At 34.6% G+C, this 72089-nt stretch overlaps 3 protein-coding genes across 5 annotated transcripts in view; 2 read left to right on the forward strand and 1 right to left on the reverse strand.

The window, feature by feature from the left end:
• Positions 1 to 812: 812 nt before the first annotated feature.
• rapgef4b (Rap guanine nucleotide exchange factor 4b) lies at positions 813 to 38716 on the forward strand. 3 transcript variants are annotated; one of them, XM_051113111.1, is made up of 30 exons: positions 813 to 985; positions 7255 to 7397; positions 8502 to 8590; positions 12590 to 12736; positions 23363 to 23435; positions 23514 to 23578; positions 25225 to 25331; positions 25443 to 25564; positions 27084 to 27267; positions 27434 to 27518; positions 27628 to 27688; positions 29565 to 29641; positions 29778 to 29924; positions 30040 to 30146; positions 30274 to 30359; positions 31239 to 31317; positions 31399 to 31549; positions 31698 to 31786; positions 31895 to 31925; positions 32060 to 32138; positions 33201 to 33347; positions 33726 to 33823; positions 34824 to 34949; positions 35037 to 35215; positions 35508 to 35598; positions 36243 to 36293; positions 36382 to 36469; positions 36574 to 36638; positions 37168 to 37222; positions 38387 to 38716. In XM_051113111.1, the coding sequence occupies exons 1-30, from the start codon at positions 918 to 920 to the stop codon at positions 38512 to 38514; spliced, it is 3018 nt and encodes a 1005-aa protein (XP_050969068.1). In that variant the 5' UTR covers positions 813 to 917; the 3' UTR covers positions 38515 to 38716. The 3 variants fall into 3 exon arrangements, with proteins under 3 accessions (XP_050969068.1, XP_050969069.1, XP_050969070.1); XM_051113112.1 differs by lacking the exons at positions 813 to 985; positions 7255 to 7397; positions 8502 to 8590; positions 12590 to 12736 and adding an exon at positions 20082 to 20288; XM_051113113.1 differs by lacking the exons at positions 813 to 985; positions 7255 to 7397; positions 8502 to 8590; positions 12590 to 12736 and adding an exon at positions 21015 to 21221.
• A 3285-nt stretch (positions 38717 to 42001) lies between these two features.
• LOC127166679 (serine/threonine-protein kinase pim-1) lies at positions 42002 to 45479 on the reverse strand. Its single transcript, XM_051112147.1, has 6 exons — positions 45347 to 45479; positions 43797 to 43891; positions 43664 to 43714; positions 42490 to 42868; positions 42227 to 42403; positions 42002 to 42123 (listed from the first exon to the last, which is right to left on the reverse strand). Exons 1-6 carry the CDS (start codon positions 45477 to 45479, stop codon positions 42002 to 42004), a joined length of 957 nt encoding a protein of 318 aa, XP_050968104.1.
• Positions 45480 to 51440: 5961 nt separating this feature from the next.
• LOC127167429 (mitogen-activated protein kinase kinase kinase 20) overlaps positions 51441 to 72089 on the forward strand; it is a 21625-nt gene continuing 976 nt past the window's right edge. Inside the window, exons 1-11 of the mRNA XM_051113462.1 lie at positions 51441 to 51580; positions 56233 to 56413; positions 57299 to 57386; positions 60483 to 60584; positions 60680 to 60745; positions 60839 to 60867; positions 60968 to 61105; positions 62873 to 62959; positions 65557 to 65631; positions 66430 to 66536; positions 68301 to 68442. Of these exons, the coding sequence (XP_050969419.1) occupies positions 51510 to 51580; positions 56233 to 56413; positions 57299 to 57386; positions 60483 to 60584; positions 60680 to 60745; positions 60839 to 60867; positions 60968 to 61105; positions 62873 to 62959; positions 65557 to 65631; positions 66430 to 66536; positions 68301 to 68442 (1086 nt within the window). The 5' untranslated portion in view covers positions 51441 to 51509. The remainder of the gene's footprint in view (positions 51581 to 56232; positions 56414 to 57298; positions 57387 to 60482; positions 60585 to 60679; positions 60746 to 60838; positions 60868 to 60967; positions 61106 to 62872; positions 62960 to 65556; positions 65632 to 66429; positions 66537 to 68300; positions 68443 to 72089) is intronic.

Raw genomic sequence — 72089 nt, forward strand, 5'->3', positions numbered from 1 at the left:
ACACCAAAACGTATTACCATTTTATATAATAATTAATAATTATTTATTTATTAATTTATCTTTCATTTATTTAGTAAATAATTATATATTGTAATATATTAAGCAAATTATATTAATATTGCTAGTTATGTCAAATATTTATTATTACTATTTTTAAAAACTATATTATTTATTATTTATATAATGTAATATTATTTGCCATGACTGAAACATGTTGCACTAAAAAAATAGTATTTCAAATATTTTAAATCGATTTATTACTTCATTTAAAATGTACATGCTAATAAATCAAATTATTAGTGTAATCTTCAGTATTATTTAATATGAATTCATTACACCACAGATTATTAAAGATTAGATAAAGTACAAATAGCAACAGCTGTAACTATTTTTCCTATTTTACAGTGTAACCAGCTCCCCGCGTCTCTCTCCTGTCACTGCCACTGTCACCCCCGGAGAGGAGGACAAGACGCCTGACAGCGCCTCACATTTCCCCTCGTACGGATGCAGCATCTGCGCTGACTGCGTGCCCGTCACCATGGTGACAGTGCAGCATCAGCACCACCGCTGTCATCCACAAAACCTTCATTCTAGCCAGTTGTTATTTCATCCTTTACATTACCAGCCTCCCACTGACGTTATTTTTCAAGCATGGCAACCCCGTTATTTGATTTTATCCATCACCAAACACACCCGATAGCACCTCGCTGTTCAGAACGTGACTCGTTCTCCGTGTCAGTGTGTGTGCAGTCACGCTTGTAAACGTTCGTCGTGCGTGGACGTGGTGACGACGAGTCCACGCCACGGTGATCCAGTTGACGACAGAGGCGGGGAGGGGGGCAAGCCCTGATGCTGCTGCGCCCGAGTCGACGAGATCCGCGGTCCGCGACGCACGATTCACACCGGTCGAGCTGAAGATGGTAGCGGTGCACGCCTCTGCGCACTCCGTGGCCTCCTCAGAGTGGATCATCTGCCTGGACAAGAGGTGAGAGACACGAAAACGTGTTCGAAAGCGATTTTTACGTCCGTACGTTTCAATGTCCGGAGGGGCTGCAACAAGGTGACAGCAGAACACGGGATTCTCTGTCCCGCATCCTCGATCATGCATCACCTGCATCTGAATAGTCATCATGCGTAAATGTGCATGTTGTTTTCTCCATAGATTTTGTTGTGAAATTGTCTGGAAGCCGCGCTGTTTCTACTATCAGCGACAATGAATGACATGCTTCTCCATTTATCTCATTTGCCGGTGTCACATCATGTGAATTCCAAGCGTGCATCCTATTTCTGAATGCAATATTTATAATAAATGCTGCAGCATTAAATCAGACTCTCTTTTTATATTTTATATGTAAGCCCACTATGCTGCAGGTTACTTATAATTAGGCTGCTCACTTTTTTGTTCTTAACTTTAAGATGCATGCACATATTGAACATTACTAAGAATATCTGTTACCTTCTCCCAGCCCCTCCTAGTCCAGACACATCCCTGCAGGTTACCATGGCGATGGGAGGGAAAGTGAGATCACCTTACTGGGTGTGATGGGTTTTCAGAGGCTGATGTTTTAATGGACTCTTTGAGCGTAGTCGAGCACATCGTCTTTACACTGATCAGTGTAATGGTTCTTAAAGATAGCCATGGTCTCATTAACATCCGACACCAGGATGCATTGTGGTAATCAATAAATGTGCACACACACAATGAAGAAAAAAAGCAGACTGCACTGTTGGATGATACTGTGCTGCATTGTGCTGCTCTGGCAGTTTCTAGATCGCCGGCACCGTAGGCTATACTGATTGTGAAAAAGCTGATCGGAGTCGTATCATTTTAAATTAGGAGGGGGTGGTTGTCTGGTTTGAATGATTTTTCTTTCCTTGTCCATCGGTGTGCTGTATTCAGGTTAATGTGCTTGGTACTGAAAGGGTTAAATATTGCTGGGAAGACAGAGACGGAGTTAAACTCTCTGTTGCCTGTTACCTTCCCCTGCATTGATATTCATACTATGCAAAATTATGAAGCCACCTGTCAGAATAATGATCCCCCGCTGTACTGATGCTGAGAATTGTTATTTGATTTTCAAATATTTTATTATACTTTAGTGTCATCTTAGTAGCTTTCATTTATTTTATGTCAGTTTTGGTACTTCAGTTCAGATTTATTTAGCAAATATATATAGAGAGAGAGAGAGAGTCAAAAGTATTTGAACAGTAAGATTTTCATGTTTTTTTCAAGTCTCTTCAGCTCACCAGCAAAATTTTTAAATATTTTTATAATTTAAAATAACTGCTTTCTATTTGAATATATTTTAAAATGTAATTTATTATTATTTTAGCATCATTACTCCAATCACATGATCCTTCAGAGATCATTCTAATATTCTGATTTGCTGGTCAAAAAAAATTATTATATTTAAAAAAAAATGTTCAGAAGAACAGCATTTATCTGAACATTATAAGTGTCTTTATCATCCCTTTTGATTCATTTAAAGCATCCTTGCTAAATAATTATTTTTAATTTCAATAATTTCTATAATTTCTATTAAATTCTATAATTTGAATGGTATAGTGTATAATGTTACAAAAGCTTTTTTTAGTTCAGATAAATTCTGATCTTTGGAGCTTTCTATTCATGAATAAATCCTGAAAAAAAATGTACTCAACTGTTTTGAATATTGATAAGAATAATAATAAAAATGTTTCTTGAACAGCAAATCAGCATATTAGAATGATTTTTGATCATTTCTAATCATTTTAGCGGTTTTTGAAATTATCATATACTGGGCTCAATTTAGGTCAGTTTTTCATGTTTAACTCTGAATACTGAAAATCTAAACTGTGAGAAAAAAAAATGTAGAAAAACAAAAGGTATAGAACATTTTTTGCCAAGATTTTATCTATTAAGTTTATGGTGATTAAAAATACAAGTAAAATTCCTGTGAAAAATCAATTCCATATTTTGTGCCCTATTTCTGCAGACTTCTTCTTGTGATATAACAAATATTCTATTTTTTTTTTCTATTTTATCATAACTTGTTTTGTGCACATACTCTGTTTTTATGTTGAACTCCTCAGAATCAATGCATTTGTTCTTTTGGAAGAAATAAAATGAGAAAAAAATGATTTCCGGTTAATTTTATAGGTTCAAACACCATAAAAGTCGTACATATGACTATTGTGAGACTAACTTCATCCCCAGACCAAAACTGAAGTTGTTATTCTCTTATAATCTTCCTTTCTGCCAACGATCTCATTTGTGGTCACGTTTAAATGCAAATTGAAGCTTCAGTGAATCACACCAAGTTTGACATCATTTACAGCAAACGTCATTCAGAAAACACCAAACAGATTTGGAATCACATAGCGTTTTTTAGGTAAACTGTTCCTCTAAAACTCTCCAGTTTTGCCTGTAAAACTGCACCATTAAAGGAATAGTTAACCCAAAAATGAAAATTCTGTCATTAATTACTCACCCTCGTGTTGTTCTGTACATGTATGCATTGTGGTACTCTTGATAATGGCGGCTGACTGCTCCGAGAGAGAAGAAATTGTTGAATATTTAAATGTGATGGCCATACAAAAAATAGAGTTGTCCATGATTTCAGAATTTGGCGTGGGTGTATAGGATTGCCTGAATAAGTGTGCGATTTCCCGGCCTGAAATTTTGTCCCAGTCTGGCCCTGTTTTACATGGTGGTTGTTTAGCCTTGATACATTCATTAGCTAACAAATTTTAAATGTAAGTTATTTTGTATTAATGTGTCAATATAATGTGAGGTCCAGTTACCAGCCTGAAACAGGTAGTAGTAATGGGTACTTTTTACTTAAAGGGGTGATCGGATGCCCGTTTTCCACAAGTTGATATGATTCTTCAGGGTCTTAATGAAAAGAGTATATTATACTTTGGTTAAAAATTCTCAATGGTTGTGTAAAACAACACCCTTTTTACCTTGCCAAAATAAGCTCTACAAAAATCATCCCATTCTTGTCGAGGCTGCTTTAAATGCAAATGAGCTCTGCTCGCCCCGCCCCTCTCTTCTCTCTGTGGAGTGATGAGCCTGTTTACTTTAGCTACATTTAGCCGCGTTTATCCGCTAAACTTGCTAACTAGCACATCATTAGGAAAGGCGATCACAAAGATTCATAAAAAAACCCTTACACTCACTTCTGCTGTAGGTGAAGCTGGATCATGACTGATTGGCACGAACATAGACGCATATATGTAGATCGGGAGGCGCATTCCCTTCACAAACAAATGTAATCCATTGCATCTTCAGCGGCTCAGATGTCGGGTGTAAATGACGACCACTACGTTCATTATTACATCCAGCAACACAACACCTCAATCGCTTAATAGGAGATATTCATGTCTAACTTACATCCCTGCTCTGGCATCGAAACAAAGAGGTCGGACTGTTACAGCTGATCTGAGGTAAGACGCTCATGTCAATCAACTATCGTGGGAGCGGCCTCTGTGATGTGACGGCACAACGACAGGCATCTGAGAACGGCTCGATTTGAAAAAGGGAATGTTATTTTTACAGATTAATTAAAAACCACTGCATGGATTTTTATCATTATAGGGTAGATTTGTACATACACTGCCAACACACATTAATGTTCAAACAACATGTGAAAGTGAACTTAGCATCCGATGACCCCTTCAAAACATGTCTGAGCCCATACTTCTTTACTTTAACTTAAGTAAAAAAGTGTAGTCAGTACTTCTACTTTTACCAGAGTATTTTTAAACATGAGTTTCTGTACTTCTGCTTGAGTGAAGGATGTGTGTACTTTTGCCAATCTTTGGGGTCTTGGTGACATGGTAACTGTGTTGCCGTCTATGCAGGGTCAGAAAGCTCTCCATTTACTCATAAAACAGTCTAACAATATCATAATTTGTGTTCTGGAGATGAACAAAAATCTTATGGGTTTGGAAAGACATGTGGTTGAGTAATTAATGTCAGAATATTTAATTTTTGGTGAACTATCCCTTTAATGCCTACTGCAAAACCTCTGGAAATTTGTCTGTGAGGCACAAAGGAAAAAACTGTTTTTTCTTAAGACTCTTTACAGAGCTGAGGAAAGATTCACAATGAGCTGGAGCTGCATGAGAAAAAGAAAGGAACATGGGTGAAAAGAGCGTGAGCTAGACTGAGAGAGGGAGGCATGGCTTTGCACTGGCGGCCGCTGTAATGCAGTGTCCATTCTGTGCCCAGCGGGTATATGCTGGTAATGTGTTTCCACGCCAGTGAATCTCAGCACATAAAAGTCAACGGCACTCTTACCCTCTACATCCACAGGAGCACATTCGAAACCGGTGGAAATCACATGAGATCAGCCTGCTGCTCAGTATAACCTGCAGGCGAATAATAAATGTAGAACTAGTTCAAGCCCTGGAATTGTTAGTGTTTGTTTTTCAGATGATCTGCTCTGCTTAACAGCACAGATCACAGTCAGTAAATCTGGTATTATTTTGTTCATTTAATTAGGTTTTGATGTTTAGAAACAATGACTCACCCACCTTGGTTTGTTGTGGTTTCAAGGCCAGTACTAACAGTAGGTCTAGTTTTTTCATTTAAAATCTTTTGTGGAACTTCATTAGCTTGATTAGCCTCCATGTGAATTTTGTCCCACTGCCCTTGGTTTAAAAAAATCCCTTTGAAGTCTTAATTTCCTTGTGCTGTAATCTCCATAGCAACAAGGCATTTCGGAATAAAAGGAGTCGGAATTACAGCATACTGACATCGTTAAGAGAGGCAATTTATTCACTCAAGTGCATAACGCACACACAGTCACACATGTACATGTCACTTAATGAGCTGAGAAGTGAGAGCATTGCTATATTTGTGCAAAATGTGAAGATTTTTATCTATAGGATCTTTATATGTCTGCATACAGTCTCATACACCATTAGTGAAAAAGAATGATGCAGCCTGACTCATATAATAATTAATTTATTATGTGCTTTTGTTTGCTCAGGTATGGTCAGAAACTAATGCAAATGTTTTCACAGAGTTCAAAAGCTGCAAAGAATTGTGTCAGTTTCTGTCCAAAGATGAATTACTTGTTCAAATCAAGCTACTGAAGTTTTGGAAAACCTTTGTTTTATTAACGTGTTTATGATTCGTTGCTTGTACACTACCAGTCAGAAGTTTTTAAACAGTGAGATTTTTTAATGTTTTTTAAAAAAGTCTCTTCTGCTCACCAAGCCTTTATTTTTTCAGGTACAGCATTTTTGCTGTTAAGTTAAATTTTGAAATATTTTTACTATTTAAAATAATCGTTTTCTATTTGAATATGTTTTTTAAAAAATCAGTTTTTGTGATCAAAGCTGAATTTTCAGCATCATTACTCCAGTCTTCAGTGTCAGATTAACCTTCAGAAATCAAATATGCTAATTTGCTGCTCAAGAAACATTTATTATTATCATTATTATTATTAGCAATATTTAAAACAGTTGAGTACATTTTTTTCAGGATTCTTTAATGAATAGAAAGATCCAAAGATCAGCATTTATCTGAAATAAAAAGCTTTTTTAACATTATACACTATACCATTTAAAAGCTTGGAGTTAGTATAATTTTTATTTATTTATTTTGTTTTATTATTATTATTTTTTTTAAAGAAATTATTGAAATTAATACTTTTATGTAGTAAGGATGCTTTAATGTATCAAAAGTGGTGATAAAGACATTCATAATGTGAGAAAAAAATTCTACTTCAGATAAATGCTGTTCTGCTGAACTTCATCAAAGAAACCTGAAAAAATTCTACTCAATAGAATCAGAATATTAGACTTCTGAAGGACTAAATTGACTGGAGTAATGATGCTAAAAATTCAGCTTTGAAATCACAGGAATAAATTACATTTTAAAATACATTTGAATATAAAACTGTTTTTTTAAATAGTAAAAATATTTCGAAATGTTACTGTTTTTGCTGTACTTTGGATCAAATAAATGCAGGCTTGGTGAGCAGAAGAGACTTCTTTAAAAAAAATAAAAAAAATTCGGCTGTTCTAAAACTTTTGACTGGTAATGTATTTTGACAGGACAGATGACACAAACATTAATCTTGATCACATTAATACACATTCCTTATCCTACAGACTACACAATGTGCTTATTCTAACAGACACAACTTTTTCTGTTCCAGTAATTGTCACATGCACCACTGCAATGTCAGGATTTTCTTGTTGGTCGGTTTGGTAAGAGAGTGACTACCCAGACCATAATGTCTGTTTGTCTGGTTGTAGGCCAGCAGAACGATCGGGAGAAGATGTGGATATAATTCTGGCTCGGCTAAAGGGTGTGAAGGCCTTTGAGAAGTTTCACCCCAACCTGCTGCAGCAGATCTGCATGTGTGGCTTCTACGAGTACCTGGAGAAAGGCATCACCTGTAAGAACCACATTTAGAATTGTATTTTTATCATGATGCTTCCAGATTTTGATTTGAGACCAGTTAGGAAATGTGTTTTTAGGTGGCTAGAAGAAAGAAATTAATTGATGGTTTAAAAACCTAATCAAATTCGGTAACACTTTAGTACAGGGACCATTTCTTAGCATGCATATTACTAGCATATTGGCTGTTTATTAGTACTTATATAGCACATATTCTGCATTTAAAATAAAGTGTGACCACAAATTATTTTTTATAGGATTTTTAAGTTACAAATAGTTCTGTAGAGATTCAAATAAGTATTTGATATTACACTGCCATTCAAAAGTTTATCTTTTTTAAAGAAATTATTACTTTTATTCAGTAAGGATGCATTAAATTGATGAAAAGTGACAGTAAAATATTTGTAATGGTACAAAAGGTTTCTATTTTAAATGAATGCTGTTCTTTTGAACATTCTATTAATCAAAGAATTTTAAACAGAGAAAAAGTATCACGGTTTCCACAAAATACTTACAGCTGTTTTTAACTATTTGTTTCTTGAGCAACAAATCAGCATATGAATGATTTCTGAAAAATGGAGTAATGGCTTTTGACAGTTCAGTTTTTCCTTTACAGAAATAAATTACATCTTAATATACATTAAAATAAAAAACTTGTCTTTTAAATTGTAATAATATTTCACAATATTACATTTTTACTGTATTTTTGATAATAAATGCAGCCTTGCTGAGCATATGAGACATTTTACCAACCGCAAAAATTTCACAAACCAGTGAATATTATAGGTTTTTCATATCAGTATATTGGATTCTGGGTTATTTAAAGCACCAGTACATAGATGGTTCACTAAATAACTAGAAAATGAAATATCCTCTGTGGAACCTGAAAATGTTTTCTTATGGCCTCAGGCTATAAAACTAATTGAAAGTTTTATTGTTAAGCACGTAGTCCCGGGTCTGTGCTTAAGGTAGAATTTGCCACTTAATGAGACAATAAGAAGCATGTTATATTGATGAAAAGAAGTAACTGTCCTGACATCAAAATAATGAATTCCTCTGCAATTTGCGGATCAGTATTCATAGACTCTGTATTTCCCTGCAGTGTATCGGCAGGGTGACATCGGTACCAGCTGGTACGCTGTTCTGTCTGGATCTCTGGACGTGAAAGTGTCTGAGACGGCCAACCATCAGGTAAGAGAGACCACAATTAGGATCATTTGAAGCCTCAATCTGCTGGGAGTCAGCTGAGATAAGTAGTAGTTTAGCTTGGCAGACATCATTTGCATCCATCAGCACACAGAAACTGCTACAGAGAGCCCTGCTGTGAGTGGGCGAACGGTCCACGACTGGCCTTGTTAATAGTCTGATATATGAGGACGCTGATGCAGTGCTGCTGGGGATGGAAGCATCTTTCTGTGAATCCACTGGGAATACAATGAGTCAGACTGTCAGATGTGTTTACTGGCCCTAAAGCATGCATCACTCCCACACAACTCAAGAGGGATTTCCAAAGATTCCAGAAGCTTCCATGTTTTGGATATTAGAGCTTATAGAATCTGTATAGAAGGGATCTGTTTGCAGGTAAAGACAGAAAATAGAATTGCAGAAATAATCTCTGTTTCTCGTTTGCCATTGGTCAGTCAGGTTTACAGTCCCACCCCAAACTCATGGCAATGGTCGAGCTAATGTTTCTGTTTAAGGCTGATTACAGTTTTGGGAGTAATCATGCTTATAGACTGCATATTAAGATAAAAAGTGACGGTATGATTTAAAAAAAAAATGTTTTTGATGTAAATTCTAAATCTCTTATGCTCACTAAGGCTACATTTATTTTAACAGAAATGCAGGAAAACAGTATTTTATTTTATTTATTTATTTATGTTTTTATTTTTATATTTTTACAATTTGCTTTTTAAATATTAAAAAAAATTATTTTATTCTTGTGATCAAAGCTGAATTTTCAACATCATTACTCCAGTCTTTTAGTTATTTTGTTTTATTTTATTTTTTTTTTTATTGTTTTATTTTATTTTATTTTATTATTATTATTATTTTGTTTTCTAATTGAATATTTAAAAAAATGCATTTTATTTTTGTGATCAAAACTGAATTTTCAGCATCATTACTCCAGTCTTCATTTTATTTTATTTTATTTTATTTTATTTTATTATTTTGTTATTAATATTATTTATGTTATTTTAGATTATTTTCGATTTTTCGGGCTGTCAAACATTTAATCACGATTAATTGCATACAATTTTGCCTAATATGTGTGTGTGTACTTAAGCGAACTTAAAACCTTTTTATTTTGCTTGCGATTAATTGTGCTAAATTTCTTTTATGTATTTTATTTCTATGATAAAAGCTGAATTTTGAGCATCATTACTTCAGTCTTCAGTGTCACATGATCCTTCAGAAATCATTCTTGCTGAATTATTCTTATTAAAAGTGCTGATTAATAATTGTTTGTGGAAGTTGTGATACAATGTTTCTTGATACTTTGATAAATAAAAATTTAAACAGAACAGTTTTTATTTGAATAATAATATTTTGTAACATTAATCTCTTTAATTTACCAGCAATCTAATGCATCTTTGTTGAAAAAATATACATTTCTTTTAAAAAAAATATACTGACCCCAAAGTTTTAAACAGTAGTGCATGCTAAAGTTTTACTTTTAGACAAGTAACCTCATATGTCCTTTTAATGTCAAACTTTGCTCAGATTTTGTGCAAAGTTTAAACCTTTCTCATAAAATCTTCCAATATCTATTCTACCCACATTCATATTTAATGTAAGGAACTGAAATAAATAAAAAAACGAAAACTCCATTAATTCGCCTGAACTATGTATGAGTAACCTCTAAATAATATTATTTCCCCTCTGAGTCTGTATGCGTCATAGCATTCATATGTAAAGCATTCTGGGTTGTACTTGCTTGATTACATGCACAATTGTGCATAGAACTGACACAAGGCATCATGTTATGCTTCTCTTTCACACTTCTGTTGTTTCCCTGCAGCTACGAATGTCCTATGCGCAGCTGAATGTGTGTGTGGTTTTGTCTGCATGCGAGAATCCCTGTTTCATTGATGCAATATTAACAGATTGTGTGTTGCTCCAGTTTCTTGGAGTGATCCGTAGGGCAAGCTATTATCACGCTGCTCTGATTAAATGAATGTAAAATGCAAGACAGGGTGTAGAAAAGAAGTGTATTTGTAAATGCATTGTGACTCATGAGTGTGTGAGCTTGTGTTTTACTGATCTCAAATCATTTGTTATGTGCAACAATCTTTTTAGACCTCACTGAGCACAATCCCTTAGAGTGTGCATAAATTTACATAAATTACATGAATTAGAAGAATCTTTAATGCAATAGTACACCCATAATTTAACATTCTTTTCAATGTAGTTACACTGAATGAAGATAGAGGGGTGTTTTAAAGGGGTCATCAGATGCAAAGTTCACTTTTACATGTTTGAAAATTAATGTGTGTTGGCAGTGTATGTACAAATCTACCCTATAATGATAAAAATCCATGCAGTGGTTTTTAATTAATCTGTAAAAATAATATCCCCTTTTTCAAATCAAGCCATTCTCAGATGCCTGTCGTTGTGGCGTCACACCGACAGAGGCCGCTCCCATGATAGTTGATTGACATGAGCGTCTTACCTCAGACCCACCCTAAATCAGCTCTAACAGTTCAACCTCCATTTTTTCGATGCCGGAGCAGGGATGTAAGTTAGACAAGAAAATCTCAGATTGAGCAATTGAGGTGTTGTGTTGCTGGATGTAATAATGAACATAGTGGTCGTCATTTACTCCCGACATCTGAGCCGCTGAAGATGCAGTGGATTATGTTTGTTTGTGAAGGGAATGCCCCTCCTGAGAAGGGAATGCCCCTCCTGATCTACATATATCCATCTATGTTCGCGCAAATCATTCGTGATCCAGCTTCACTTACAGCAGAAGTGAGTATAAGGGTTTTTTTTATGAATCTTTGCGATCGCCTTTCCTAATAATGTGCTAGTTAGCAAGTTTAGCAGCTAAACGTAAACAGGCTCGTCACTCCACAATGAGAAGAGAGGGGTGGGGTGAGCAGAGCTAATTAACATTTAAAGCAACATCGACCAGAACAGGATGATTTTTGCAGAGCTGATTTTGGCAGGGTAAAAAAGGTGTTTTTTAACCAAAACATGTTATAGACTTTTCATTAAGACCCTAAAGAATCATATCAACTTGTGGAAAATGAGCATGAGCATCGATGACCCCTTTAAAGCCATGTCGAATAGTTGACCCACAAATGACAATTTACTGAAAATGTACTCACCCTCAGACCATTCAAGATATAAATGAGTTTGTTTCCGCATCACAACAGGCATGACATCTCTTTCTCACCAACAGATCCTCACAAGTGCATGGGTGCCGTCAGACTGAGAGTCCAAACAGCTGATAAAAACATTGCAATAATTCACAAGTAATCCACAGCACTCTAGTTCATCAGTTAACATCTTATGAAGGGAATAGCTGTGGGTTTATAAGAAACAAATCCATCATTATGGTGTTTTAACTTTAAACATCACTTTTGCACAAAATACTAACCAGAAGTCCATAATAAGGCTTCCTGCAGTGAAAAATTCTATTCCCTGTTATCCTCTCACATACATAAATACATAGCTATTTAGAACTGTTTTGGACTGTTTTAAGTTTCAGATCTGTGCATATTCCTCTCCTGATTCAGGGAGCAGGAAGCTCTGTATTTTATTATAAACACGCAGCTTTTCACTTCATAAGATGTTAATTGATGGACTGGAGTAGTGTGGATTACTTGTGAATTATTGTGATGTTTTTATTAGCTGTTTGGACTCATTCTGACGGCACCCATTTGCTGCAGAGGATTCATTGGTGAGCAAATGATGTAATGCTACATTTCTCCAAATCTGTTCTGATGAACAAACAAACTCATCTACATCTTTGACGGCCTGGGAATGAGTGCATATTTAGCAAGTTTTCATTTTGTCAACTATTTCTTTATTTATTTAATTGCTATTCACTGAAGCCTTACATGTTTACATGATGGCACAGTTTTCATTTTGGGTGAACTACTCCTTTAAGATCTTTACAATTAGCTTGTAGATATGTTATCACAGTCTTCCACTCTTCTTAATATTTCTTCTTTTTTTCTGTAGGATGCGGTAACGATCTGTACTTTGGGAGTGGGCACAGCATTTGGGGAGTCAATTCTGGATAACACTCCTCGACATGCCACGATTGTCAGCCGAGAAAACAGTGAACTTCTACGCATCGAACAGAGGGAGTTCAAAACCCTGTGGGAGGTTCGTTTGTGTGCAAGTGTTAACTGAACATTTCCATTACAGCTGCTGCAAGTGATAAAACGCTCCTACTCGTTGACAGGTACAACTGAAATGACTCTGTAAAAGCTACAAAGAATCTGACAGTGGGCCGCTGACAGAGTTTCCAGTCTTTGGAAGGCAGGGTTTTGGAGAGTGTGTGAAGATGATGTAATTCACTGGCTAAGTGTGGCAAAAATGAACAGTATGACTAATACTGGCATCTAGAGTTTTGAATGTTTTGAATGGCATACGACCATACTAGTACTATATTTGCAGTAATTTTCTTTTTGCATGGAATAGCTGTGTTACAGTTGCCAAATAGTGTGGAGTACAACAGTACAAGTTGTATAGATTTCTTTACAGTGATGTCATGTTTTAAATGTTATGTTCATTTATTTATTTATTTATCTACAGGTGAGGTCAAAAGTTTACACCCTCTTTCAGAATGATTAAAAATGTTAATTATTTTACCAAAATAAGAGGGATCACGCAAAATGCATATTATTGTTTATTTAGTACTGACCTGAATAAGATATTTCACAGAAAAAATATGTTTACATATAGTCCACAAGAGAAAATAATAAGTGAATTTATAAAAATGACACCATTCAAAAGTTTACATCCCCTCAATTCTTAATACTGTGTTGTTACCTGAATGATCCACAGCTGTGGTTTTTTTTGTTTAGTGACAGATGTTCATGAGTCCCTTGTTTGTCCTAAAGAGTTAAACTGCCCACCGTTGTTCAGAAAAATCCTTCAGGTCCAACATTTTTTTTGTTTTTTAAGCATTTTTGTGTATTTAAACCCTTTCCAACAATGACTGTATGATTCTGAGATCAATCTTTTGACACTGAGGACAACTGAGGGACTCATATGCAACTATTACAGAAGGTTCAAACACTCACTGATGCTCCAGAAGAAGAAATGATGCATTAAGAGCCGAGGGTGAAAATCTTTTGAATTTGAAGATCAGAGTAAATTTCACTTATTTTATCTTCTGAGAAACATGTAACTATCTTCTGTAGCCTCTGAAGAGCAGTACTAAATGAAAAAAATATGATATTTAGGCAAAATAAGAAAAATGTACACATCTCCATTCCGTTCAAAAGTTTTCACCCCCGACTCTTAATGCAACATTTCCTTCTGGAGCATCAGTGAGTGTTTGAACCTTCTGTAATAGTTGCATATGAGTCTCTCAGTTGTCCTCAGTGTGAAAAGATGGATCTCAAAATCATACAGTCATTGTTGGAAAGGGTTCAAATACACAAAAATTTGTTGGACCTGAAGGATTTTTCTGAAGAACAGTCAGCTGTTTAACTGTTCAGGACAAACAAGGGACTCATAAACAACCATCACTAAACAAAAAAAAAGCACAGCTGTGGATCATTCAGGTAACAATCAAGAGGATGTAAACTTTTGAATAGGGTAATTTTTTATAAATCCAACTATTATTTCTCTTGTGGACTATATGTAAACTTTTGTGTGAAATATCTTATTCAGGTCAGTACTAAATAAACAATAACATGCATTTTGTATGATCCCTCTTATACTGGTAAAATAATTAACATTTTAATGATTTTGAAAGGGGGGGTGTAAACTTTTGACCTCAACTGTATCTATTTATTTATTTATGTCATGTGAGAAAAATGTTGCATGCTATTATTCATCATCGCATACTGCATGCTATTCTGCTTGTATTGTTCTACTTATACTATTCTGTTTATTCATTTTTTAGGCTGCCTAATGTCAATCACGTGACAAATGTTTTAGGCAATTGTTAGGTATTGCATACTACATAGTATTCTACCTACTGTTTTTTTTTTAATAGTAGGCTATAGGCGTAAAGTTCTGTCAGCATTATGCCCCTATTCTATTTTTGTTTTATCCACTGTCTCTGTAAAAAAGGCACTTTTTCAGTAGAAATCACTGAGCATCAATAACACTAGGGGGCGCTCTCTGATCTGCTAACAGCTCGGTCAGTTCCCTGGGCTCTTCATCACAGTCATGTGCCAAATCTCAGGATTTAACAGGCTTTCATGGAGTGTGTGAATGTGTATGTGTTGTAAATGTAAGTCTGTGGTCTTAGTGATAATCGATTCAAGAATCATGTGTTGTTCTTTGAAGTTTGTCTCATTAACTTAGCAGAGAATTGGGATAAAATGCATTGCGATATTGTAAAAAAGGCAAGATATCAGTATTCCTGGCCTTAAATGGATTTGGCATAGTTGTTCATTTCCACAGCATGTCAGAAGTGTGCTTAGGACTGTGTGGATGAAACGCATTACACAGACACTTTGATATAGTCTTTTTTTGCACGTCTTCATGCTTGAATCTTTCCGGCGCGAGGAAAAAAACTGAAATTGTATCAAATAGCCCCATCTCATAAAGCCTTTTTCTTGATATGGATGAGATCTCATATCTTGCAGGATTTAATAATGCCTCAGAGGAGTCTTACAGGCTAATATTAAAAGTGATAACATGAATTTCAAGAAAATAACATGATAACACAAATGATGTATTTATCGGCTTTTGTACACTACCAGTCACTACCGATTTTTGATGTTTTTTTAAAGAAGTCTCTTCTGCTCATCAACACTGCATTTATTTGATCAAAAGTACAGCAGATCAGGTAAATTTTGAAATATTTTTACTATTAAAATAACAGTTTTCTATTTGAATATATTTTAAAATTTATTCCTGTGATTTCAAAGCAGAATTTTTAGCATCATTACTCCAGTCACATGATCCTTCAAAAATCATTCTAATATTCTGATTTGCTGCTCAAAAACATTTATTATTATTATGTTGAAAACTGCTGAGTAGAATTTCTTTGAGGTTTCTTTGATGAATAGAAAGTTCAGAGGAACACCATTTATCTGAAATCAAACTTTTTTTGTAACATTATAAATGTCTTTATTATCACTTTTGATTAATTTAAAGCATCCTGGCTAAATAATAGTATTAATTTCTATAATTTCTTTCCCAAAACAAAAATAATTTCAGATAAATGCTGATCTTTGGATCTTCTATTCACCAAAGAATCCTGAAAAAAATGTACTCAACTGTTTTAAATATTGATAATTCTAAAAAAAAATTGCTTTGATCACGGGAATAAATTACATTGTAAAATATATTCAAAAAGAGAGCAGTTATTTTAAATAGTAAAAATATTTCTGAATTTTACTGTTTTTGCTGTATTTCGGATCAAATAAATGCAGGCTTGATGAGCAGAAGAGACATCTTTAAAAAAAAAAAACATTAAAAATCTTACTGTCCAAAAACTTTTGATTGGTAGTGTATATGCTTCTGCCTACTATACATCTTAAGCAATAATTAAAGTGAACATTCCGGCATTTACCTCATATATGATTCCAACACTTTTCTTTAAATATTTTACTCAACGTGGCTGTTCTTTTTCTTTTCAGCAATTGTACGCAGACAGAGGCTGTTGAGATTGAAAAAAATGACAAAAAATTGAAGTAAGACTACATTAAAGAAGAACTCCATTTCCAGAACAACAGTTTACAAATAATTTACTCACCCCCTTGTCATGCACGATGTTCATGTCTTTCTTTCTTCAGTCCTAAAGAAGTTATGTTTTTTGAGGAAAACATTTCAGTTTTTTTCTCCATATTATGGACTTCATAACATTGGTGCCCTGATTTTGAACTTCCAAAATGCAGTTTAAATGCAGCTTCAAACAATCCCAAATGGCGTTGTAAACGATCCCAGCCGAGGAAGAAGGGTCTTATCTAGCGAAACGATCAGTTATTTCAATAAAAATAATACAATTTATATACTTTTTAATGTCAAACGCTCGTCTTGTCTTACTCTGCCTGGACTGTTCCGGTTAATGCCAGTTAAGGTATGTCGATAAACTCCCATCTCATGTTCTACCTCAACTTCAAAATCGTCCTATATCGCTGTTTTACCTTTTTTAAGGATGTTTGATCTTTTTTTGCATGTTCACTTTGCAAAGACTGTGTCGGTACTTCTGCAGCGATGTAGGATGATTTTGAAATGATTTTTGAACTTGAGAGAGAAAATACGATTGGAGTTTTTCGACATACCCTAACTGTCTTGAGCCCGAATACAAAGAGTTCAAGGAGAGCAAGGCAAGATGAGCGTTTGAGATTAAAAAGTATTTAAATTGTGCTTTTCTATGTAAATAACCGATCGTTTCGCAAGATAAGACCCTTCTTCCTTGGCTGGGATCATTTAGAGCCCTTTGAAGCTGCTTTTAAACTACATTTTGGAAGTTCAAAATCGGGGCACAATTGAAGTCCATTATATGAGGAAAAAATCCTGAAATGTTTTCCTCAAAAAACGTAATTTCTTTACGACTGAAGACAGAAAGACGTGAACGTCTTGGAAGACAACGGGGTGAGTAAATTATTTGTAAATTGTTGTTCTGGAAGTGGACTTCTCCTTTAATGTTATAATACCTGTGGGCAACTGTTTTTCAGTGTATTATGAGTTTAATGTGCTGATCATATCTGACATTAAACATGAAGTGAATGTGACTCAGTGTGTGTGAGAGACACAGAGGCTGTCAGGCTTGTGTCATTAGCGCTGTGTGTGTAGATAGTATCACCCGTGTCTCACAACTCGCTGGTGACCATATGTGCCTTATTTTTGTTTCATATCTCACGCTTCTGAATAGTCAGGCATACAGCATGAATAATGCATCAATGCATCAGTGGAACAATGTGGGTGAAGATCTCTCTGTTTCTCTCCACAATTTTCCTCCTCTCTCTCTCTTGTAAACCTCCTCTCATTCAGACGAGTGCTCATGACAGAGTGTTTTTGTTTGTATTTGAGTAGCGTGTGTGTGTGTGTGTGTGTGAATGAGGGGAAGGGTGATGAAGGGTAGAGTTTATGTTTGTGCATATGTGTCGTCCACCAGTTCAAACCCATGTGTACTGAACTCTAAACAATACAAATTTCATAAAAATGTTCTTATAAACTCATATATGGCAAACAGCACAGCCTCTGCATAGCCCACAGACTTTATACCTCATTAAAAGCTAATAAGCATGTGGCAAGTAAACAACATTTATTAGTTGTGCTGTTGTGTATTAAATTATTAAGATCACACTAGCAATAAACTTGGCATGATTGCACTGCAACAAATATAATGCAATTTAAAAACAAATATATTATAAACAAATACATTTAAAAAACAATTATAATATAATATTTAATGTAACAAACATGTAAGAAGATCATTCAGAGTTAAATAATAATTGGACATCTCTGTTTTTAGCGAATGTGAAGAGAAATCATACAACTTTAGGGCTCTAGAATCATTACATAGAAGTATCTGAAAAGTATTTGTCTTTTTTAAAATGTAGTATTATTGTATTATTATTATAAAATAAAAGAAGATAAAATAGAAAATTAAAAAAAGGAACATAACAATTTTAAATATTTTATTAAAAAATCATAAAAATGACAAAAGCACATTACTAAACATAAAATGAAAACTGAAAAAAACTCAATCAGAATAAAAAAAAAATACTATAAATATTACTAAAATAGCGTGGCTTACAGTGTTATTATTTTTTAACTCAAATTAAAGCTGTTAAAATACCCTTTTTGTAATTGAAAATATGTAAAACAAAACTAAACAAAAAATAAAATAAAATATTACATTAAAAGCAAAAAAAAATAAAAATAAAAAATTCAAATGGACAGTAGATATGTTGCCTTGGCTAAATTAAACAAGTTTAAATGAAATGACAAACTAAAAAAAAATAATAAAATAAAAGAAGATAAAATAAAAATATTTTAAAAAGAACATAACAATTTTAAATATTTTATAAAAAAAGACCATAAAAATATTAAAAGCACATTACTAAACACATAAATTAAAAACTGAATATTATTTTTTAACAAAAATTAAAACTATTAAAATACGCTTTTTGTAATTAAAATAAAGTAAAACAAAACAAAACAAAAAATAAAATAAAATATTATATTAAAAACTTAAAAAAAGCTCAGATGAACAGTAGATATGTTGCCTTGGCTAAATTAAACAAATAAGTTAAAATTAAATTACAAACCAAAACGGAATTAAAAATGATAAAATAGAAATATTAAAACATAGCGATTTAATTGACAAAGCACATTCATAAGCACATACAAAATTAAAATTACTAAAAGTTAAACTAAAATGAAAACTGAAAAAAGCTAAATCAACATTAAAAAAATACTATAAATAATATAAAATAACACTGGACTGGCAGAAATAGCTCAAATGAACTGGACTTAAACTGAAATTGATTTAAATTTGACTGGACTTGAACTGAACTAAAACTAAAACTATATATATAAAAAAAAAATTTTGTAATTGAAATAAAATAAAATAAAATAAAATATTACATGAAAAACTTAAACTCAGATGGACAGGAGAAATGTTGCCTTGGCAAAATTAAACAAATTTTAAAAAGTTCAAATTAAATTACAAACTAAAACTGAATTAAAAATAATAAATTAAAAAATGAAATAAAAAATATTTAAAAGAGAACATAACAATTTGAATTATTTTTTAAGAAATTATAAAAATGACACTAAACGTTAAACTAAAACGAAAGCTGAAAAAGCTAAATCATTTTTTTTTTAAATACTATAAATAATACTAAAATAACAAAATAACACAGTAGAAATGTTGCCTTGGCGAAATTAAACTAATAAGTTAAAATTGAAATGACAAACTAAAACTGAATTAAAATAATAAAATAGAAATATTAAAAAAGAACATAATTTAAAATATGTTTTAAAAAATCATAGAAATGACAACAGCACTAATTGCTAAGCACATACAAAAGCAAAATCACAAAAGTTAAACTAAAATAAAAAAAGCTAAATCAACATTTTTAAAGATACTATAAATAATACTAAAACAACAGTAGACTAACAGCTCAAACGGACTGTACTTGACCTGTATATTGCAACAAAACAGAGTTCTCTTAATATCATCAAACTATATTAGTGTATACCTGACTGGAAAAGGACTGAACTAACTCATCCTCAAAGACAGACTCTCCTCCACTCTAATGTGATAACGGTGAATTCACTACAGCTGCAGGGCGCACACTCACTCACAAACTCACACAGCTGTCTGTTCAGTGTAAATACAATTTAATACCCTTAATAATTGATGAAGCCGCAAGCTTTTGAGAGCCTTTTAGCAGCCCATAGTTTCCCCTCTCTCTCTCTCACTCATGTGTAATGCTGTGATACAGAGTGAATTGAGCAAACCCAGCTCTCTGATTGGCCGCAGCTATCGCCAGGCAACGGCAACTGAAGTCCAGTCAGATGCTCAGCCAGAAAGATCCAAAGAGCAGGCACTGGATCACATTATCCATACGTGTGTAACTGGAGCGTCAGGGTGTGCGAGTTTGATTTCATGTCTTTGTGCAACTGGGAGGCAGAGGCGCTTTTGCTGGATAATGCTGGCAAGTTGGCAGGGAATAGGAAGTAGACAAAAATCACATCCCTGTCGGACCGCACTCCACAAACTCTCACCAGGGTGAGTCCCACCGGCTCATTGTTTTTAATGATGCCACATTTGATGCTAATTTCATAGAGAAACCACACTTGTGGTTTTTGAGGTTAATGATGTCAGAGGACGTTTTTAGCAGTGTTAAAGAACGATATTGATCTTGCTGGTGCTAATCTTGGTTCTGCTCTTTGTTCATTGCCTTCCCAACATGTGATGTTTGGGAATGTAGTATTTCTGACTTGATAAAGAGGCCCTGTCCTTGTGCCGGCAGTGTGAGGTGAATATCAGCCGCTGAAAGGCGAGGATGTGCGCTGAATGTTGAGGGGCTTCTGTCTCTCCGGGTCAGTTCTGTGCCAGGCTGCAGGGGGCACCGCCTGACCGGGCAATGAGGGAGGAAGTACACTTGTTTTGTGTGTTTATATGGCGTTAATTGCATAATCCTGGCTGAATCGCTTAACCTGCGTGAAGGCAGCCAGCTGGAAGAAGCAACAATGGATTATTTTGTTGGGTGGGAGATGTTAAGAAAAGTTGGCTTTTGTTTAAGCTTCAGGAAGCAGGAAGGAAACAGGATATACAAAGTGTGTTTGTGTGAATGGGACAAAGCCTCTTCAAATCAGTGGCTAAAGAAAGCCAAGTGCTCCAGTTGTAACCCTCTGTGTTTTGTCTTCAACGCTAAACATTCAAGACACTTTATCATACAGAGTCCTCTGGACTCTCTGTCACTTCTGTTTAGTGGAAACACAACACCTCCGAGTAGCACGGGTTGTAATAGTGCGTTTGAATTAATGAAGGCTCAGTGGGTCTGTATTACATCAGTTCACTCAGAGAGCCGTAATCTCGCAGTATGTGGTGAAGGATCCTGTGGAGTTACAAAAACATACATGTCCCTGCCTGACAGTGTTTACTTTCAGTCTGTTAGATGCTTTTAAATACTATGGCTCAGTTTGTTTTCTGGAAGAGGTAAGAAATAGATTCTGTTCTATTCTATTGCATAACAATTGCATTGTGGCAGCAACTTTTTAAATAAGCATAAACTACAATTTTTTTCCTAAACGTATAAAGTATAGATAGTATATACACTGATGTTGAAAGGTTTGGGGTAAGTAACTTGATTGATTGATTGATTGATTGATTGATTGAAATAAATTAGTATTTTTATTCAGCATGGATGCATTAAATTGGAAATAAAAAATGCTGTTCTTTTGAACTTTCTATTTCAATTTTAATTTATTTGTTTATTTATTAAAAGGATGCATTCAATTGGTTAAAAAATGCTGTTCTTTTAAACTTTATATTCAAATTTAAAAACTGGAAATTGTAAAAATATTTAAAAAATATTACTATAATAAAGGTTTGTGATTGATTGATTTATCAAAATAAATTAGCATTTTTATTCAACAAAGATGCATTAAATTGGTTAAAAAATGCTGTTCTTTTGAAATTTATATTAAAATTTAAAGTAATTAATTTATTTATTAAAAGAAATTTGAATAGAATTTTTATTCAGCAAGGATGCTTAAATTGGTACAAAAATGCTGTTCTTTTGAAATGTATATTCAGATTCAAATTTATTTATTTACTTATTAAAAGAAATTAGTATTTTTATTCAGCAAGGATGTATTAAATTGGTTAAAAAACTACTGTTCTTTTGACTTTATATTCAAATTTAAAGTAATGAATGTAATTATTTTTCTAAAGGTTATTAGTATTTTTATTAAGGATGCATTAATTTGGTTAAAAAAGGTGTTCTTTCAAATTAATTAATTTATTAATTTATTTATTTATTTAAAGAAATTATTTTAAATATTTTTATTCAACAAGGATGCATTAAATTGGTTAAAAGCTATTCTTTTGGACTTTATATTCTGATTCAAATTAATTTGTTTATTTATTTATTAAAAGAAAATAGTATTTTATTCAGCAAGGATGCATTAAATTGGTTAAAAATGCTGTTTTTTGGACTTTACATTTAAATTAATTTATTTATTTATTTAAAAAGATTTTAGTATTTTTAATCAGCAAGGATACATTAAATCAGTAAAAAATGCTGTTCTTCTGGACTTTACTTTATTTATTAAAATAAATTTGTGTTTTTATTTAGAAAGGATGCATTAAATTGGTTTAAAATTTTTTTTGGTTATTTTGGACTTTATATTCCAATTCAAATTTATTTATTTATTAAAAGAATTTAGTATTTTTATAAAGCAAGAATGCATTCAATTGGTTAAATAGTGCTGTTTTTGGACTTTATATTTAAATGAATCAATCTATTAATTTCTTAAAATAAATTAATCATTTAATTAGTAAAAAAAAATGCTGCTCTTTTGAACTTTATATTGAAATTCAAATTTTGAAATTCAAATAGAATTTATATTTTTAATAACATTTCATAATATTACTATTTTTACTGTATTTTGATCATATTAATGCAGCCTTACAAACAAAAACTCAAAACATTAAAAATACGTATCTAGCCCCAAATTTTTGAACGACAGCGTATGTGAATGTGATATTACATATATATATTTGTAAGATTTGTAAGTTTTGTGCTCTCATTCATATTTATGTGTAATTTTGGGGATGGTGTAAAAGTGTCATCATGTTCTTTATATACGTTATACTTTGGTGTAAACAAGAACTTATTTTGTAGTCAGAGAGAAATTAGGAGAAACCAATAATTAAGCTTTTAGTAATTATAAAACTACCTTAATGCATAGACAAATGCTTAAAACAAGATAAGATAAGACATCTAAAGAGATTTCCAGCAGGTGCAGTATAATGTGTGTGTTTGAACTGTAGGTGAGTTTGGGCCGCTATCAGAGTCTCATTCATTGCCTGCTGCTCCTCAACTGCATGTGCCACCTCGTCACCCATCACCATGGCAATAGCGAATGGAAAAGAATGAAAACATCTGAATATTCATAGTGATGGTTGCCAAGCCACAGAAGGCTTCAGTCTGATTGGTGGAGCTCAATGTTCTTACTACAGAGCTTCCACTTTAATGATGTAAAGGCAGTTCACCTGTTTGAAATGACTCAGTGCAGTTCTGAGGTTTTGAGGGCTCAGAATACATTTTCATTGTGTTCTTCTGTGTCTTGCAGAAATACAGGCAGTGCATGGCAGGGCTGCTCGCCCCGCCGTATGGAGTGATGGACAGTGGGGCTACAAATGATAGTGAGTATCACACGCAAACATGCACGCTCACGTAACACATGAGTGATTATTTCTCAGCAAATTTTCTGTTTGATGCAGGAATGCCGGACAAAGAGAATCTCAACAGTGACCCTCTCAATTTTATGTCAAAAAACCTGAATAAGGTACGATTGATTTAATATCTATTTTGACTTACACCTCATATAGTTAAGTTGCATCATGTCTCCATTCATCATTTTTACAGTTTAATGGGTTGTACACCACCAGTCAAAAGTTTTTGAACAGTAGGTTTTTTTAAAGAAGTCTGCTCACAAAGCCTGCATTTATTTGATCCAAAGTACAGCAAAAAAATGTAAATATTTTTACCATTTAAAATAACTGCTTTCTATTTGAATATATTTTAAAAATGTAATTTATTCCTGTGATCAAAGCTGAATTTTCAGCATCGTTACTCCAGTCTTCGGTGTGACATGATCCTTCAGAAATCATTCTCATATATGCTGTTCAAGAAACATGTTTTATTATTATTATCAATATTTTAAAAAGTTGAGTACATTTTTTGAGGGTTCTTTGATGAATAGAAAGATCCCAAGATCAGCATTTATCTGAAATAAAAATCTTTTGCAACATTATACACTATTGATACTTTTATTAATTTAACAAGGCTGCTTTAAATTGATTAAAAAGTGATGGTAAAAACATATATAATGTTACAAAAGATTTCTATTTCAGATAATTGCTGTTCTATTGAAATTTCTATTCATCAAAGAAACCTGAGAAAATGTTTATGTTTTCAACATAATAATAAATAAATAAATGTTTCTTGGGCAGCAAATCAGAATATTGAAATGATTTCTGAAGGATCATGTGACTGGAGTAATGATGCCAAAAATTCAGCTTTGAAATCACAGGAATAAATTATAATTTAAAATATATTTAAATAGAAATCAGTTATTTTATATAGTAAACCTATTTAAAAATTGTACTGATTTTGCTGTATTTTGGATCGAATAAATGCAGGCTTGGTGAGCAGAAGAGACTTCTGTAAAAAACATTAAAAATCTTACTGTTCAAAAACTTTTGACTGGTAGTGTATATATTTATATACATTATTTTTATTACAATTTATACAAATAACTCTTTCATATTATAATATATTTTAAAATGTTTTTCAGCATGTTTCTTATTATTGTCAATGCTGAAAAAAGTTGTACAGCTTAATATGTTTCTGGAAGCTAATACATTATTATTTTATTTTAATTATTTGATTAATAGAAAGTTTAAAAGAAGAGTTTATTCTAATTTATTTTTGTAACATAATAAATGTCTTTACTGTCATTTTTGACAGTTTAATGTGTCTGTGATGAATAAAAGTATTATTTAAAAAAAAAGAAAGAAAAAAATGGTGATAAATATCTATGTTAGTTACAACCCCTGTACTTTGTACTTGCAATGGTCAAAAATCAATATTTTAATGATTTCATTTTTGCTTTATCTTCATTTTTCTGGCACTCTTTCCTGAGCGTGACTCAAATACAGTTTTTGATAATTAATTTGACAGTAAGTCCCATTTTCATGCACATAACTCAAGACCGCAGGCACCTCTTTTACGCAGTTTTATGCTAATTACGTATAATTAATTGAATTTAAAACACGCCATCTGCTAACAGAAGGTCTTTTATGTCATTTACACTAGCAAATTGAGTGCAGGCCATTGAATCCCAATAAATAGATGAGAAAATAGTCTGCGCTGGAGTGTTTTTCTGTGCCTCACTCTCATCCTCTCTCTCTGTCCCGGATTTTGCTTCAGGTCCCGTCAGAGAAGATTTTGAGGGCAGAAAAAGTCTTACGTAATGCTATCCTGGCCAGGGCTCCCCACATGATCAGAGATAGAAAATATCATCTGAAAACCTACAGGTGTGTGTGTTGTCTATGACAAGTGTTATGTGGTACAACGTATGCAAGGTTTATTCATTTATGCCTTGTCTAGTATATGTAAGATGCACAGATCTGTGTGTGTGTTTACAGGCAGTGTTGTGTCGGCACCGAGCTGGTCGACTGGCTGCTTCAGCAGAGCTCGTGTGTTCACAGTCGGGCTCACGCTGTGGGAATGTGGCAGGTGCTGCTGGAGGAAGGGGTCCTGAATCACGGTACACCTGTCCCATTTGCTGTAGTAACAGCCAGGTTAACAGTTGGGTCATTCCTACAACGCAGTACATTTTCACATATTTATTTGTCTTAATGCCTTGTCAAAAAGATTAAACAAATAAATTACACTAATTAAACTGGAAATCATATTACTTCGTTTTCTTTTATTGCAATTGAATGATCATATTGATTATTAAAAATGACTTCACTACAATGGTTTAAGTGAATATTGCTGTTTTAAGTATTGCAGATGTTTTCTCGCATTTTTCACATTTTTCCCAGTTTTATTAGGAATATTATTTTAAGCAGTGTTGGTTTGGTATATTTTTATATACTGTTCTATTATATTAATTTATTAATGTTTAATTTATTAATTAATGTTAAATTTTTTAATGAATCTTTTGTTATCTTTTATTTTTATATTTAGTATTGTTTTAGCAATTTTGTCACATGCTTTTGTAGTTTTTGTTTTTTTACATTTATTTTTATTTCAGTTTTAGTTTTTTAGTACATCAACTTACAGTTTTCAGTTAGTTGCCAATGCAACATTTAATTTTTGTTTAGGTTTTTAAAAAAAAAAATTCATTTACTGTTTTATTTTATTTTATTTTATTTTAAAAACTGAACAGAATTTTCAGTAGTTATAGTTTTTATTAAGAATAACAACACTGATTTTAACAAGTAATTATTTAGGTTTTTTCAGTGACCTCAAAATCACTTTCCATCATGTTTTTGCAGTAAGGTCATACAAACCTGGAGAAAGATATCTAGCATTATTTTAGCATAATTTGTTAATTTACTACTTTTTAATTTCATCTATTTAATTTTATGTAATTTTTTTTTTAATAAAATAAAATATATTTATTTTATTTTATTTTGTTTTATTTTCTTTTGAACTGAACATAATTTTATTATAATTTTAAGATGTCTAGCATTCCCATTTCTAATTTGTTAATTTACTACTTTTTAATTTCATTTCATTTATTTAATTTTATGCAATTTATTTTTTTTTATAAAATAAAATATATTTACTTTATTTTATTTTGTTTTATTTTGAACTGTACATAATTTTATTATAATTTTAAGATATCTAGCATTCCCATTCATCTCTAATTTTTCAATTTACTACTTTTTATTTTATTTTATTTTATTTTATTTCAAAAACTGAACATAATTTTCAGTATTTATAGTTTTCATTAACAATAACAATACTGATTTTAACAAGTAATTATTAAGAGTTTTTTCAGGAACCTCAAAATCACTTTCCGTCATGTTTTTGCAAGGTCTTTAAAACCTGGAGAAAGATACCTAGCGTTCCCATTCATCTCAATGGCTCTTGTTCAGCTGTGTACTGCATTAAAGACATGACCCAGCTAGTTAAACCTAGTAATATCTTGATAAAATAAAAATAATCCCACATTACCTTTTTTAAATGACTCTAATTAGAACCTCTGAATAGATTCATGCATCAAATCACATGCTGTATTTTGTTTCTGTTCTTTCTTTTTGCTACGTCAACAGTCGACCATGAGCTCAACTTTCAAGACAAGTACCTCTTTTACCGTTTCCTTGATGACGAGGAGGAGGATGCAGTGTTGCCTAGCGACGATGAGAAACGTGAGGCTGAGGAAGAGCTGCAGGAGACCCTCCTCTTCCTCTCCCAGATCGGCCCTGACGCGCACATGCGAATGATCCTCAGGAAACCGTGAGTGACCAACAGCGCCCCCTGCAGTGTTTATTCATGTGAAATGTACATTTGGTTCCGTTAGGACTTTTAAGAGATGTGTTCATATTTGTTTGGTCTCTGATATTGTCCTTTCGTACTTTTTCTGATCTACTCTACCCATCTTTGTCCCTCGCTCTGTTTATAGGCCAGGTCAAAGAACAGCGGAAGACCTGGAGATTATTTATGATGAGCTGCTGCATATCAAAGCTCTCTCTCATCTATCTAACACTGTACGTCCTCCGTTGCAGCCTCTGTGCCTCATTTACACAGTAATAATGGCTGATATGAGCACTGGTATGAGCGTACTAACATGAGCTGTGCTGGTGCTGCCCTCTGCAGGTGAAGAGGGAGCTCGCTGGTGTCCTCATCTTTGAGTCACATGCCAAAGCAGGCACTGTCTGTGAGTTTCTGTCTCTTTACTGCTCTTTAAAATTTGATAATTAATAGTGTTGGGTGTAATGCATTACAAGTAATGTGACTTATGTAATCAGAATGCTTTTTTCAAGTAACGCAACTAGTTACTTTTTCAAATAAGTAATGCAAATATACTTGTTTTCTCATTATTAAATTACACCTTTCTTGTCCCCATGTTGAGAGAAATTGGGAGTAAGTGCAGAGGCAGAGGCACTTCCTTCAGCCTGGAGCTTTTTACTTTTTAATTTCACTTTCAGAGTATGGAAGGGCGTTTGCAGTTGCCAAAAATATTTATTTAATTAATTATTTATTTATTTATTTATTTATTTATTTATGTATGTCATTAAAAATTAATAAGCAAGCCCAGCTCAAGTGACAAATGGAAATAGATGTATAATAAGTAAATAATGAAATTATTCACAATATTGTAGTGTAACGTTCCCCAACATTGATAATTAACTTTTGCACACTTTAATACTCTTGGTAGTGTAGTACATTTTAATGTTTTTGAAGACTCACATATGCTCATCAACTCTGCATTTATTTGATCAAACTACAGTAAAAGCAGTAATGTGAAATATTATTATAATTTAAAATAGCTGTTTTCTTTTTTAATACATCTTAAAATGCAGTTTATTTCTGTGATGAAAAAGTTGAATTTTCAGCATCATCTTTAGTGTCACCCAATCTTTCAAAAAGTATTATAATATGCTGATTTGGTGCTTTAGAAAAATTTATTATTTTGACATTTGTTATTAAAAACTTGTCTGCTACCAAATATTTTATGGAAACCATGATACATTTTTTTCAGGATTCTTTGATAAATAGAAAGCACAAAAGAATAGCATTTGAAATAGACATTTTTTTGTAATATTATAAATATTATTATTGTCAGTTTTGGTGAATTTAATGCATCCTTGCTGAAAATAATAATAATAATAATTTCTTTATAAAAAAAAAAAAAAAAAAATGACTCCCATATTTTGAACAGTTATGTTTGTTTATTTTGGTTATAACCCCCTGTATTTGGGATTTGAGGTGGTAAAATATCAAATACACTACCAGTCAAAAGTTTTTGAACAGTAGGATTTTTTTATGTTTTGTAAAGAAGTCTCTTCTGCTCACCAAGCCTGCATTTATTTGATCCAAAGTGCAGCAAAAACAGAAAAAATGTGAAATATTTTTACTATTTAAAATGCCTGTTTTCTATTTGAATATATTTTAAAATGTAATTTATTCCTGTGATTTCAAAGCTGAATTTTTAGCATCATTACTCCAGTCACATGAATTATTCTAATATTCTGATTTTCTGCTCAAAAAATATTTATTATTATTATTAATATTATAGAATTTATTATTTTATTACAGAGTAGAATTTATTTTATGTTTCTTTGATGAATAGAAAGTTCGGAAAAACAGCATTTATCTGAAATAGAAAACATAATAAAACTTTGTTTTAATGCCTTTATTATCACTTTTGATCAATTTAAAGCATCCTTGCTAAATAAAATTATTAATTTCTATAATATCCCCTCTCCATCATGCTAAAAATGTAGCTTTAATCACAGGAATAAATTCCATTTTAAAATATATTCAAATAAAAAGCAGTTATTTTAAATAATAAAAATATTTCCAAATATTACTGCTTTTGCTGTATTTTGGATCAAATAAATGCAGGCTTGGTGAGCAGAAGAGAATTAAAAAAAAAAAAAAATTAAAAACGTTTGACTGCTAGTATATATATATAATTTTTTTACCTTCATTTTTTAGACACTTGTTGACTCCAAACTTTTAAACGGTAGTGTAAATACTCACAGGCTGGCTCAGTCAATTTCTCTGTATGTTTGCTTTCTATATTTCAGTGTTTAATCAAGGCGAGGAAGGCACTTCTTGGTATATTATCCAGAAGGGATCAGTAAATGTTGTTATCTATGGCAAGGTAATGTCGGCTTATATGAGTTCTGTTTATTTACTCTAATGTTCAATAACTACATACCTCTTAATTTATTTATGTAGAGTGATTCTAGTAGCAAACACTATTAAATGATTTCAGACTGACTCCAGTGTGTGTTTAGGGTGTGGTGTGTACGCTGCATGAAGGAGATGATTTTGGCAAACTGGCCTTGGTGAACGACGCCCCCCGTGCTGCTTCCATCGTACTGAGAGAGGACAACTGCCACTTTCTGAGAGTGGACAAAGAAGACTTCAACCGGATACTCAGGGTACACAAACATCTATCAGTTATTATTAAGACATATAAATACTAGTAGAGTGTATAGTAGGAAAATTAACTCTTGACTGCTTGTATTTGGTGTGTGTATTTCTTTGTGTGTGTAGGATGTTGAAGCAAACACAGTGCGTCTAAAAGAGCATGACCAGGATGTTCTGGTACTACAGAAGAGTCTCCGTCCCTCCAGCCATGGAAACATCCCAGCCCATTTCAAGTATATGATCACATCTATCAGTCTGCTCAACTTATCCATAAATTTCTTGATCCATCAACAATAAATTAATCCATCCATGCATTAATTTAATCAAACTACATTTGCTGTGTCTGGGTTTGCTGAACAGATACACTGTGATGTCAGGCGGCCCAGAGAAGATTCTGGAGCATCTGCTGGAGACAATGCGACTGGACATTCATTTCTCTGACCCAGGTACTGCACCTTCTCATTCAGCGCTAAATAAGATTAATCACACAAAACTTTGAAGGAACAGTTACATGACATTAAAACTTGTCAAGAATTCACTCACTCTCAGGCCATCCTAGATGGTTTTGTTTCTTCATCAGAGTAGATTTGGAGAAATTTAGCATTACATCACTTGTTCACCAATGAATGCTCTGCAGTGAATGGGTGCCGTCAGAATGAGCGTCCAAACATCTGATAAAACATCACAATAATCCACAAGTAATCCACACCACTCCAGTCCATCAATTAATGTCTTGTAAACTGAAAAAGCTGCGTGTTTGCATAATAAACAAATTCCTTATTATGTCATTTTACCTCTGAACCATCGCTATATATAATCCATAATCTATAGTAACACTTTCGGGCTTCAGTGAACAAGTCCATCTACTGTTGTCACATCGAAATCTACCAACATATTTGTTCAGAACTGTTTTGGCTTGTAAACATGGCTTGATCTGTGCATATTTCTCTCCTGATTCAGAGAACGCAACTTTTTTGTTGGTTAAAGCAATAGTATGTATAGAGAAAGAGGACTGCTAGGAATGGATTTGTTTCTTACAAACATGCAACTTTTGGCTTCTCAAGACATTAATTGATGGACTGGAGTGGTTTGAATTACTTGTGGATTATTGTGATGTTTTATCAGATGTTTGGACTCTCATTCTCACGGCACCCATTCACTGCAGAGCATCCATTGGTGAGCAGGTGATGTAATGCTAAATGTTTCCAAATCTTTTCTGGTAAAGAAAAAAACTCATCTACATCTTGGATGTCCTTAGGGTGAGTAAATACATTCCTTCAATACATTTTTTCTTAATTAATTCTGCAAACGTTTTTCACCCACAGATCCAGCTCTGGATGATTTTGTGCTCATGCACTGTGTTTTCATGCCCAACAGCCAGCTGTGCCCTGCCCTTCTGGCCCAATATCCTTCTAGTAGAATCAATCAATCACTTAACCCTATCTATCTAGATATGTATGCATATGTTCCTTAGCGTCTGTGTACCTATCACTCTCAGGCCTCTCAGGGCTCAGAGCAGGAGCGTCTAGACTACGCTGTTGCCAGCAAGAGACGGGTGCTCAGCTTGGCTCTGCGCTGGTCTGCCCTGCAGGGCCACCATCTGCTGGAGGATGACACTGCACTCAGCTTTCTGGAGGTTAGAAACATAAACAAACACACACATGCTGGCATATAATCACTTGCCACCAGTCTGCATAGAGATATGATGGTCAGAGGATAGTGCATGAAACCAAAACTGACCATTGGCATTCTATGCATGATGAATGCATTTTGTGTGTATTCAGGAGCTGCATGGGTTCGTATCAAACGATGCAAGAGTTTTGCGTCCACTGAAGGAGCTCCTGCCCGAGCTGGAGAGGATCGTCAAACAGTAGTAGGTTTTTAGTGTGTTGTGTATATGGCTTTTGAGCTGTTATTAGTAGTTTAATCTGAATGGGTAATGTAACTGATGTCCACATGTCTGTTCCTTTCACTGTCTCAGTCCAGATGATGCACGGACGTCTCAAAAAAAGGTAATGTAAATCTGCTTTCTTACACTTCATGCTTATTGTTTATAGATCTACTGTATATCTGTGGTCTAATCTGGATTGTTAAAATATATATATAAATATTTTGCCATACATGTATTTGGTTTTTTTTCTCTCAGCATAAAGTCCTCCTGCGACAGTTCAGCTCTGGAGAGGAAAGGCTTGCAAAAAAGCAGCCAATACGGAGCTTTGATGACAGTGAGTATCTGTATGTACAGTTGAGGTCAAAAGTTTACATCCCCCTTTCAGAATCTGCAAAATGTTAATTATTTTACCAAAATAAGAGGGATCATACAAAATGCATGTTATTGTTTGTATACGATAAAATATTTAAAATAAAAGATGTTTACATATAGTCCACAAGAGAAAATAATAGTTGAATTTATAAAAACATCCCCTTGATTTATAATACCATGTTGTTGCCTGAATGATCCATAGCTGTGTTTTTTTGTTTGGTGATAGTTGTTCATGAGTTCCTTGTTTGTCCTGAACAGATAAACTGTCTGCTGTTCTTCAGAAAAATCATTCTGGTCCCACAAATTCTTTGGTTTTCCAGCATTTTTGTGTATTTGAACCCTTTCCAACAATGACTGTATGATTTTGAGATCCATCTTTTCACACTGAGGACAACTAAGGGACTCATATGCAACTATTACAGAAGGTTCAAACACTCATTGATGCTCCAGAAGGAGAAACCATGCATTAAGAGCCGGGGGGTGAAAACTTTTGAACAGAATGAAGATGTGCACATTTTTCTTACTTGCCTAGCTATTATATTTTTTTCATTTAGTACTGCACTTCAGAGGCTGCAGAAGATAGTTACATGTTTGCCAGAAGACAAAATATGTAAAATTACCCTGATCTTTAAATTCAACAAGTTTTCACCCTCTGGCTCTAAATGCATGTTTTTTCCTTCTGGAGTATCAGCGAGTGTTTGAACCTTCTGTAATAGTTGCATATGAGTCCCTCAGTTGTTCTCAGTGTGAAAAGATGGATCTCAAAATCATACAGTCATTGCTGGAAAGGGTTCAAATACACAAAATGCTGAAAAACCAAATAATTTGTTGGACCTGAAGGATTTTTCTGAAGAACAGTACGTTAGGAAGAACTTTAGGTTTAAATTCTCTCAATGTTGAAAACGTTCAGTTTATTAAATGTTTTAAAAACAAAAATAACTTTGAACATTCTGTTAACATTACTGAAAGACACTCATTAATTCAGTCAATGAATCAAATTTCCTCTCTCTTCATCTTTGTCTAGTTCTCCTGAAGGTGTACTGCAGCGATCACACTTACACCACTATTCGTGTTCCTGTGCTGGCCACGGGGAGAGAGGTGACCGCAGCTGTAGCGGATAAACTGGGATCCACCGAAGAGCTGCTTTTGATAAACCTCAGTGCATCTGGAGGTGATCCACGTACACACACTCACAAACTCACGATGAATAATTAGTTGCCGTTGGAGATATGACAAACAAATACGCACAGAACTTCGTAGATATTCAGCACTTTTGTTGCTCTGGCAACATTCTGTATTGAAGCACTCTGTTTCTCTATTATATAATACACTTCCAGATCAGTTTCAAACTAAACCTTTCAGAAAATACCAGCATAACTCTAAATCCTATAATAGATTACAGTTTATCTGGTAGTCTAAATATTACTCATAGTAAATAAAGTGCATAAAATCTATCATAAAGTATATTAGGTGTTGTTCTTGTACAGCTGAAAAAGTGTTCAGGTTGTGATTTGTGCTCTGGCTAATTCTAGGCTCTATTTCTGTATAGAGAGGCAGATTTTAAAGCCCAATGATGTATCGGTGTTCCAGTCACTAGGAGTGAACGGCCGATTGTTTGTCTGCTCCAGAGAACAGCTTGATTCACTGGTGAGACCAAATATGGAATATTTAGACACTTACAGGAATAGTTCATCCAAAAATGAAATTAGCTGAAAGTTTACTCACCTTCAAGCCATCCAAGATGTAAATGAGTTCATTTTTTCATCAGAACAGATTTGGAGAAATTTGGCCTTAAATTACCTGCTCGCCAGTTTATCCTCTGCAGTGAATGGGTGCCGTCAGAATGAGAGTCCAAACAGCTGATAAAATAATCACAATAATCCACAAGTAATCCACACTCCAGTACATCAATTAATGTCTTTTGTGAAGCGAAAAAGCTGTGTGTTTGTAAAAAAACAAATAGATCAATTAAGGCATTTTAAAGTTTAAACAGTCAATTCTGGCCGAAGTACAAGTCCATAATCTATTATAATGCTTCTTCCAGTGAAAAAGTCCATCCGCAGTTGTCTTTACACGTCAAAATCCACCACATGTTTGTTTAACATGTTTGTTTGTGTTTTTTTTTCTTCTAAACAGTGCTTTATCTGCTGTATATTTCTCTCCTGATTCAGACTAAATACTGTTTCACTGGAGAAAACAAAATTATGGAGAGAGGACTTGTATTTTACCCAGAAGCAGTAGTTTAAAAACACATTTTAATAATGAATTTGTTTTTTATAAATACAGCTTTTCACTTCACAAGACATTAATTGATGGGCTGGAGTGGTGTGGATTATTTGTGTATTATTGTGATGTTTTTATCAGCTGTCTGGCGGCACCCATTCACTGCAGAGGATCCATCAGTGAGCAAGTGACGTAATGCTAAATTTCTTGATATGTTCTGATGAAGAAACATATTCTTATACAACTTGGCCAGAGGATGGCCAGAGGATGAGTACATTTTTCAGGACATTTTCATTGTAAATGCAGCTTTGGTGAGCATAAGAGACATCTTAATTATTCAAAAGTGTACAAATATTTTTATTAATAATTTTGGGGGTTTGTATTTCTATGTATTTAGTAATTGTCTGTCTGTATGTGTGTGTAGAATCCTCTTCCAGAGCAGGAAGGTCCCTCCACTGGCTCTATGTCCAGTTTTGAGCTGATGAGCTCTAAAGATCTGGCTTTCCAGATGACCCAATATGACTGGGAGCTTTTCAGCTGTGTACATGAGGTAGAAATGCAAATACAGTGTTACAAAATGACATTTTTAACCAACGAAATATGCAATTTGATTGTGTGTATGTGTGTTTCTGTGCAGTATGAGCTGGTGTATCATACGTTCGGACGGCAGGCGTACAGGCGCTCTACAGCAAATCTGGATCTGTTTCTGAAGCGCTTTAATCAGGTGCAGCTGTGGGTGGTCACTGAGGTCTGTCTGTGCGGGACGCTCAGCAAACGGGTACAGCTGCTCAAGAAGTTCATCAAGATTGCCGCCCAGTGAGTTCTCCAGCACACATATCCTGCTGAGAAAAACAGCATATGCTGGTATGTTTTAAAGCATGGTAGCTGGTTTGAGCTGGTTTAAGCTGGACCACCTTGAAACAGCTCAAACTAGCTACCATGCTTCAAAACATACCTAACCAGCATATGCTGTTTTTCAGCAGGGTATATAGATTCAGCAGAGCATATTATGAATTAATTTGCATTGGATTTGATGCATTTCATGTTATATTGACTATATATGATTTGAGAAGCATTTTATATGTGTGTTATGCATTTATTCCCTCAGCTGTAGAGAGTTTAAGAATCTGAACTCTTTCTTCGCCATTATTATGGGCATGTGCAACCCAGCCGTCAGCAGACTCAGCCAGACATGGGAGGTCAGTACCATATCACAACTGATTTGTTTTAAAACGTGGCATATTCTTAAAAATGCAGTATTTGTATTCATGTTGGTTTTATATTTCGAAAAAAAAAAAACAATTTGTTGAGTCAACTTAGGTAAGTTCAACTCAAATAAGTTTAGTCAGCTTCAAATGTTAAGTTGTACTAAGTGACAGCTTAGATATTTGAGTTGACTAAACTAAAAATTTGGGTTTGTTACCCAGCTGCCTTAAAATTTTAAGTTGAATCAACTCAAATATCCAAGTTGTCACTTAGTACTTAACATTTCTAGTTGACTGAACTTTTTTTGAGTTGACAGAACTTAAAATTTTAAGGCAGCCAGGTAACAAATTATTTTAAGGTGACTCAACAAATTGTTTTTTACAGTGATTACAGCCAAAAAATGACTTAAAAAGGTCAAATTAGCAGATATTTAGAAGACTTGACACATTCATGTCCACATACAAATAATCAAATATAATCAAGACAATTTGGACTTCAATGGGTGTAACTTGTAAACCATATAAGGGGTTTATTCAAATCATTGCAATTCTTTGTAATTTTTTAATACATTAAATGAATTTGAATATGAATGTATCAATAATATGGGCACATGTATATTTTTTTAACTTTTTTTTAGAAACTGCCTAGTAAATTCAAGAAGTTCTACGCAGAGTTTGAGAGTTTACTGGTGAGTTTGTTTCTTTCTTTCTAAAATGTTATTATTTTGTGATTGTGACTTAGTGCTCATTAAAATATGATTTATTAATTTCACTCAGGATCCATCCAGGAATCACCGTGCATACCGCCTCACTGTGGCTAAGATGGAGCCGCCAATCATTCCCTTTATGCCCCTCCTTATTAAAGGTGTGGGCGGAGCCTAGCTATAATATTCTTAATAATAAATACTGCTTGTTACAAATATTATTTCAGTTCTGTTCTACAGCATGAAATATTCCTTCTCTTTTCAGACATGACATTCACTCACGAGGGGAATAAGACTTTTATTGATGGACTGGTCAACTTTGAGAAGATGGTTAGTCTGTTATCTCTACAGTGTTGTAGTAGATATACTATTATCAGGGTTGCCAGGTTTTCACGACAAAACCCACCCAGTTGCTACTCAAAACTAGCCCAGTTGCGTTTCGCATTCCATTTTTGGGGTTGCTTCAACCAGCGGACATGAAAAACAACCCGTAACAACAGTGTTAAAATAGCCCATATCTGCGGGAAAATAGTGGACTTGGCAACGCTGACTATTATAGCATTTACTAGTATTTTTAATTAGTTTTTATTTTTATATTTTGCCTTTGTTTTTTTTCTGTTTATCTTTATTTTTATTTTTTGTAGTTGTAGTAATTTTATTCATTGTATTTCTGTTAATGGTAACATTTCTAGTTTTCGTTAGTTTTGAAGTTGAAGTTTTTTCTATAATGTTTATATTTTATTTCAGCTTTATTTCAGTTAATGCAATTATTTTTAATAGTTTTAGTTAATAATAACAATGAATCTGTGACATATCTGGCCAGCTAGAGCATATGTATTTATCCTTTTTCTTGTTTCAGCGGCTGATTGCTAATACAATCCGGGCAGTGAGGCACTGCAGGAGCCAGCCATTTAGTGAGTCATCTGCACACTAATGCTGTTTTTGCAGTCCTAATTCATTCCTCATGCTCTGCCTGTATGTGCAGCCTAGTTAAAAAGCTACATCCCACATGCAAAGCTACAGAGATTAGTCAATCATATCATATTCATCACAATCTGAGGTTAGGTAATCAGGAAAACAACTGGCAATGTCTAAAGGTAAAAGATCACCATTAAATCACAACAATTGTAAAACTGTCTAAATGTATATATAAAATTATAGTAGAAAATTCCATAAAATGTACGGTAAAAAAATCTGTCGACTGTGGTTGCCAGAAATTCACAATACTCTGAAAGTGTTCTGCTATTATTGGATGGCATACTGATGTCTGTATGTCTTACAATTTATAACCATATACACTGTAAAAAAAACAATTTGAGTCAACTCAAAATAACTTGTTACCTGTCTGCCTTCAAATTTTTAGTTCAGTCAACTCAAAAAAAGTTTAGTCAACTTAAAATGTTAAGTTGTACTAAGTGACAACTTAGATATTTGAGTTGATTAAACTTAAAATTTTAAGGCAACTGGGTAACAAGCCAAACTTTTATGTTTAACAAACCAATTTTTTTGTTTAGTCAACCCAAATATCTTAGTTGCCACTTAGTACAACGTATTATTTCAAGTTGACTAAACTTATTAGAGTTGGCTGAACTTAAAAATATAAGGCAGTAGGGTAACAAATTATTTTAAGTTGACTCAAATTGTTTTTTTACAGTGTTTATGGTTATAAATTGTAAGACATACAGACATCATTTTTTTTTTTTTTTTTACAGTGTATGTCAATAATTGATATATACCAAAATCTGCCTTTTACCTCAAACTAAAACATTACCAGTGCTCATATAGATGTACAAAACATACAGTGTCGTTTGCAGAAAAAGAAACTAAGGGAAATAAAATAGTATGACCTTCCCATTGAATGTTTAATTGTACAATTGGTGTCATCTAGAAAATAAAAAAGGGTTATTTAGCATTCAGTATTGTTTAATTTAAAAAAAAAAAAAAACAGAAAAATTAGCAGATGTGATAACAACAGGTTAATTTGTAAAAGGTCAAGTATATTTCATTGTGGTTTATAGTATTACACACAGTGTACTTTGCACTGTTTTGAACTTTAACACTGTTCCCACCTCGATCAGATGCTGAGGTGTCTCCGGCTAGCAAGAACCCACAGGAAGTGAGGAATTACGTGCGTCAATTGAATGTGATTGACAACCAGAGAACCTTATCCCAGCTGTCCTTCAGACTGGAGCCAAGGCGGGGCTGAAGACCAATTCTCAAGACTTTTTCTCTTGCTTTTGCCTCTTTACAACCACTGTATATCCAGTTTACAACAGTACAACTCAATTTTACATCTGTCAGCTGCTAGAGCAGTTGAATGCCGACTGTATGTGCTATCACTGCCAACTGAACTACATGTACAAGATGCATTCTCATACGTATGATTGTTTGTGCGCGGGTGCGAGTTGCATGTTAATGACTTCAGTCATAAGAGCTACCTTGGTTGACAGTGTGTGTTTGTGTGTGTGTGAAAGCAGAATGCACTTGGTAAAGGTGTTTATCCTTAGATGTGAGGCCCTAGTTCATTCCCATGATACAACAGTGTAAACCTGCTGCCTGTGCTCAAGCCTGTATTTCTACGATCCTACGAAACCGTCAGAACAATCCTAGTACAAGCTACATATCATGCATACAAATAACAGTGAAACTATGATCATTCGCCAGCCACAGAAAATAAATTATCGGTACTCCTTAAAACCTTCCAGGCCTCGATGTCTTGTGGTATGTTGTTTTAAGTCACATAAATGTCAGTATTCTGGCTCAAGGACTATTTTTTACCACTGGTTAAATTGTATGCTAGTAACTTACCTCTCGCCATAGCCTGTAGCATTATTGATGTCATTTTGTACATTGAGTTATATTTGTATATTTTTGGGTTGGACCCATTTTTGCTAAGTTATCATAAACGGTCTGAGAAGGCCTTTGTTTGTTCTCATCCTGCCTTTTGGAAAGTGAGACGCTGTGTGTGTAGGGCACTTATTTTCTTTTAGGAAAATGTCTACGCCTACCTTGTAAATAGTATAATCTAAATAAATGTATCATTGAACACTTGGCGTTGGTGTGATTGGACTTTTCACTCCAAACAAGTGTTTCCCTCTTGTTCCTCTGTTTTATTGCCTTTACGTTTTCTATCTCTGTTCTGTTTTGCTCTTAGTTGTTCTTTGAGACAATAAAAGGTTAGTTCACCTAAAATGAAAATCCTGTCATCATTTACTCATCTTCATGTTTCAAAGCACAAAAGGAACACAAAAGAGTTAAATAAGTTCATTTTTGGGTGAACTAACACTGTTATACTTAGCAGAAGAATATACAGGTACATTCAAATGCTAAATTGAATAAAATAGACAGAAAAATAGAGTGTAAACTTTTTGAATTTGAAGATCAGAGTAAATTTAACTTATTTTGTCTTCTGGAAAACATCTAAGTAGCTTCTGAAGGGCAGTACTAAATGAAATAAAAATACGATATTTAGGCAGAATAAGAAAAATGTACATCTCTTCATTCTGTTCAAAAGTTTTCACCCTCTGGCTCTTAATGCATCTTTTTTCCTTCTGAAGCATCAGTGAGTGTTTGAACCTTCTGTAATAGTTGCATATGAGTCCCTCAGTTGTCCTCAGTGTGAAAAGATAGATCTCAAAATCATAGTCATTGTTGGAAAAGGGAAAAACACTAAAATGCTGAAAAAACAAAGATTTTGTGGCACCTGAAGTATTTTTTTGAAGAACAGCAGATAGTTTAACTGTTCAGGACAAACAAGGAACTCATGAACAACTAAACAAATCACTAAACAGCAACAACAAAAAACACAGCTGTGGATCATTCAAGTAACAACCGCAACAAAGTATTAAGAATCAAGTGTGTTTAAACTTTTTAGCAGGATAATTTTAATAAATTCAGCTATTAAAGGGGTCATCGGATGCCCATTTTCCACAAGTTGATATGATTCTTCAGGGTCTTAATGAAAAGTCTATAAAATACTTTGGTTAAAAATTCTCAGTGGTTGTGTAAAAAACCATTTTTACCTTGCCAAAATGACCTCTGTTTACTTTAGCTGCTAAACTTGCACATTATTAGGAAAGGCGATTGCAAAGATTCATTAAAAAAAATCCTTATACTCACTTCTGCTGTAAGTGAAGCTGGATCATGAATGATTTACACAAATATAGATGGACATATGTAGATCGGGAGGTGCATTCCCTTCACAAACAAATGTAATCTACTGCATTTTCAACAGCTCAGATGTCGGGAGTAAATGGTGACCACTATGTTCAGTATTACATCCAGCAACACAACACCTCCATCGCTCAATCAGAGATATTCTTGTTTAACTTACATCCCTGTTCCAGCTTCGAAACAAAGAGGGCGGACTGTTAAAGGTGATCTGAGGTAAAACGCTCATGTCAATCAACTATCGTGGGAGCGGCCTCTGTCAGTGTGACCCCACAACCACAGGCATCTGAAAATGGCTCGATTTGAAAAAGAGAATATTATTTTTATTGATTAATTAAAAACCACTGCATGGATTTTTATCATTATAGTGTAGATTTGTACATACACTGCCAACACACATTAATGTTCAAACAATATGTAAAAGTGAACTTAGCATCGGATGACCCCTTTAAGTTGCCGAGTCTGAGGATGTGAACAGCTCCGAGTAGAACGTCACATGTTGTCATCTCGAAATTACGGTAATTACGATATGGCGGGAACTCAGCACAAAACAGTTTATTAAGAAAGACACCACACTTGTTATTTTAAAGCATTTTATTAAGAAAATGTGTACCTGTTACCTGTATAAGTCTGGGATCTGCATGATGTGTACTTCATTTAAAAAGAACACTGATTTTCTTTTTTGAAGTAGACTCTATAAAGTGCACTTTTTATGTGTGTGATCCCTTTTTCTTGAATAAAAAAATAATTAATAGAACATTCTGAAACTTATTTTTAATCATTTGTTTAAATTAAGAAATGCATGCTTTTGCATTCTCTACAGCAGGAATCTCTGAGGCAGGAAGAGGCAAGGTCCATTACAGGACCTTGTTTGGCAGCTGTATCTCACAGCTGTATTTTTGGCAGACGAGTGCAGTATTTCAAACCAGGTGGCCATGACAGAAACCTGGGAAGACTGGGAAATTGGAGCCCAGGGTGGCTGTGCAACTGAAATGGCCTTTGGTGCTGGCTTTGGCTTGGGCCTTTACAGGGAACTCTGAGGAGGCAACGACACTGTTGGGTGCCTATGGCAGGTGTTGGGCAGCCATATCAGGAACCTCTTCAGTGTCTTTGGCTTGCTTGGTTGGCAGAGAACAGGAGCTCCGTCATTGGGGAGCTGAAGACAGAGCTCTGGCATTTGGACAGCTGTGACAGGACCCTCAGGAATGGAGTGGCCATGATTGGAGAAACAAAAAGGGGCAAACAAAAGAAGTATGTACATATATATACAATATGTACACATCCCTCCCGGAAGCAGTACCGCCAGACGCAAATACTGCTTCCTCAAGCCAAGGCGCAAGACGCTACACTTGGCTTGCTCGCCCCGCAAGACGCAAAGGCGAGAGGAGGGATGGATGCGCCTCCCACTGCAGCCCGCAAGACGCAAAGCTGCGTGAGAGACGCCAACTGGAGTGGTCTCATGAGATGACCTGAAACAAAACAGAAGAACAGGTTCGACTTGGCGATTTCTTCACACAAGGATATTAATTCCTCTTAGCTGATCTCAGGTTCACTACCTTAAACCAGTTGTGGGACATAATTTGCCCCAGGCCAAGTCGCCGACTTGGCTTCTCGTGGAGGAGAGCCCTGAGGAGGTGACAGCATTCTGTGCAGGAAGACGGGAAGGACGTTTCGATCATGTTATTCTAAGCTCTAAGATGTTTAGATGATCATTCTGAATTGCTAATTTTGTGTGATGAAGATCTCACCTTTTGACATGCCGGGTTTGCTAAAGCGCTTGTACTCCAGCAGGAAGAGGTCAAAGTCACTAGGGAAATGTCCGCACAACAGTGCGAACATTACAATCCCTAGTGACCAGACCGTCGCTGGCCCGCCATAGTACTTTCCCCTGCTGTGGTACTCTGGAGGGGAGTACGCTGGTGTGCCTGTAGGAGAGCAGATGTGTAAGTTTGCATTAATGCAGCATAATTGTTCTGTATCTATTAGAAGAAATTAATTCTATCATACGTACCATGGTAGGACCTGTATGGTGACCTCCTCAGAATGTCCCCACATCCGAAGTCAATCAGCTTGACTTCGGATGTCTCCCTGTTTATTAGTAGGTTGTCCAGTTTGACGTCACGGTGGAGCACTCCGCGGAGGCAGCACACGTTTGCCGCGTGAGCCACCTGCCACATGATCTGCCTCGTGGTGTCTTCGTCGAGGCTTCCACCGTGACGCCTGATGAACTCTACCAGGTTTTCACAGGGAGAGGGACATTCGAGGACCATGACAAAGTGGTCAGGGTGGTCCATCCAGTCCAGCAGCCTGATGATTTGCGGCACGTGGTGACCTTTATTAGCAAGGATGGTAAGGGCGATCTCTTTGGGAAGGGGAGCTGGATGATCGGGCTAGAGGAATTGAGTTTTTATGATAGTTACTGAGGATTCATATGCTGATATGAGACTGATGCGCCAGAAGGAAAAACGATGCATTAAGATGGGGGGTGAAAACTTTTGAACAGAACGAAGATGTGTATATTTTTCTTGTTTTGCTTAAATATCACATTTCATTTAGTACTGCCCTTCAGAAACTACAGAAGATTCTTACATGTTTCCCAGAAGACAAAATAAGTGAAATTGACCCTGATTTTCAAATTCAAAAGTCTTAAAGCATCAGTGGGCATTTGAACCTTCTGTAATAGTTGCATGTGAGTCCCTCAGTTGTCCTCAGTGTGAAAAGACGGATCTCAAAATCATACAGTCATTGTTGGAAAGGGTTCAAATACACAAAAATGCTGAAAAACCACAGAATTTGTGGGACCTAAAGAATTTTTCTGAAGAACAGCGGGCAGTTTAACTGTTCAAACAAGGGACTCATGAACAACTATCACTAAACAAAAAAACAGCTGTGGATCATTCAGGTAAGAACACAGTATTAAGAATCAAAACCTTTGAACAGGTTCATTTTTATAAATTCAACTATTATTTTCTCTTGTGGACTATATGTAAACATCTCTTATGTTAAATAACTTATTCAGGTCAGTACGTAATAAAAAAATAACATGCATTTTGTATAATCCCTCTTATTTTGGTAAAATAATTAACATTTTGCACATTCTGCAAGGTGTATGTAAACTTTCGACTTCAACATGTATGTATTATCATGAGACATTTTACATTGTTTTTATAGTGCAATGTACTTACAATGAGTATACATTCCATGTTCTCGGTCTTCGTGGTGTATTTCAAAGCCACCTGATGAACAAAAAAAGGAGAATTTAGATTTAGAGGAGAAAACATTTACTAGCTTGGTAATGTGTTATTAATATTCACTTACTTTAAGACCATCCTCCAGCCGTCTCCCTTCGTACACTACACCAAATCCTCCTTTTCCCAACTGATCGCCCACGGAATAGCGGCTGAAGATGTAGTCTGTTAAAAGATAAAATTTCAACAAAATTTCACATGAGATCATTGCCTTGTAATGTGGAAGATAGCATTTAATAATATAATAATAGATAGCATTAATTTAACTTTTCATAAATTATTCATTTTAATTACTGTATTTTAATTCATTAATAGAGACATATATTAGTACATATTAGAACAGATTCCTGAGCAGTTAAACTGCTCAATGTTTTTCATAAAAAATCCTTCAGGTCCCACAAATTCTTTGGTGTTTCAACATTTTTTTGTATTTGAACCATTTCCAACAATGACTGTATGATTTTGAGATCCATCTTTTCACACTGAGGACAATTGAAGGACACAAATGTAACTATTATAGAACGTTCAAATGCTCACTGATGCTCCAGAAGGAAAAATAATGCATTAAGAGCTGGGGGGTGAAAACTTTTGAATGGAATGAGGATGTGTACATTTTTCTCATTTTGCCTAAATATCATGTTTTTTTCTCATTTAGTACTACCCTTAAGAAGCTACAGAGGATACTTACATGTTCCCCAGAAAACAAAATAAGTTAAATTTACCCTGATCTTCACCCCTTTGCTCTTAATACATCATGTTTCTTTCTTGAGCATCAGTGAGTGATTGAACTTTTGTAATAGTTGCATTACAAACATCTGTGGCACCTGAAGGGTTTTTCTAAACAATAACTGTTTAGGACAAACAAGGGACTTGTGAACAACTATCAAAAAACAAAAACACACCTGTGGATCATTCAGGCAACAACACAGTATTAAGAATCAAGTGTATGTAAACTTTTGAACAGGGCCATTTTTATAAATTCAACTACTACTTTCTCTTTTGAACTAAACATCTCTTATGTAAAATATCTTATTCAGGTCAGTACTTTTTGGATAATCCCTCTTATTTTGGTAAAATAATTAACATTTTGCAGATTCTGCGATGTAAACGTTTACAATGTAATAGTTTAAAAGGTGAGTGTAAACTTTTGACTTCAGCTATGTACTGATGTGTATTTTCAATATTGTGCATGAGAGTACTGAGAGTTTTACATGGCTAAAGTAAAGCTCTAGTAAAAAAGCACATGTTCTCATAAGATGGGTGTGTGTTATTTACCATCACTACTTCTTCCGGCCCATGCCACCTTCCTTTTCATGCCATCATCCTGCTGCTGCTGTTGCTCCTCCTCTCCCCGACCTGAGCTGCTCTTCTGATGTTTTTTGGCAGCTCTGAAGAAAGAGCGAAGCCTCTGCCACCACTTGCTCTTTCTTCTCTCCTCAACTCTCCCTGCCTCCTTCCGCTCCTCCTCCTCTCCTTCTCCTCCTCCTCCTTCCTCCTCACCTCCTCCTCCTCCTTCCTCCTCTCCTCCTCCTCCTCCTCCTCCTTCTCCTCCTCCTCCTTCCTCCTCACCTCCACCTCCTCCTCCTCCTTCTTCCTCCTCTCCTCCTCCTCCTCCAGCACCAACAGGGGTCTCATCACAGGGATGAGGATGTTGAACCGCCCTGTTGGTGCTGGGTTTTGGGGGTGTACTTAGATGTTGTTCGTACACCTCTCCAATCGTTATCGGTCTCACTTTTGTCACTCGCTGTCCCATCGCTCTCACTACACACTGATCACCACAACTAACCCACAAAGAATCTCAGAATTTCACGCTCTTTATAAACCCCGCGAGTTCTATTCGAACGCGCTCTATGGCGTCATAAGGCTTTGAGCGTCTCAGTACTTTCTTACTGATCCCCGTTCATTTTATATATAAAGCATATAATAGAAATAAAATATTACAAGACCAAAGCATGTCAGAATATTGTGATTAATTTAATTTGTATCATAAATTAATAATCGGGAAATCTGGACGCCATCCGTCATTTTTACAGATTACACTGAGGGTGATGTATTGTAAATTGTAGCTGTAATTCCCTCCCCTGTCCAGTTGGTGGCGAGTGCGCTCCAGTCTGGCAGCAGAGCACAGGATACAGAACAAAAATGAAACTGTCAGGAATGTTTATGTTTTCCTATACGTTTGATTACGCACAGGCGAGTACACAGAAACTACAACGATCTTTCACGCCACATTAAAGAGCGCCAAAATGGTATTTATTTCTTGAATTTCCCAAGGAAATTGACAGAATTTGAAATCTGGGACTTTGTTTCATAGCAAAAGTACCACAAAACCTAGCCTGTTGCTATTTATTGGAAGGAATACGCACTATGTACTGTCCATTCTGCAACTGAAAATAGAGCAAGAGACTGTGATTTAAGAATCGATATTTGTTCATTAAAATAAGAATCTATTTCGATATATTCTAAAACGATTTTTTTACCCACCCCTAAGGTATTTTGTTGTTTTTAAACAATATTCTAATTAAAATATGGAAATTAAAATAGGTAATAATAGATTATGACAAACTTTTTACGACCCTGTCTATCACAATGTTGAAATCTAGCGCAAACTTTGATATATATATCAAAGTATGGTATGCCAAAGTTTGGGCACCCCTGTAAATTTTCGTCATTTTCCTTTATAAATCATTGGTTGTCTGGATAAGAAATTTCAGTTAAATATATCATATAGGAGACAAACACAGTGATATTTGAGAAGTGAAATAAAGTTTATATGATTCATGGAAATGTGCAAGAATTATTTAAACAAAATTAGGCATGTGCATAAATTTAGGCACCCTTGTCATTTTATTGATTTCAATACCTTTCCCAGCAGGCACACAACGTCATAAGATGCTGATATTTGGTTAAATTTCGGTTGCGACATCGGCTGACCAAAATTCAATGTAAATTCAACGTTTAATGTCAACGTTAAATTGATGTCCAATACCAATGTCAGCTGACGTTGATATTTTGTTGTTTTTAGGTTGTGTAACCAAAATCCAACATTAAGTCAGCGTCAAATTGACGTCAAATACTGACGTCAACACGATTTTCATTCTCAACCAAAATGCAACGTCTGTCCGACATCATGTCCAACGTCAACCTGACGTTATATAGACGTCCAGTGCCTGCTGGGTTAGCACTAATTATTAGAACTCAGAATTGGTTTGGTAACCTTCTCTAAAGAGTGGCAACATGGGAGCCTCAAAACAACTCTCAGATGACCTAAAAAACAATGATTGTTGAACATCCTGGTTTAGGGGAAGGATACAGAAAGCTGTCTCAGAGATTTAAGCTCTCAGTTTCAGCTGTGAGGAACATTGTGAGGAATTGGAAGACCAGAGGCACAGTTCTAGTTAAGGCCCAAAGTGGCAGACCAAGAAAAATCTCATATAAGCAGAGGCGCAGGATGGTGAGAACAGTCACAGTCAACCCACAGACCAGCTCCAAAGACCTACGACATCATTTTGCTGCAGATGGTGTCACTGTGCATCATTCAACTATTCAGCGCACTTTACACAAGGAGATACTGTACGGATGAGTAATGCGGAAAAAGCCTTTTCTCTGCACACGCCACAAACGGTGTCGCTTGAGGTATGCTAACGCACATTTGGACAAGCCAGCTACTTTTTGGAGTAAGGTGCTGTGGACAGATGAAACTAAAATAGAGTTATTTGGGCAAAACAAGGGGCGTTATGCATGGCGGTAAAACAACACAGCATTCCAAGAAAAACACTTTCTACCTACAGTAAAATTTGGTGGCGGTTCCATCATGCTGTGGGGCTGTGTGGCCAGTGCAGGGACTGAGAATCTTGTTAAAGTTGAGGGTCTCATGGATTCCACTCAATGTCAGCAGATTCTGGAGAACAATATCCAGGAATCAGTGACAAAGTTGAAGTTGCGCCGGGGCTGGATCTTTCAACAAGACAACGACCCTAAACACTGCTCAAAATCTACTAAGGCATTCATGCAGAGGAACAAGTACAACGTTCTGGAATGGCCATCTCAGTCCCCAGACCTGAATATTATTGAAAATTTGTGGTGTGATTTAAAGCGGGCTGTCCATGCTTGGAAACCATCAAACCTGCCTGAACTGGAGATCTTTTGTAAAGAAGAATGGTCCAAAATACCTTCTGCCAGAATCCAGACTCTAATTGGAAGCTATTGGAAGCTATAGAAAGCGTTTAGAGGCTGTTATTTCTGCAAAAGGAGGATGCACGAAATATTGAGTTAATTTTTCTTTTGTGGTGCCTAAATTTATGCACATGCCTAATTTTGTTTAAATAATTCTTGCACACTTTTCCATAAAATCATATAAACTTTATTTCACTTCTCAAATATCACTGTGTTTGTCTCCTATATGATATATTTAACTGAAATTTCTTATCCAGACAACCAATGATTTGTAAAGGAAAATGATGAAAATTTACAGGGGTGCCCAAACTTTGGCATACCACTGTACAGTACTGTGCAAAAGTTTTAGGCCACTAGTATTTTCACCAGCTAAAAAATGGTTTAAAGTCAGTTATTTCTATCTTTTGCTGTAGTGTGTCAGTAAAAAATATCGGTTTACATTTCCAAACATTCTGTTTGCCATTAATTGTAATAATCTAGTGAGATTTTTGTTTGCACAAGGAGTCTGACAACAGAACAAACTGAAACAAAGTAAATCCAGAAGAACTGTGGCAACGTCTCCAAGATGCTTCAAGAGACCTACCTGCAAAGCTACCTGAAAAATTTTGCGCAAGTGCACCTAGGGCAAAAGCTGCTGTAAATGCAAAGAATGGTCGCACCAAATGTTGATTTCATTTAGTTAATAGAAGGTAATTGATAAAGAAAATCTATTTATGACAGCATCCTCATTTTACAGCATTTTTACACAAGCGCCTAAAACTTTTAACAGTGCTGCAGCTTTGTAGGTAGGTTTCTTGAAGCATCCTGGAGACTTTGTCACAGTTCTTCTGGATTTAGTCTGTCTGAGTTTGTTCTGTTTCTTCATGTCATTCCAGACAGACTGGATGATGATGAGATCAGATCTCTGTGCAGAGCACTCGCTGTTGTCAGACTTGTTGTGCAAACAAAAATCTCACTGGATTATTACGATTAATGGCAAAATGAATGTTTGGAAATGTAATCTGATATTTCCTACTGACACAGTACAGCAAAGGACCGACTTTAACTGACTTTAAACCATTTTTAGCTGATGAAAATAGTAGTAGCCTAAGACTTTTGCACAGTACTGTATATATATACAGTGCCCTCCACTAATATTGGCACCCTTGGTAAATATGAGCAAAGGTGGCTGTAAGAATAAATCTGCATTGTTTATCCTTTTAATCTTTCATTCAAAAAATTCACAATATTCTAACCTATCATTTAAGTAAAACCATGGAAAGCAGGGGGAAAATCTCTTTATGAAATAAATGTTTTTCTGTAGTTCATGTTGACCACAATTATTGGCACCCAATTATTGCAATGTCCTTTATTCAAGATAACAGCTCTGTGTTTTCTTCTTTAATGCCTGAAGAGTTTGGAGAACACCTGACAAGAGATCAGAGACCATTCCTTCATACAAAAACTCTTTAGATCCTTTAGTTTCCCAGCTCCATGCTGGTGCTTTTTCTCTTCAGTTCAACTCACGCATTTCCTATAGGGTTCAGGTCAAGCAACTGGGACGGCCATGGCAGAAGCTTCATTTTATGCTCAGTGACACATTTTTGTGTTGATTTTGATGTTTGATTTGGATCACTGTCCTAATGGAAGATCCAACCACAGCTCATTATAGAACTTCTAACAGATGCAGTCAGGTTTAGATTTTTTATCTGTTGGTATTTGCTAGAATCCATGATGCCATGTATCTGAACAAGATGTCCAGGACCTCTGGCAGAAAAATAAGCCCACAACATTAAAGATCCAGCAGTATATTTAACTGTGGGCATGGGGTACTTTTTGTACCAAACCTATCTTGAGTGTTTGCTGCCAGAAAGCTCTTTTTTTTAGTTTCATCTGACCACAGAAGCCATTCCCATTTGAAATTCAAGTTGTGTCTGACAACTGAATATGCTAGAGTTTGTTTTTGGATGAGCAAGGAGGATTTTTCTTAAAACCCTCCTGAACAACATTTGGTGACGTAGGGGCTGTTTGAATTTTTTTTTTTTAGTCTTTTGGCCCCAAGACTCAACTAATCTCTGCAATTCTCCTACTGTGATCCTTGGAGAATCTTTGGACACTTAAACTCTCCTCTTCACCATGCATTAGGACGATATAGACACACGTCCTTTTCCAGGCAGATTTGTAACACCTTTAGTTTAATTTGAATTCTTAATTATTGTCCTAATGAAGAAAATTGGGATTTTCAATGCTTTAGCTCTTTTCTTACAGCCTTTTTCTATTTTGTGAAGCTCAACAATCTTGTTCTGCACATCAGAACTATATTATTTGGTTTTATTCCTTGTGATGGATGATTAAGGAAATTTGGCCTTTGTGCTCCTCATATTTATAATCCTGTGAAACAGGAAGTTATTGCTGGACAATATCATACTCCTAGTCATTCTAGTGTGCTAAATAAATGCGAATATGAATGGGAATATACTTCAGAGATATTTTACTCATTATAATTTCTAAGGGTGCCAATAATTGTGCCCAACATGCGTATGAGAAAAACATTTATTTCATAACGTAAGTTTCCCCCCACTTTTAATTGTTTTACTTCAGTGAAAGGTTAGCATTTTGTGAATTTTTTGAATGTAAGATCATAAAGATAAACAAAGCAGATTTATTTTCATAGCCATCTTTGCTCATATTTACCAAGGGTGCCAATATTAGTGGAGGGCACTGTATATGAAGAGTTCAGATGCAAAACCAGCTAAAAGCCATCTCGGTCAAAAATTAGATAATAATACTGAGTAAATGCTCCTGACACAGGGTATACGTCCATCAAATACTTTTACTTCAAACTCACTAAATTCCAGCCTCAGCCCAATCAGAAGTACCAGTACTTACACAGAAACCTTTACGTAGTCGCCAGAAAGAAATGCCACGGTAGCCATACAAAACACAATATCACACAATATCACAATATCCAATACAGTACTGCAGCTGCACAAGTACATCAAGTACAAATAAATAAACTTTAAATAAAGATTTCAATGTACCATTTAAAATATTTGTAGGCTTTGCTGACCCTGAATCTAAATACAATATAAAATATTATTTTATATTGTATTTAGATTATTTTTCACAACATTCTATACTCTCTGAATGTACATACAATTATACATTAAGTTCCTAATTATTTAATGAATATAATTAGTAACATTTATTTATTTATTTTTATACCATTTCATTTTCTGTCTGTGTCCGTGTAGAGGCGCTATTGTCATTGTCATTAAAATTGTGACATCGTTATCTGTGCTCAAGAACGGAATCATTCTACTATGGCAAATGCATGGCTAATGAATATTAATTACGTACCACGGCGTCTTTCTATTAAGTCTAGCTCATTGGCTGAAATGCTGCCATTAGTAGGTAATCTGACCAATAAACGACTCTTATGAATATTAATTAGGTTACGTATTAGATTCTAACGTGTGGTTACCGCTTAACGTTTGTTTGCCGTAATTAATATTCATAAGCCAAGCCTTTCTCATAGTAGGATTCATAATTTGTCTAGTGGTCCCAAGCGAGTGTCCTCTTATGGAAGTGCGGTAACACGAGACAATGAGGCTCCGCATATTATCTTATGACTGGGATTGTTCAGAGAGGGACAGGCCAACGCGTTTCACCGGACCGGACAGAAAACACGACTAACAGGTAGGAAAGCATGCTTTTTTAAATGTTAGTCACAACACACGTAAAACTACGTATGTGTTAATAGTAACATTATTTGCTTTATCATTGCGTGGGATGAGTTTTAACTCTGCAGCTGATTTTGTGTTTGCCGACTTCAGGAGAGTGTGACATAAAGTTTGTCATTTATGTTTTTGCTTTACAAAATCTCCATAAGTGTTATTGCACATTGTCCAAAAGTATTCCAAAAAGTATTTAACCTGAAATGGAGAGGAATTAAAAATATAAACCATAAACAACAGTGTTTACAAATGCCTTTCCAAAGACATATGTGCACATATATGGACACAGATGATGTGGAAATACTACAAATTCATCTTTTAATACTTAAAACTTTATATTCACGTGCCCTCCTATCATGATGTTTATTTGCATGATTAGTAATGATAGAAATCTTAGGATGTTTTTGGCAATGAATCAAATCAAAGGTATGAATGAGCTGTTTCTAGTTAAGAATAGCTAAACGTGTGACACAATTGCCTCCTGTTGGCCCCTGATGCCACAGCCAGCGGGCCACAGTGATGATATGCGCGGGTTTTTTTTAGAGACTGAGGGCTCTTTATGTGATAGACTGTGTACGGGACATAGGTTGGTCACTCTAAACCGGGGAAGCCAATCTGAGATGAGGTCATAGATTTCAGGAAAGAGTGACGCATGTGCTAGTAATGCATAAGAAACTAGACTCCACGTCCATCACCTACAACAACATAAGCATTTACTATATTAGAGTTAACATGAGTCTGGTCTGAAAGTGAAGTACTCAGAAGTGCACACTTGGATTTGGAAATACTGGCAAATTCAACCACTTGCGTCACTTTTATGGTTAGTTGATATCAAGGAGTAACAGCAGTATACTGCAGTGTACAACTTTTTTGTCTAATTCTTGTACATGCATTGTCATAATCTCATTGTAATTGTCTTTCTAATTTAAAATGTCCTTTCTAAGCAATCATGCTTAAAGCTTTTGCTTGGCAAGCTATGAAACAGTCAAAAAATCCAGCAGACTTTCATTGAGTGAAATGTTTCAACTCTAAAGCCCTCATGACCTCTGCTGTATCTAGGTGGCAGAACATGCTAGAGACATAAGGGTGGGCTCTTTTGAGGCAGTATGCAGAAACCCTGTGTGAGGCCCCCAACCATATCTAAATATCATAGAGACCCAGGAAATCATGGCCAATTCCAACAGTATGACAGCACGTCACGTTAAGCAAGAGACAAGCTATATATATCCGCTTTATTGACTCACTAGTTTTTCATGGCTGCAGCTGTAAGTCTAAACAAACACATTAACAAGTGTATAGTCATATCAGTGCTAAACTTTGTTTATTCCTCTGCGCCCAGTTCAATAAACCATAATTAGTTCTGAATTAGAAACAGATGGTTAGATTTACCCTAGTAATTATCACTGTCATTCTTCTCCTTTTTTAATTTTGTGTAAACAGAAATCCATAATCTGCATTTCAGCAGCAATCCAAAACATAGCAGTTCTGTTTACCCTCCTCTCTTTCTTTTGTCTGTCCTTGTGTTTCCATAATGCCTGTAAAATGAGGTTTAGTGTAGACAAAAGCGGCAGGAGTCCAGTTGCAGATGTAGCAGAGAACACCGAAGGCAAATACATGGCAAGTTTTGCGAACATGGTAAAGGATCACACAGTAAATCACACACAGGGGGTAGACATTTCACACAGACCTCCGCTCGACACAACTCCTCTCATGCTCTGATTGCATAAGAATTATGGTAATTTATCATTCTTACAGCAGTTTTCTATGCATGGCTATGTAGCAATTTTTCTACATAATGGAGTTCTGCAGGAATGAGTACTAAAGCTTGGAAACAAGTTAGAAGTTTTACGCTTCTGGTTCCATCATTCCTAGGTAAATGAGTTTTTTGAATGTTTTTTTGTTTTTTAACTTAGCCTATTTTCATGTTTTATTCTACAACTTTAAAATACATCAGTAATGCTCCACTTGTGATTTTTTTTTTTTACTTTTTTTTTAAAAAAGGCATTTGCTTATAAGTGGTTAGATGGGACTACAGAGGTTGTCGGGGACATTAAACGTCATCATGCCAAACTCAGTCTTGTGTTTATACTGGCGCTCTTGCAAATTATTCTAACTCAAAAGTTTCCAACATGTAGTTTAAATAAAGATTAAAAGAGTTATCAGAAGCTTATTGGTGGTGACGTTGAAGTCATGCGACCCTGGTGTAGTTTATTGCATTTATAGCTTGTGTATTTTGAATTAGCTGTTATTGTTATATTTTCACTGTTCTTTTTAAGAGTTTTTTTTTTAGATTTCTATGTAGTTTTATATTATGTTTATTCAGTGTTGGTTTTTGTATTTTTAGTTCAGTTTGACAAGGCAGCATTACTAATTTGTAGGGGGGGGGGGTTTTTTGGGTTTTTTTTTAGTTTTTTATCAAGTTTTATTTTAGTTAAAAACGAAACAAAAAAAAAACAAGAACCATAAGGCTTTTTTTAAAAACAAACACAAAAAATCATATTGGCTTTTTGTGGAGGGACCAGACATTAACTTGGCCCTGCATCTGACGTTTTTCTTTAAAATAAGCATTTTTATTAGGCTCCTATGTATAGGTTTCTACCTAAGTACCAGTACTTCTGATTGGGCTGAGGCTGGGATTTTGCGAGGTTGAAGTAAAAGTATTTAATGGACGTATACTATGTGTCGAAAACATTCACTCAGTATCATTACCTCATTTTTGGCCGAGATGGCTTTTAGAGGGTTTTGTATTTGAACTCTTCATATATGTGACCCTGGACCACAAAACCAGTCAAAAGTGCCAATTTTTCGAAATTGAGATTTATACATCATCTGAAAACTGAATAAATAAGCTTTCCATTGATGTATGGTTTGTTGGGAACAATATTTATAGAACAATATTTGGCTGAGATACAACTATTTCAATATATGGAATCTGAGGGTGCAAAAATAAATCAAAATATTGAGAAAATTGCCTTTAAAATTGTCCAAATGAAGTTCTTAAAAATGCATATTACTAATTACTAAAGTTTTGATATATGTACAGTAGGAATTTTACAAAATATCTTCATATATAATATTATACAAAACCATTCTTAAGTCGCTGGGGTATATTTGTAGCAATAGCCAAAAATAAATTGTATGGGTCAAAATGATAGATTTTTCTTTTATGCCAAAAATCATTAGGAAATTAAGTAAAGATCATGTTCCATGAAGATATTTTGTAAAATTCCTACTGTAAATATATCAAAACTTAATTTTTGATTAGTAATATGCATTTTTAAAAACTTCATTTGTGGATGCTCTTCTGTTCCGGTCTTCATAGGAACCCATTCAAATAGCACCCATCTGTTTTTAATGTAGATAACGTCAGCAGCTTCGTGTCATCTACACACTCGTTAAACTTTGAGGAGCGAGGCACTGACAAATGACGGTCATTGCAACATTGCAAAGTGCTGGTGCTATGGACCCATGTGCTTTTTAAAAACATTTTAATAGGTTTAACATTATATTATCAACTTGGAATATGCGCTAACTTGACTAGAAACACTGGACACCGGAAATACAAAGCAAATAAAAAGGCTTCGCACCATTAAGCAGTGTATTACAGCTGTCGCAGTTTAAATGATCAGAGGTGCTTAGATTAGTCAGCGCTGAAAACGCTGGAGTTGTTGATGAATGCACTCATGAATTCCTTCATTATAAACATAGTGCAGATATGATGTAAATAACAGATTAATTTTGCAGCTTCAGTGATTATAACTGGAGTTTTTTTCAGATCGTGTGCTAGGCTTGGCTAACGTTATGGACCGACATGTTTGTCTGTGAATCCAGAATGTGACGTGGCCAAAATTAAAGGAAAATGTTTTATATTGTTTTCTATTTTTCAATATCAACAATCATCATTATGATATAAAGAGCAATAATCTACAATAATGATTTTTGTCATAATATTGTAGCCCTGTGAGCTCCTGTTTTTTACATGTATTATTTAGATATATTTTTAAACTGTCTAATGTTATTGACAAGTTTAAGAATCGATTAAAGTAACCGGGTAAATTGAAGTATTTGACACTGAAGACAACATGTATTTATAATATTAAGATGATTATAAAAATTGCCCTTTTCCTAATGGAAAAGTTAATTTCTGACCCGAATATATACCTATAAGTATTCAAAGTATTAGAGGTAAATGTTCAAGAATGAAACTAAATTTGAGAATAAATTGAGAATAAACACACACACACAAAACAATTACACAATCTAATTTACAGGGGTCAAGAAACTGTCATTCACCAATCAATGGGAACATTGCCCTGTAAGGCCTGCTCACACAAGATGTTTGTATCAACAAAACTAAACAAAACAAAAAGAAAACTTGGAAGAGTAAATAAAAACTCTGGCAGCACAAATCCTGATCAGTAAAAAGGAACATTGCAAACTTGGAAAATAGTTAACCGTGGGTTTTGTTTCATTAAAGACCAAGTCAAAATTTTTGTTGAAACCTTATTTGTTTTTATTATGTTTTATTATTATAAAATATTGCATTTGTCGCATTGTACTGATCCCTTCATTGGTCAAATATGTTTCATTTGCTTTGTCTCTCTCTTTCTGCAGCCACAGTGAATGTCAGTATGAGATGTCGTCCCACAGCGCTAGCTTCGTTCAGATCCGTTTCGATGACATCCGCTTCCATGAGAACTGCGGCGGTGGGAGTTTTGGGAGCGTGTACCGGGCACACTGGATCTCACAGGACAAAGAAGTGGCTGTCAAAAAACTGCTGAAGGTTGACGCTGAGGTACATCAGATTCACAATTTGTTTAGTGTTTATGAATGTATTGTTATTTTGGAAGCTTAAGTGACCCAAGTCAAGTCAGTTTTATTTCACAATACATATTGTTTCAAAGCAGAAAATCATGATGTTCAAGGTTATAATATCTGATTGTTGCTTTATAGTCACATTTAGCAGATTAGAGCTGGACGATGAAATAGTTTACATTTTGCAACAATATAAACAATCAAGCAGTTCAGATTTGCTTTATAATATATATATATATATTTATAGTGCATATATATAAATAGAACATACATTGTTCAAGATGTTGGTAAGTTAAACATTCAAATAGTCAGTACATAATCTAAATGTTGAGGAATTTGGATAGAGCATGTTTGACATCATTTCCTGTATTCCATCCATCCATCAGACTTGTTTATTGCCATGAGAGTGGGGGAGTGTAAGGATGTACTGTTTTCCATGAACATCTCTGTTTTTCCCTTCATCTCTCCCCCTCCTTTCCCTATTCTCTTTGTCTAAAGCAAATTTGATATACTCTAAGTGTAAAATGTAGCATCTTAATGTGGGTTTTGCAGGCGATGTGTGTTACTGTCAGTATTAATACACACTCAGCAGCACTGACAGAGTCTGTTCCACTGTTTACTGGAGTTTAGCAGCTTTCCTGGCTGAAGCCATTCAGTTTGAGTCCCAGCGGACATGTCCCACAATGCTGCTAATGGCTCCATGTTCGCAGACATTTCTAGTGTAGTATTTGACCTCGACATACTGTAATGAAAAAATAGTTTTATGACATTGATGCAGCACTCATTTGAGCCTGAGTGTTTGACCGCAGTCTGGTGATGTTCACCTCTGCATCTGTTATGTTTTTTTTTCCTTCACCTCTTCCAGGCTGAGATTCTGAGTGTCCTGAGCCACAAAAATATTATTCAGTTCTACGGAGCCATTCTGGAAGCACCCAACTATGGCATTGTTACAGGTAATAATAAAATGTGGTCTCTTTTGTTTTAACATAGAGTTTTAATGTTTTATTGCTCATAGATTTCTGTGTAAATGCTCATAAGACCAAAAAGTTAATAGGTATTTATATGTGTGAGATATTCTGTAAATTTAGAATTACAAGAAAAAAGTCTGAACTGTGAAAAATACTGTAAATTTAGAATTACAAGAAAAAGAGTCTAAATTGTGAGATACTGTAAATTTAGAATTAATAAGAAAAAAGTGAATTGTGAGAGATATACTGTAAATTTAAAATGACAAAAAAGTCAGAACTGTAAGATAATTTCTTTTTGGAATTAATTGTCCCTTCCATAATTGCCCCTTTTCTGTTTTCTAAAATATATATAAAATTAAAATTAATTTCTACAATTGAATGAACTCAAAGGAGAAGTCCACTTCCAGAACAACAATTCACAAACAATTTACTCACCTCCTTGTCATCCAAGATGTTCATGTCTTTCTGTCTTCAGTTGGTTTTTGAGGTTTTTGGGTTTTTTTTTTCAAATTATGGTTTTTGAGGAAAGCATTTCAGGATTTTCCGAATAACAGACCCAGTGTTTACAAAGCGAACGCGCAAAGAGAAGGTGCAAGTAAGTCAAACGCTGTTTACAAACAAAAAGGTACAGCGATTTTAGATGATTTCCTAAGTTTTTCGCCATACTCTACCTATTTGAGTACACAGACAATGAACTTAGACGTGATTTGTAGCATCATGGACAGGCATTCCAGAGCCTGTGCTACATGAGTTTTGTGCTTAAAAAGTATACACATTTTTATTTTCGAAAAAAATTACCGATCGTTTCGCTAGATAAGACCCTTCTTCCTTGGCTGGGATCATTTAGAGCCCTTTGAAGCTGCATTTAAACTATATTTTGGAAGTTCAAAATCGGGGCACCAATGAAGTCCATTATATGGAGAAAAATCCTGAAATGCTTTCCTCAAAAACCATCATTTCTTTACGACTGAAGACATGAACATCTTGGATGGGGTTTAAAATATTTGTAATTTGTTGTTCTGGAAGTGGACTTCTCCTTCAAGGCATGTATTTTCATTACGGAAAAAAAAGAAATGAAAAGTTATAAAGTGTATCAGGTTTCTTTTAATCATTTAAGTGCATGTTATAACTTTAAAAATTATTTCATGCCAACAATACATATAACATTACATTTTTATATATATATATATATATATATATATATACACTACCGTTCAAAAGTTTGGGGTCAGTACATTTTTATTGTTTCTTTTTTTGTTTTTTGTTTTTTTCAAGAAATTAATACTTTTATTCACCAAGGATGTATTAAGTTAATAATTAAAAGTTTATTAAAAGTTAATAATAAATAATTTACATTGTTATAAAATATTCATATTTTGAATAAACACTGTACTTTTTAAACTTGTTATTCATGAAAGAATCCTGAAAAAAAAAATCACAGGTTCCAAAAAATATTTGGCAGCACAACTGTTGATATTATCCAACACTGATCATTCTAATAATAAATCCGCATATTAGAATGATTTCTGAAGGATCATGTGACACTTAAGACTGGAGTAACAGCTGATAAAAATTCAGCTTTTCATCACAGGAATAAATTCTATTTTAAAGTATGTTAAAATAAAAAACATTATTTTATATTGTAAAAACATTTTGCAGTATTGCTGTTTTTTTCTATATTTTTAATCAAATAAATGCAGCCTTGATGAGCATAAGAGACTTCTTTAAAGACTATTACAAGTCTTACTGACCCCAAACTTTTGAACGGTAGTGTATATATATATATATATATATATATGTGTGTGTGTGTGTGTGTGTGTGTGTGTATAATAGGTTATGCAGCATTTTCAAAATAAATGTAGTGACAATATTATTTTAAAATGTATAATATGAATTAAAACTATAAAATGTATGCAGCCATGTAGTTTTAATAAAATACTGTGCATTGAACTTTGGTCTTTTTGAAATTTGATCTATTAATTGATCTGCAATACACAGTAATAGCATACATAGTCAGCATGTAACATAGATGTTAACAGCTGGATTTTTAAACCATTTATTGGATGTTAAACATCATCTGAAAAAGTCTAAAAAGTTGAGTTTGGAAATCTTCAATTTGGAATTTTGAAATGGAAAATGTGTATTGCATTGCTGTCTAAGAGAAATCGCAAAGATATTATAGAGACCTTGTTTGTGATTATTTTATTTTTAAGCAATACTGTGATACCCCTCTTGTACCCCTCTCCCAGAAATTTAACTACTGCCTGTTCATTGCCATATTGTTGTGACTGTAAAAAGCTTTGTGGGTTATCAGAGTGTGACGATAATTCATCAAGAGGACAGACGCACACTTATACAGTTGTCTTGCCATTTTTTTTAAACATCCTATTGTGATCTTTGTCTCCAGGGATGTAAATGCGCTTATGAGCAGATTTATGTGGCCTAATCGTTTCTCGAGAGCATGTCCTTCAGTAGCTTTGTCAGCTGGGTATTCAGTAAATCTAACGGTTGTGCATGCTGTCGTCCTCTGACTCCTGCTGCCAGCATCTGCTCCCTGTGTGTCTGTGGATGTGTGCGTGTGTAAACGGGAAACCCTGAGCGTGCTAAGCTGTGTTTGACTTCACTCGAGAGTTGGTGATAGATGATCTCATGTGTTGATTGACATTTTGACATGGAGACAAGCTTTTTGCTTGTTCAGCTTGTCTCTCTCACTCCTTTCCACTTCTCTGGTTACAGTGACAAGCAGTACACACAAATGAGTACTTCTAGTCAACAAGGATGCATGAAATTGATCAAAAGTAATAGAAAAGACTGCATGTGACACTGAAGACTGGACTAATGATGCTGAAATTCAGCTTTGTATCACAGGAATAAATTACTTTTTAAAATATATTCAAACAGTTATTTAAAATTTTATATGTCAAAATATTACTGTTTTAGTTACTGCCGCTAAACTTTAGTCTAGTATTATTTATGTGATCCAGAAATATTTAGCTATCATTTACAGTATATATATCAGCTCTACAACTTTTAATTGACATATGTGCTGATATGTATGTGGTTTATGTGTTTGTATTGTAGAATATGCCAGCAGAGGATCACTGTATGAGTATTTGTCCAGTGCTGACAGTGAGGAGATGGATATGGATCAAGTAATGACCTGGGCGATGGACATTGCTAAAGGTATGTGCCTGTATGAATACATGTGTTTATGTAATGAGCTCAGTCACATTTTCCTCATGAGATAATGGCCGGTTCTATGATTTGTTTCTCTGTAGGAATGCATTATTTACATGCCGAGGCCCCTGTGAAAGTCATTCATAGAGACCTGAAGTCGAGAAATGGTGAGTTTGTAGCTGTGCCATCAACAGTTTCAAAGGAAAAAATGCAAACATGATGATTTTACACAAATAACTGTTTTCTTTTCTCTCCATTAGTTGTGTTAACTGTAGACAATGTATTAAAGGTAGGTTTTCTGTCATCCAAATATTTGTAATAAAATCTTAGGATTTAAACTGTGAATATCAACATTACTGTCGCTGCATAATGCATTTTTTTGGTGGCAGATCTGTGATTTTGGAGCATCTAAGTTGGTTTCTCACACAACGCACATGTCTCTGGTGGGCACCTTCCCTTGGATGGCCCCTGAAGTGATCCAGAGTCTGCCTGTCTCAGAAACATGTGACACCTACTCATATGGCGTGGTCAGTACTTATATTTGTAGTATGAATGTGCTGTGATCATGTTTTTCAATCTTTATGTTTCATAAAATGGGATAGTTTAAGAATTAAAATTGGATGAATCAAATTCTTTTTTATTCTTTTTGACATATTAATCAAAAGTGACACCAAAAAGACTTACATTGTTACAAATTCCATTATCAGTAAATGTTCTTCTTTTGAATTTTGAAAAAAATCACTTTCTTTGTATGGAAAAGAGCAGCAAGAACATTTTGCTAAATATCTTCTATTGTGTTTCATTGAGGAAAAAAAAAGCATTTGGTTTTGGGACTTCATTAGAATTTAGAACAGAACTAGTCCTTTAATTCTAATTTGAGGTCAAAAGTTTACATATTCCTTGCAGCATCTGCAAAACGTTAATTATTTTACCAAAATAAGAGGGCTCATACAAAATGCATGTGTTTTTTTTTTATTTAGTACTGACCTGAATAAGATATTTCACATAAAATATGTTTAATATAGTCCACAAGAGAAAATAATAGTTGAATTTATAAAAATGCCCCTTTCAAAACTTTACATGCACTTGATTCTTAATACAGTGTTGTTATCTGAATGATCCACAGCTGTTTGTGTTTTTTTTTTGTTTAGTGATAGTTGTTCATGAGTCCTTTGTTTGTCCTGAACAGTTAAACTGCCTGCTGTTCTTCATAAAAATCTTTCAGGTTCAAATTCTTTGGTTTTTCAGCATTTCTGTATATTTGAATCCTTTCTAACAATGACTGTATGATTTTGAGATCCATCTTTTCACACTAAGGACAACAGACAGACACATGTGCAACTATTACAGAAGGTTCAAACACTCGCTGATGCTCCAGAAGGAAAAAACAATGCATTAAGAGCTGGGGGGTGAAAACTTTTTGAATTTGAAGACCATGGTAAATTTAACTTATTTTGTCTTCTGGGAAACATGCAAGTATCTTCTGTAGCTTCTGAAAGACAGTACTAAATTAAAAAAAAAAAATGCTATTTGATATTTAGGCAAAATAAGTAAAATTTACACATCATCATTCTGTTCAAAAGTTTTCACCCCCCCAGCTCTTAATGCATTGTTTTTTCCTTCTGGAGCATCAGCAAGCATTTGAGCTTTCTGTAATAGTTGCATGTGAGTCCCTCAGTTGTTCTTAGTGTGAAAAGATGGATCTCAAAATCATACAGTCATTGTTGGAAAGGGTTCAAATACACAAAAATGCTGAAAAACCAAAGAATTTGTGGGACCTGGAGGATTTTTCTGAAGAACAGCAGGCAGTTTAACTGTTCAGGACAAACAAGCGACTCATGAACAACTATCATTAAACAAAAAAACAGCTGTGGATCATTCAGGTAACAGAATCAAGTGAATGTAAACTTTTGAACGGGGTCATTTTTATAATTTCAACCATTATTTATCTTTTATGTGAAATATCTTATTCAGGTCAGTACTAAATAAAAAAATAACATGCATTTTTTATGATCTCTCTTATTTTGGTAAAATAATTAGCATTTCGCGGATTCTGCAAGGTGTATGTAAACTTTTGACCTCATCTGTATATACACATGGCTGTGTGTGTATGTATGTCTGACTGTCTGAATTAATTGTTATTTCAAACACAGTCTGCGTAAACTGCATTCCAACTGTTGTTCACCCCATATATGTTTTTTGTTTGTGGAATATGCCAGGTTTGTTTTTCCCTTGTAGAGAGCAATGCCAGGACATATGGACATTTATTATTTGATTTGTGGTTGGTCTTGCAGGTATTGTGGGAGATGCTGACCAGAGAAGTGCCATTTAAAGGTTTTGAGGGTTTGCAGGTGGCCTGGTTGGTGGTGGAAAAACATGAGGTACTACACAGTATCCCACAATCTTTCAATGTTCTTAAAGGAGGAATGTTATTATTGTAAAACCACCACATGAATATAATGTTAGTATAGTTACGTTACTGCTGAAAGGGATAGTTCAGGATGAAATGAAATTCTTTCATTAATTACTCATATCATGTCGTTCCAAACCTGTAAGACCTTCGTTCATCTTCGGAACACAAATTAAGGTATTTTTGATTAAATCAAAGCTTTCTGACCCTGCATAGACAGCAACACTAAGGGTGAACTATCACTTTAAATTTTAAGGTCATACTTGTTGTGAATATATCTTTCATATATTGTCAGTAGTGTAGTAGTTAACTTTGGCTGACTCTTTTCCTGGCTTTGTTCCAGAACTAAGTGAACTGCCTTCTATCCTACATAGACAGCTGCATCCTCACTATATTGGGACCTCTGATTTAACCTCTGTTTCCCGCATGGAATCTGTGCCACAGAACTCATTTGCATTTTCATTTATCACATTTTGGTGGATTTTATAATGCGTTCAGCTAAAAATAAGAGTGTGACACACTTAGATCCACCCATCCGGTGTGTATAAACGACAAACGTAGGCAGCAAACAATATTACTAGAGTTTACTGTGAGGATGCTACTAGGCTAATGACACAATACTCTAATAAGCATAAATATTATACAAAATAGCCAACCTTAATTAGACTGAACTATTTTAAGCAATACTTTTAATTACTGAATGAATTTGTAGTATATTTAGAATGTTACATGCACAAATTTTCTTCAGTTTGACTGAATCCAATTCGATCAGAATCTGAAAGTCCTGTTTATACGAACTCTAAACTTTGCAATCCAATTCACATATTTGTTTACATGTGCATTACATATATTCTGAACAAAATGCATGTGTAGGCACTGCCGAAAAGTTGCATAGAACTGAATTAAAATTTTTTACTAATATTTAATATTAATATATTTTCTGTCCAGTTTTATTGTGTTACTTTCAATAAAAGTGTAGTTATTTTATCGGCTTGTTTTTTATTTAAATTCAGTTTCACTGAAATTTAATTAAATTAAAAAGTCTTTCAAAATTACTTTATATTATTTAATAAAATAACAAATAATTATTACAAAGCATTTTCAGTTTCCAGAATGCTTTGGATCAGAAATTTCATTTTGTGCATGCACAATGCATTTTTAGATTACGTTCCCCATAAATTCTAGTGACCCTGGACCACAAAACCAGTCATAAGGGTCCGCTTTGAATTAATAAATAAATAAAGCTGAATAAATAAGTGGATAAATTAAGATAGGACAATATTTGGCCGAGATGCAACTATTTGAAAATCTGGAATCTGAGGGTGCAAAAAATTAAAATATTGAATTCCCTTTAAAGTTGTCCAAATGAAGTTCTTAGCAATGAATATTACTAATCAACATTTAAGTTTTAATATATTTATGGTAGGAAATGTACAAAATATTTTCATGGAACATGATCTTTACTTAATATCCTAATGATTTCTGGCATAAAATAATGTATTTTTGGCTATTGCTACAAATATACCCGTGCTACTTAAGGTCACATATGCAATGCTTCCTAAGAATTTGACCTAAAGAAGAAATTTTAGAGTTGGAAGTAACAATGCTGATGGACTTTTGGAACACACTTTGCATAGGTCACACCAGAAGTGTTACGTTTCTTGTTCTTCCTGTGTGTAACGGAACAGTATGATCATAGATTCCATTGCTTGCTTTAGTTGGTTATTTATAGCAGGCTGATCCAGAGGCTTCGCTCTGAGTGTGCACAAGAACCCCTGCAACTTTTATTGAGCGCTAGCACACATTACGGAGAGTTAAGATATATTGTTGTTCTCTTTATGTGTCTGCGGAGAAGCCATCAGGTGAAGATCTGATTAGACCACAGTGATTTTAGTGCTGTAGGGGGGCAGTCAGGAAACCTTTTCAGATAAACATCCCAGCCTGAGACAGAGAGAATGGAAGCAAAGACTTATAAGAGAAAATGTTGGCAAGGGGGAATGGGAGAGGTCAAAAGATGGAAGAAAAGATATTTTGGTTTATGTTAAATTCCAGTGGGACGGAGCAGTTTCCATTCTCTCGTGGGCTCATGATTGTATGGTGTGCCAATGCTGTTTGTCAGATCTAATAGTGTGCAATATGTGCCTGCTGTTGCTATTGGATGAGGCACTTGGACGGTATTAGTTTCCTACATGTGTGGCTTATCAAATGGGATTTGACAAGTCTCCATTACAGCATCTATCCTCACATGCTCTTAAAGTTCCATTATCTTGAGTGAGAAGTCAGTTTTATCACTTAGTAGTGTAAACAGCGCCCATGTAAAAGCTCTTTGTTAATCCTTATATACTGGTTATTATATACCAGACTCTTTGAAAACGGAGATATACGCTTCATTTGAGTTGTGATGTAAACTTAGCCCAGAGGAGCGCTTTGCAGCAGTTGCTTTTGGGAGCTTAAACGGACTCGTGCTAAAATTAGAATTTTATGTAATGGCTGCTATAATGGGTTTTCGAAATGGATTCTAATGTGTGTGCATGTGTCTGCGGTATTTGTGTGGGTTATGTGTTCCAGAGGCCGACCATTCCCAGCAGCTGCCCCGCCAGCTTTGCAGACCTGATGAGACGCTGCTGGATTGCAGAGCCCAAGGTACATGATGGGATAGAGCCAAAATTCAGCTCATATGATGATCAAGATTGCTGGAATCCTATAAACTGTTTACATTTAGTCATTAAGCAGATGCTTTTATTCAAAGAGACCTGCAAATGAAGGAATATCACAAGCAGCTGTTCGTTCAAATGAAGTTATGGGGCTTTTCAAAACAAGTCAAGATTTTAAAATGAAACTATGCATCTTCACAAATAACATAATGCAAGAATCAGGATAGATTTTTTTTTTTTTTTTTTTTTTTTTTTCAGCAAGTGGAGAGCCCCTCCACTTGTTGAATTTTTTTTTCCAGAAAATGGTGAGATTCATTGTCAAATTAAATTTGTGCAATTAGTGTAAATTAGTGATTTATTCTTACTGACCTCAGTGTGAAGTTTTCAAATTTCTTAAATATTTAATAGTGAATAGGTACAGCTGAGGTCAAAAGTTTACACACACCTTGCAGAATCTGCAAAATGTTAATTATTTTACCAAAATAAGAGGGATCATACAAAATGCATGTTTTTTTAATTTAGTACTGACATGAATAAGATATTTCACATCAAAGATGTAAACTTTTGACCTTAACTGTATGTATGTAGAAGGTTTGTGACCAAACATTTTAAAAGTGAGAGTACGTTTTAAGTAAGTGAGAAAGTGACCAAAAAAGGAGAATGGATTTTTAGAATTTAGAAAAGGTTTTTATAATTTTAATTAATGCTTGAACTCAAACTTTGGTTTAGCTGGTGTATTACGTTGCGCTGAGGAATGGCCATAATAAACATGCTCTTTCATCTCCAGGAAAGGCCACAGTTCAAACAGATCCTGAGCACCCTAGAGACCATGAAATATGACAGCAAACTGCCGGACCAGTGCAACTCCTTCTTACATAACAAAGCAGAGTGGAGGTACGTGCAGTCCAGAAGTTGGTGGCAACTTATTTTTGTATTTCTGAAGGGTTGAAAAAAGGTTTTAAGCTTGTTCTTCGAACAAATAAATTGCTAAAATATTGGAGGTTTTGTATAAATTTTTAGGGCTGGGTTTTGACACAAATTTCACAATTCGATTTAATGTTGCGATTCAATTCAATTCCGATTCAATTCAGTTCTATTCGACATTGATTGTTTTAGATATATGTAAGGTACAGTACAATTTTCTTCAAGATAAAAAAAAATCTCTCAGCTAATGCTGTAAAATATACATGAGGGTCGTTAGTAGGTACTACATTACTATGATATTAAAGGTTACGAACACTTAAATTACACTTATATAATGTTAAAGTTATAATACTAGCTATACAATTACATAATTATATTCGTACTCCAATTCGTTTTTTAATATATATAAACATTTAAATGGAGGCTGTTATAAAAACTTGATGGATTTATTCAAACATAAATTAAATATTGTAGAACAGTAAAAATTATAATGAATAGCTTGCATATATTTCGCAAAATGCTCCTCTCTAGAATTAATTTTTGTAGCTGACTAACAAGTTAATGGTTACTGCATATGTTTTTCTGAGGTAAATACGCTTCTCTTGAACTGAGGTGCTACAGTAATCTGTCACTCCACATTAAACGACGCCAAAATGGTATTTATTGTTTGAATATTGTAATAAAATGGACAGAATTTGAAATCTGAAACTTTGTTTTAAATCAAAAGTAACAAAGAACAAAGCTTATTGCAGTTTATTGGATGGGAGGTTCGCTACAATGTTCCATTTATTAATTGAAAACAGGCTAGTCTAATCACTTCTTGGGATTTAAGAATTGATATAATTTCATAAAAATGAGAATCGATTAAAATTGTGAAATCAATATTTTTTACCAAGCCCTATTAATTTTTGCATATGACACAAGCGTGATTCATATGGATACATAATCGAATTGTTCTGTACTTTGGGAACATACAGCGTAATCAATAGAAAGACTTACAAAACTTGAAAACACGTAAAGCATAAGTTAAAAACAAAATATAAACAAGCAAGGAATTATATGTAAGAGCCATACTGGACTTTTTAACCTTATGAGTTTAACTTGTATTGAACTTTAAACTTTCTTTTAAACTTTTGTGAGTATTAAGTTTTTGAGTAAATATAGTATAACAACTTAAGTTTAAAAAAAGTAGACTAGATTTAGTCTCTTTAGAGGTACCAGCTGTAAGAGCAGAGACAATTGGAGGAAACAAACAATGAATGCTCGAGTTCAGAAGAGCTGCAATGCATGAAGGGAGATATGTCAGAAATGAACTGAGAGCAATGGAAAAAGAGAGCGGGGAGCAGAAGGGGGAGGAAGAGGGAGGGTGAGACATTCTGGAAACGCTCCTCATGAGAGTGGTAGAGAAATCAATTCTAGCAGGAGGGAAGTTTTGAGAGTGTGTGTGGAGAGATTTTGGCAGGGGCTGATATGGCTTTTGAGGGCAGAGGGGTTGAGAAGGGGGGCATTCTGGCCTTCCTTCACATACCTGTTTATAAATAGCCAAACTAAAGGCTTTGTGAGGGGGTTGTATTGTTTAGCAGACAGTACCACCTGCTGGCACAAATAGGAATTGCAGACAGCCGTGGTTGCTTTTCTAGGTCAAAGGTGCATTTTGGTTTGGTGATTATTGCCTGTTTTTTTGTACATGGAGAAAGTGTGGTAATCAAACTTTCTGCGTCCACTATCTGTAAGGTGTGAGATAGAGGAGACGCTGGAACGCTTGAAGCAGCTGGAAAGGGAGTTGAGCTGTAAGGAGCAAGAGCTGGCCGAAAGAGAAAGGCGACTGACGGAGTGGGAAAACAGACTCATGGAAAGATCCAGATCCTGCACTCCTGTGAGTTCTCATATAACAACTCATTTTGCAGCCATACTTCTGCATACTATGTGCTACATAATATTGCAATCCAGATGAGTTCGAGAATCCTCATTATTATCTTATTATCTTATTATATTATGATACGGTTTGATGCCACTAGTGGACCCTTCACCTTTATGAAGTGTGTCAATTTTTCACCACTAGTGCGATCAAACAGAATTGTAATGCAATAACAATAACGAGTATTCTCGAACTCGGCCTCGTCTGAGATTGGACAAACAAAACAGACAATCTTGCCCAAAAATCCACTGATTGCAATAAAATTGCGGTCTACATGATTTGATGTGTCACAGTGTGTATACTGTCTGCTGGAAGTGCACCTATGAACAGCTTACTTATAGCTGTCTCTGCATGTTAAAGGAGAACAAAATTTAACTAAAATTTACAGATAATGTACTCACCCCTTTGTCATCCAAGGTGTTCATGTCTTTCTTTCTTCAGCCGTAAGAAATTATGCAGTTTAAATGCGGCTTCAAATGATCCCAGTAAACAATCCCAGCCAAGGAAGAAGGGTTTTATCTAGTGAAACGATCGGTTATTTTCATTAAAAAAATACAATTTATATACTTTTTAATGTCAAATGTTCATCTTGTCTTGCTCTTCCCGACCTCTGTTTTTGTTCCGGTTCATGACAGTTAGGCTATGTCGAAAAACTCCCATCTCATGTTCTCCCTCGACTTTGAAATCGTCCTATATCACTGTTTTACCTTTTTTGTTAAGGGTGTTTGATCTTCTTTGCATGTTCACTTTGCAAAGACTGGGTTGGTACTTCTGCAGTGATGTGGGATGATTTTGAAATGATTTTTAAAGTTGAGTGAGAAAATATGATCAGAGTTTTTCGACATTCAACATACTTGTTAGTCCATTATATGGAGAAAAATGCAGAAAAGTTTTCTTAAAAAAAAACAATTTCTGTACAACTGAAGAAAGAAAGGGTGAGTACATTATCTGTGAATTGTTGTTCTGGAAGTGGACTTCTTCTTTAAGAAGAAGATCTGAGATACTATAGAAGAAAGGAGAAATTACACACTCATTCATGATTGGTGAGCAGAATCATTTTGTGTGTGTGTGTGAAAATCATTGTAGACAAGTTTTTGGATTCATGAAAATGTTCATATTTTCAAAATATTCGTTGGTACACAAAAAATTGTGGCTCCTAACTATGTGTAAATGATGCATAAAACATCTGAACATTTCATTTTCTTTTAGACGCTGCATTTTATTAACACTATGTGTAATATAATAATATTTGTTTGCCCATATAGCTAGGTAATTTTTAAGATACAAAGTTTAAACTTATTTGGCTTGCTGTCTGTAGTGGAGGGCTTCATTAACATACACACTAATCCAGGGGAGAGTTTTCGGGAAGGTCCATTTTACACACCAATTACTCTGAATTTATTCATATACAGTAATTATGCACGTTGATATTCTGGTTATATTTTTTACAAAGCACATTTTACCAATTCCAAACCATGTCAATCTTGTTAACTACTAAACCACCTTGTTAACTACTTAATTTTGTATTTAATCATTTATAAGTGATATATAATTGTCCATGAAAGCTGGAAGTGAAAAACTCCTTATATTCAGGTGTACATAATTACGAAGCACATTTTCTTTTACAGATAAAATGAACCAAAAAAAATAGATTTTTGGCTAATTTTTTGCCTCAAATTACTGCCAGATTCTGGAAGATAAATTCTTGAGTGGTACAGGAGGATGTGATGCTGTTCCTTCAAGAGTCACTCTCAACTTATCTGTCTATAAAGCCTATAAAAAACTTGTCTTCCTGTATTTTACAACACTTCAGCATGTGATTCTTATTAAGTGAGGGTCATTTTTTTTTTTAGGATTTTATTTACCCAGACAAAGATTAAATAGTGGCGCTGGAGACTAAATGGTTCCTGATGGGTTCACGCCTAACCTTAAATTTAAATTCTTTAGCTGTTAACGTGTCTTTTCTTCTTTACCTGTTTTTTTCTGCTGACCCAATGGAGCGTTTGGCCATCCAGTGGTCATGCCTTAACTTTGCAAATTCTAGTATTGCATTAGTATTGCATCTTTCTCATGGGCATTTATTCATTTTTGACTTTTCAGTTAAATCTCTTTTTTAGCATTTCATCTGTAAAAGATAAAAGTTTTTTACTTCCAAGCTTCATAGACAATTATATATCACTTATAAATGATTAAATACAAAATTAACAGTAGTTATCAAGATTGATGTGGTTTGGTAAAATGTGCTTGGAAAAAAAAACTTATAACCGCAATATCAACATGCCTAATAATTATGCCTGCAATGTACTTTAGAATTTTTTATTAACAAGGCCTATGATTTTAATCAAAAGTTTTATATAACACACAAATGCACAGTTTTTAAAGTTGTAGTATGCTGACATTGTTGTGTTTTCACGTGACCTGCAGCACTCTGATAAAGGAGGAAGTTGGTCAAAGGAGTAGTGAAACTTCAGCATAGTCTGAACTAAAACAAAGCTTTATATTGTGTGCACCATTAGTGGGAGTGTGCATTGATTGTGTAGAGCAAATGTTGGCAGACATAGTAGGTCATCTGAGTACATGCGCATAATACAGAACACACAGTAACAGCCTTGTGTGAAGGAAATACTTTAGCATACTTTAAAATATTTGTATTTGTAATTACATATCTGTACTGAAGTTGTAGTTTAGTATATTACATATATTATCTTTAAATGTAATATTGAATACCACACTAGTAAAAATATAGGTAAGTACTTTACATGTGCTTTAGTTTGTTAGTCAACACATCAAAATAAGTGTAGTTCTTTAAAGCATGACAAAAGATTATTAAAACAAAATGGTTGAAAAACGTATAACTTTTGATTTGACATTATTACAAAGTGCACTTAGTGCCCTCATTTTTAAAAGTATACTTTAAAGTGTTAAAAAACAGTAATGAAAGTTTATTCTCATTACATACACTAAAAGGCCTTTATTTTATTAACATTATGCATTGTTTAAAAAACTTCTTTTCATTCTATAAATTCTAAATTCTTTAAATTCTTTTAAGATTTGAAATACACTACAGGTGCATATTAAATACAGCTAAACACTTCTTTTTCACAAGGGTGGCCGTCACCATCGGAATTATTCAAAAAGTGAGTCGTAACAGGTCACTGAAAAGTTATGGAAATTTCTCTAACACTTTACGATAAGGTTCATTAGTTAACGTTACAAGTTTAGTTATCATGAACTAAGAATAAACAAAAATTCTACCGCATTTATTAATCTTATTTAATGTTAATTTCAGCATTACTAATTATGTTAACATTAGTTAATGCACTGAACTAACATAAACTAGCAATGAATGACTGTATTTTCATTAACATTAACAAAGATTTATAAATACTGTAATAAATGTATTGTTCATTGTTTGTTAATGTTAGTTAATACATTAACTAATAGAGTCAGTATAATTCCTTCTAGTGATTCTCATTTATAAAATATTTCTTCAGTTAGAAATATCGCTATAGAAATACCAAATTACCAAAGTATTTTTAAAAATCATTAAAAAATCGTGAACATTTGTAGGCCAGAAAGAATAAGAACAATTTAGTTTCCATTTA

The sequence above is a fragment of the Labeo rohita genome, chromosome 6 (assembly GCF_022985175.1).
Source record: "Labeo rohita strain BAU-BD-2019 chromosome 6, IGBB_LRoh.1.0, whole genome shotgun sequence".
NCBI lineage: Eukaryota > Metazoa > Chordata > Actinopteri > Cypriniformes > Cyprinidae > Labeo > Labeo rohita.

Bases quoted from the DNA above. Each gene is read 5' to 3' on its own strand.
- rapgef4b (XM_051113111.1), top strand. From the start codon at position 918: ATGGTAGCGGTGCACGCCTCTGCGCACTCCGTGGCCTCCTCAGAGTGG. The intron at 31,318-31,398 runs ATATCCTTCTAG...GCGTCTGTGTAC, and splicing joins TGCCCTGCCCTTCTGGCCCA to CTATCACTCTCAGGCCTCTC. The intron at 36,470-36,573 runs GTGTGGGCGGAG...TTCTCTTTTCAG, and splicing joins TATGCCCCTCCTTATTAAAG to ACATGACATTCACTCACGAG.
- LOC127166679 (XM_051112147.1), bottom strand. From the start codon at position 45,479: ATGGGACAGCGAGTGACAAAAGTGAGACCGATAACGATTGGAGAGGTG. The intron at 43,892-45,346 runs GTGCTGGAGGAG...ATCTTTTAACAG, and splicing joins CTGTGATGAGACCCCTGTTG to ACTACATCTTCAGCCGCTAT. The intron at 43,715-43,796 runs GTAAGTGAATAT...TTTGTTCATCAG, and splicing joins GGCTGGAGGATGGTCTTAAA to GTGGCTTTGAAATACACCAC.